This window comes from Helianthus annuus, chromosome 9, assembly GCF_002127325.2.
Source record: "Helianthus annuus cultivar XRQ/B chromosome 9, HanXRQr2.0-SUNRISE, whole genome shotgun sequence".
Classification (NCBI taxonomy): Eukaryota; Viridiplantae; Streptophyta; class Magnoliopsida; order Asterales; family Asteraceae; genus Helianthus; species Helianthus annuus.
Genome location: NC_035441.2, coordinates 171329610 through 171401698, shown reverse-complemented (window position 1 = coordinate 171401698; position 72089 = coordinate 171329610). Strand labels below are relative to the sequence as shown.

Sequence of the window (72089 nt, the reverse complement as noted above, 5' to 3'; positions counted from 1 at the left end):
GCCCATGGAGCCACCAAATGTCGAGAAGGCAGCTTGATAGAGTTGCGCTTCTACACATGGAAGTAAGTAAGTAACAATTAAAGCAAACCTACTTGGAAAAAGAACAAAGAAATAACTAACCTTGATCGCCAAGCTTCAACACCGGAACCTCCCTGCTGCTAGGTGACCACTGGTCACTCATCTTCGCTGCGACCAAAACGTTTTCCCCAAACACCCGATTCGGGGTTGGGGTTAGCTGCTGGTACCACAGGGCGTTTTTGGGAATCGGTAGGTCTTCCTTCGGTATTGCCTCGGTCCAGTCCCTAAAGGGCATAGCAATCGGCAAAACCTCCTCCCGGATAAAGAAGAACTTAGGTTTCCAGTCGTGGAAACTCTTCGGTGGGTTTAACAAGATCTTCTTCGCCGCACCACGGCTTGCAAACGAGAAGAAGCCCATCGTCCTCTGCAACTGGTAGAAGGCACGAAACTTATCTACTGATGGCTCAATGCCATGGGAACGGCACAAGAATTCAAAGTGTCGTACCCTAACCATACCGGGTGGGCTCATCTGTGATATATGAAAGTTATAGTGATGAAGAATATGGCCCATAAAGTTGGTCGCCGGCAGCCTGAAGTTACCATGAAGAAAGAAATCTTCATATAGGGTTATGTACCCAGGTGGTGCATCAGCCGCGGTCTGGCCCTGAGCCGGATACCGGGCATCCCACTCCGGTGGGAATCGAAAGCTCCGAACGATCTGTTCAAAGAGCCCCAGATCCCACTTAAGGACAGGAACTGGTCCTTCCTCAGCAGCAACCACTTCCTGATGTTCTTCACTCATCGTCTCAGAAAAGAAATCTGGAAAAAGCTCGAAGAAAAAACTTGAAGATTTGCAGAAATCTTGAAGATGTGAAGAACAAACTTTGAAGATTCAAAGAGAGATTGAGAGAGAATAAGAAGGCAACGAAGAGAAGTGAGAATCTCTCACCTCTCTTCGGATATATATACCCATCGCATTTAATGCGATGGGTAACCGTGCCGCTTTCGCCGCTAGGCTAACCAACGAGAGGCTGCCACGTCAAGCGGAAAACCAGGGGTGACGGTTACCACGCGCGCGTGGGCCTCACTCTCCTGACACGAAGTGCAACCGCCGCAGACGGCATGATGACACCCGTGCCAGAGGTCAACTCAAACGTCGCACTCAACGACTTATCCCACCAACTTGTCAGAAGTTCAAATTTCGAAGTTTCCCGCCATAAAAATTACAAGTAACTTCATGCAAAAGTTACATGAGCCGCGCAAGCTACACGTCACCTCCAATAAACCTGCGCGACTAATCAGACAAACAACAATCCCTAAAGACCTGCATGGGTAACTGCGCAATTGAAAACAACATTTCACACATGCGCCACACCAATCAGGATCAAAAGAACATTTCCCCTATTACACTTCTCTTATTTTTATTAAGTCCAGAGCTCCAACCACTTGCGTTGCGCATGGTGCAGCACTGGACTGGGGGGACTTGAAGGGGTATGGTCCCAAAAAGTCGCGCGGAACCATACTCCTTATTTCAGAAAACTTATAAATACTATCCATGCGCAGCTTACACACGTTGTAGTTTATCCCGCGCAAGGCAAGGCCCACAAGAGGCTCACATATCAGCACTTAGCATAAAACAATGGAACAAATGAGCATACTAACCCCGCGCGGATTAGTTTGCTGTCCAACAAGAGCCACTCAGTAGGGAAGCGCACAGCTACCTACAGTGGTACACAAGGTACAAGTAACAGTAAAAGGAGCCAATGAGCGTTCAGCAGGCTCTGTTCAATCGTGCGCCACGATCGCCTGACGAAAAGTACACAAGGACGCCTACATGGCACCAATCAAGGGGTGGGGACAACTGTCCCACGATCTCCATTTGTCTGCTGATGACAGAAGGACAACAAGGCCGACAACAATGACACGTGGCTCCAATCAAGGTGCGCCAGCACCGACGAGCATCTAGAAGCCACTAAGCGGTCGATGCCAGCAAGGCAAAGAGCATATCCGTTGTGTTGTCCGTTTCTGGCCCAAGGCCCATCAGCCCACAACCTCTTACACCTCTCCGGCTATAAATAGAAACCTTCATTCCTCAGGTTAAACATTCTATTCCCTCTACTCTCACTCTTTACACTTAATTACTCTCAAAGCGGTCGCTTATTCTCACGCCGGAGCCTGGTTAAGAGGGAAACCCCCACATTCCCCTCTTAACGAGTAACGGTGTTTTGTTTTGCAGGATTGTTTACCAAGTCGGAGCTCAAATATCCTTAAGAAGATTAACCATCATGAAAGGAACATAGACCAATCTAATTAACTCCCTAATTAGATCACTGTTTCTTCATGTGTTTAAAATACTTAGTGTTGTTTGAAACACATGTCGACTAATTCTTTTTCATGGTGTGAAAGATCAGAAAAATATAATCCTTTTGTTTGGTTGAAAATATAACTTTTTAGATTCTCTACAATATGTTTTTGTGCGTTTATAGATGGTGACTTGCATTGAAAACGGTAAACAAATTTTTTTTTTTAATGGTAAAATTTGGATAACTGACGGACCATTGGAGTATCATCGTGCCACCAGCGGAACCACCCGATCATATCCATCTCCACTAGACATAATGTCTATACACCAATTCAGGAGGAAACCTAATAAATATAGGAAAAACCCCCGTGTGGGAATCGAACCCAGGACCTATTGGTCCCAAAGTCTTATCTCACCCCTAATATGTCACTAGGCTATAAAGCCATGGACAAAAAGAGTAAACAAAATGCTTTAGAAAGAAATGATTTTGGGTCATGAGTTTGGAAAGATTAATTGGGTGTCCTTTTCTTCTCACACTTGATACTTTTATAGTGAAATGTGAATTCTATAATTATCTTATCTGAATCTGATATATAATATACGTGATCGGTTCAATTATATGTTTTTATATGAATTGTGACAAAAAAATAGTGCCAATGGGTAATCTATAGTTGGATTAGATTGTCAAAATTGATTAAAACGGTTAATATCAGTCTTTGAATCTATATTAGTGTGCAACTCGAGCGCTGGAATCAAATAGCATAGGGCTTGCTATGGTTTCCATAAAATCAAATAGAACCTCTACATGAACTTCGTTGCCATCTCCCGTAGCCAAATGATAAGTGGACAATGTTACGTGTTGTTTGTTTTTTAAGAGGTAAAATTTACGTAGTATGCTGATCACATTTGCAAACATATGTAGTAGAATAGGTGGACCAAACATATGTAGTCTACAAAAAGAATGTTTTTTTTTTGTTTTTTAACGTATGTAGACTTCTAAAATAAGCCGGTGGTGGGTGGTGGACAGTGGTGGTGGGTGGTGGACGGTGGTGATGGTGATGGTGATGGACGGTGGTAGGTAGTGGACAATGGTGATGGACGGTGGTGGTGGTGGTGGTGATGGACGGTGGTGGGTGGTGGACAGTGGTGGTGTTGAACCCTTTGCAAATCCTTAGAAGATCTTAGAAGTGGTTGGGCAAAGTCTGTACCAAGGAGAGCTCGCGCAGACGTTTTTTTAATGAAAAGTCTTCGAAAAAACAAATTGTCTGTAGATGACAATGTCTGTGCGGCACAAACAAAAGAATCTGCGCAGATTTTTTTATAAAAACTAACCACACCTTAGTGTCGCTTCACATTAAGATTGATGCTCTTCTATTATGTATTTATTTATTTATTTATTTATTTATTATTATTTGTAGGACATGGGTCACAACTACAATAAAAATTATATAAATAAAATACTAAACATACTCTATTTATATATTTGGGAAATTGTGGTGCCCGTACCGTATAAAAATCCAAACGAAAATGAATATGAAATACAAACATGTTTAAATAAATTGATTCAAACCATAATCTTTGACAATAGCTTGAATAGCGCCTTCTTGTATGATCCGTTGAGTAGTCTTCAACGAACTCTTGAATCGCTTCTTCTTGTATAATTTGTTGTGTAGGCTTCAACGAGGTCTTCAACCACGTCTTCTGGTACAATAATTTCCTACAAAAAGAACAAACAAGTGTTGACGGTTGTGGCTGAGGCAGGTGTTCAACACATTTCCCTTAAAACAGATTTCGCGCCTCACTTAGACAATGCGTTTATCTCCCAGGATACAACAGCTAAAGCAATCTATAATGCCTGAGAAGGCCGCACGCCCGAGGTTACACTGGGTAAAATTGTAGTATTTAAACTTGTGGAATGGATAAGGAGGCGATGGTAGTGGAAACGAGTAGAAAATACTCCTGTCTATAGTTAGTCTTCAAGTATCCTTTTTTTTCAAGTATTCTTCATGTATATCATGTATTTTTCTTCTAGTAACAAATAAGACACATAACCTACTAATTATACAAGACTTGAGGAGACGTAAGAGTCTCAATTAATTATAGATTTAACACTCTAATAAAAAACTAATCAAATGTCATCAATAAAACTCTATTCAAAAGTTTTACCATATGAAGAGTTTAATATTATTAATTCCAATAAATTAATTTCCATTCACCACATTCTAATTTTTAAAGATTATTATTATTAATTTTTTTTTTGTTAAAAGTTCGCTTAAGACATGTTTGAGCCATTCGTGTGCCATCTAATTCTTTATATATTGACATATGGTTTTTATATATTTTAATTTTAATGAAATATTCCATTTCCTGGTCATTTATAATTAAAAAACTACTTTTTTTGGAGTCATGTTTTGTGGGCTTGATATATATCCTATATATTGCTAAACCTTTTAAATTTATAATAAAATCTTAAGCTATAATAAAAATAATGGAGACAATATATACACATAGAGTAAATATGTAGGGTTCCATACTTCCATTGGCAATGAATGTCAGCGATAAATGGTTAAGTTGGAGGGAGACAAAGGAGTGAGTATGGATCTCTCGTGCAAAACCAAACTCTTTTGTCTTTCAAATGCTTCTTGTGTAATTAACATCATTTTAAGTTAAGTTTAACTCTTAAAATTATTTAATAAGCCAAAAACTTTCCCTTTTAATTTTTTACGATTAGTTTCTTGAAATATTTATTACATCTATATATAATTTCAGCATAAATTTTGGATTTATCATCGTATATACTCCTTGAAAGCCGAAATCACGTTAATCACTACAGATTATAAATCCTCATAGTTAACCTTCAAGTACACGTCGACACATTTCACTCATCGTCTCTTGCATCGGATCTCGTCATTTAAACCAACTTCTCGTTAGGAAAATAAATAAGATAACGAATTGTGTTATGGTCAAAGTTAAGCTTATTATGGTCAAAATCAGTAACATAGTGATTTTTTTTGGCTTTTGGATGGTTCTCAAATTTATAATACTGTTACTTTTAGATACTTGTGATCAAATTATAATTTATGTTATGATCAAATGCGTTTTAACAATACGGTATAATATTTCTTCTCAATTTAAACTCCTAACTTGTTGGTTATGAAGTATACCACTTAGCTAGATATTAATTGGCACCTTTAGTTAGTTTTCAACATGGGAAATATGTAATCATTCCAAATATTTGGCGTTTAAGGTTGACATCCCTATCTACCAACAAAATTATTAATAATATGATTTAGGTTTCACTTTAAACCTTCTAGTAAGAGATTGTGCATCAGTGATTTTGTTTTGTTTTTTTTTTTTTTTTTTTTTTGAAAAGAAAACCAAGCCGAAGACTGAGTCCGGTCAACCAGCGACTTACATAAGATCAAATTTACACTAACTCTCCCAACTTAAAGACCTATATTTGGAACGATTCCTATACCATAAGAACCCAAAGGACTTGATATTTTGAATGATCTCCACCGTGTTAACACTAACTCCACTAAATCGCTTATTATTTCTAGCATCAGTGATTTTGCTAAAAACAAATTGCGCATCACTCTATATAGAATATTATTAATTGATTAAATGATGTGTTAAAAAAAAAGCAAATTACAAACACATGCTCATTATTTCACCCTTTCACTTTATCTTGGCACTTTTGTTTTTTAAAATCATCCAACAAAAAAAGTGTTGTCAGAATTTGAAAAGGAAACACCTTTATGAAAATGAGAAAAAAGAAAAGTTAGTTTGTCGATTTTAGTTACTATAGTAAAGTTAATTAGGGGTGTCACCTTGCCATGAAATGAGATTCTTGCAGGAATAAACACATGAATAACGATGTAAATAAACCATAATCAAAATAACTCAAAGGACCATAAAGATGTCTGGTACTACACCAATATCCAACCAAGAGCAGGGAGTTGGTCCTTTAGCTTATCAACTTAGGCTAAAGCCTAGAGTCCTCAAAAACAAGCGTCTTCAATTTTTTTTCTTTTCACAAATTAGACTTTTTTTTGCCCCATTTTAAACAACGTTTTTAGGCCCAAGATTTAGGATTACTCCAGGAGTCCACACCGTCCGTGCACGCTTCATTCCAAAATCCAAAAGCAGCGTCACAATACACCAACCCTCGTTACTTGTAGCATCTTTTGAGTAACCAATGTGAAAGTGATTGTGGATTGAGAGAAATTAAGGCTAATATTAGAAAAAATTATCGCTATTGTTATTCATTGTCTCAAATCTCAATTGCTGATTTTCTTTATACAAATTCAATAGACCCAGACTTTGTAGTTCACTTAGGGCCTTCAAAAACGTTGAACTGGCCCTGCAAGAACATGAACAAGGTCATGGTTATCAAAATCATTCATGGTCATGGTAGAGTGTATGATTATATAATTTCCAATCTACAAAAACTAGCCACATGAATGTTAGATCGTTTTGGGCATATGCCCAATCTTGAAACCTTTCAAGATATTTTTGTATACGTAGCTCTTGTTATAGATGGCAACACATCCAAAAGAAGACTATAAAAGATGTTCAAAATTAAATTTTTTATTTTGAAACCTCAAAATATAATTATATAAATTGGTAAAGAAAGTAGTAGTATTTATGACAGCGAAAAATAATGGTGGTGTGAATGGGCATGGGACAACATGTCTATTAAAGCAAAGTGTGATTACTTAAAAACTTGAGTTGAGTGGAAAATTAATCGATCGATATTAGTGGAAACACCTTCATTTGGTTCCTAAAAGTATTCTTAATTTGTACTGATTGGTTTACGTTTGATCCTAGAAAGTGATTTATAGATAAGCGTTAAAAGGATTTCTTTAAGGATATTCAGTATGGTATGGGTGAGGGTAGTCCTTGGAGGATGACCCTCCTTTTTAGCGTCACATCATAGTCTTTGGAGGATGTTCCTCTAAGGATGAAACCAAGGAAATGGAGGATGTGCCCACCCCACCCACTTAAATTATTTATTTTTTTTAAACTCATCTACTTTTTTAACATTTAAAAAGATATAAAATAAAATTATTAATATTAAAAACCAAATATTACATAATAAAAACCAAACATTACATAAGTTAAAAAAAAAACATAACCTAAAAAAATAAAAATCCTAAGAAGTACCCCACTTTTTCATGATCTTTTCTTTTATTTTTTTAAACCACTCGCTCTTCTTCGAGATAATTGTCTATATTGGTTGTCATTATTGATGGAGTGTGTGAAACCCGAGTGTTAATGTGCATATTTTGTGTGATTTATTGCCGTTTACGTGATTATATGTTTGGAATATGTGCATTACGAAAGTTTGTGGTTTTGCAGGTCAATCACATAATTCGATGAATTTAAAGTGCTTAAAGATGAAACGGGACAAGCGCAGACCATATTAGAAGAGAGGAAGTGAAAGAAACATCAAATCATCATCAGAATCAATTGGACTTGAAATTGACGGCAGTAGAGGGGAGAAAAGGGTTTTTCAACCGGGGACCGAAGCTATTGAAAATCATCAACCTATCATGAGCGGCTAAATCCCTCGTGGACACTTCGGGTGAATGATTCTTGTAAGACATTTTTAATTCTAGTTTCTGTTTTGTATTGAGATTTGGATTTGTAGACGGGTGACAGCCGACTATTTGTGTGATTATATAATTTGTGTGACAGACAAATCCTGAGTGACAGTCAGAGTTATAATTATGCTTTGAATCCAATTATGCTTTTGTTGATTGAATGATTCCTATGTATGCTTGTTTTAATATTTATCCGATCAATTAATATTAAGATTTTGAACTGCATAGGTAATTGGTAGATGTGACAGATTTACTATTCAATCAATAGCATCCAATAAAATCAGAACTAAGTTATTAGTAATTACAGAATCTGAATCCCGGAGTGATCACCTTTTCTCACCATTGTTTATTACAACTCAATCTTTTTCTTAATTGCAACTTGTTTCATGTGTTTTTAAGTCCATGTCAGTTTTATAATCATCAGTTAGTTTAGTAAAATTTACAAACAAAACGTATAACACTAACCACATGCTCCTCGTGGATTCGACACCCAACTTACCCTGTCTATAGGTAAAGTTAGGTTATTTTTATTTTTTGAGTGGCCCACGACAGCCTCATCAAAATGGCGCCGTTGCCGGGGAGCTAGCGCGCTTAGTGCTAAGTTTACTTTTGTTTGTTTGTTTTAGTTTTACATAAAAAAATAAATTAAAAAAAAATCCAAAAATATTTGTTTGTTTTTTTTTCTTTCTAGTTAGTTTTTATTTTATTTTTTTGTTTGTTCAGTACTATTGTTAGTTTGTTATTTGTGCAGAAATAATGACATCGAAATATGATTATGACCCATGCTCATGTTGCGGGAGCTATTATCACTGGGCTCAAGATTGTCCACATTCTGAACAAGGGTACTACCAACCGGATTATGGCTCCAGAGGATATCAAAACTACAATCAATCCGATAAAGTCAGGGACAGGCACAATTGTAACCCAAAGTCAGATTTCTTAGAAGAGTATGGTTACGGGGGCAGTGATTATTTTCAAGAACGTGATCAAGTAGGTTTCGCTAAAAACTCCCCAAACGATGTAGATAGGATATTAGAAGTAATCAACACCATCGTCAAGCGTTTAAAGGAAATCTACCAGTCTTTCGATGAGCAACAGAAGATCAATGAATCACTTGCCCAACAAATTGGACAGCTATCTGACCAGTTTAATGAATTTTTAGAAAGAAAATCTGAGAGGTTGGAGACATTAGAAGAAATGCCAGTTGATGAAGTAACTCCGGTAATAGCAATGGTTGATGATGTTGCTTCAGGGTTCAAAGAGAATATTTCCATTGCTACAGTTAGTATGGTTGAGGATGTTAGATTAGAGAAAGATAGAGAGTTAGGAGAACCGCTTATCCCAATCCAACTTGGGGATTTCAAGACGGATAACGCTTTATTGGATTTTGGAGCTAGAGTGAGTTTTCTCCCAGGGTATGTTTATGACATGTATGAATTGGGTCCATTGCAACAGGTTAATGCTTCTATGATGGTGTTAGATGAATACTCACGAAAGAGACCCCGAGGGATTTTGAAGGGATTGACTGTCAAGGTGGGTGATTTTTATTACCCAGAAGATTTTCTTGTGTTGGATGTTGAGCCGTATATAGAGAAGGAACAACCGAGAGTGATACTTGGTAGACCGTTCTTGGCCACTGCAGCTGCTTAAATCAGTTGCAGGATTGGTACAGTTGATATGACCTACGGGAGCCGTAAGCTTTCTGTTGATTTTCGTTCACATGCTTTTGATTATTCTCTTACAAATACTTGTCCATGGTCTTTTGTTACTAACAAGAACCATTCTCCAATGTGTGACGATGTCCCAAAAGAGAGTGTTGCTATGATTGACAGGTCGAATGATGAAAAGGTCGTGAAGGATAAAGTGGTCAAATCACCGTGGTGGCTCAAGATGAGAAACAAAAAGCGTTCAGTCAAGTTAGAAAAGGAGTCACCAAAGGATGCGACCAAATCCAAGAAGAGACCACTTGAGGTGAATAAGGGTGAATTCTCACAGTTGATAGATTTCGATAACCCGGATCATTTGGATGCCATATGGAATGAAGGATGGCAGTGGGATACTAACCATTCACCAACACAAATGTTCCTTGCACGAGAGATGCCATTTAAACCACCTTGAGCATATCAGGTATGGTCTGGCTGAAGACCTATAAACTTAGCGCTCTCGAGAGGCAGCCCGAGGATGTAGAGTAGTGTATATTTGTTTTGTTTTGCGTGAGTATTTTTGCAGGTTACCAGGTTATTAATCTCTACGGATGCAATGGTCCAAGTGTGGGGATGTTTGGTGAAGTCCTCGTACGTTCTAGTTGCAATTGTGGACAATGCATGGATTAGAGTTCAGTCAGAACCGTCCATACTCAATCTCCATTTGGACGGGGATGATTTGCACACTAATTGTAGAGATTGACCCGAGTACTTGTTGGACACGGCCGCGAATGAAATGCTATACGGTCATGGTGGAACATGACGCATGAGGCTTCTATGCTTTAAACCAGGGGAGTCTGTTCCACTTTTATTATTGCATTTCTATTCGTGTTTTTGGTGGTGTTAAACTCTATGTGTTAGGGAATATGTTTTAGTTATTTGTGTTAGGGATTGGCCGCTTATGGGATGGTTTGTTGCTATTCCCGGGTTTGTTTTAAAAGCACTATACATTGGGGACAATGTCGCCTAAGTGTGGGGATATGGAAACCCGGGAAAGGAAAGGCTTGGGACAGAGTTTGAAAGAGGTTGAAAGTGATTGAAAACGATGAAAACTGAAAAAAAAATTGAAAATTTTAAAGAATTTTACCGCCTTAAGTGAACTAAATGGATATGAAAACCGAATGTTTCAATCACTAATGGGTTCCTTGCTGATATTAAACTAACTTAGATCCCTAGTCACGGTTGTCCCTTTAAGTTTCATGAGAGTATTTCTGACAAGTTTAGAAAATAGTTGAGAAGAGATGCCTAACTAGGGGTAACATGCTTTAGGAATTACACATGCTACGTGTCGGCAACCTAATTTCCTTTTGTTCGGTGAGATATTTGAGCCTACTAGTTGTTAGTTGAATTGCAATAATTGTTCATTTGTTGAGTGTAGGCCATATGTTGCTTTGTGTTAGAACTTGTGTGGTTTGATACGTGTCGAGACTGTGGTTTAGCGTATGCACATAAATGATAAAGGCATTAGGATCCCTTCCATTGTGTTATTTGTTGATTGTTTATCCACCCACCTTAGTTAACCATGTTGAGCCTTATACCCTTCGTTTGTTACACCTCGTTTGACCCGTTTGACTACCAACCATGAATGACAATTATGTGTTAGATATTTGTTGAAAAAAAAATAGAAAAAAAAAGAAGAGAAAAGAAAGAAAAAAAATCATTGTTAGATTCGTGTTAAATAAATGGGTCGAAAATCACCCAAGTGTTAGTGTTATTGTGAATAAGTTGTCATGGTTTGGTATATTCATTTGTGTTCGCCATATAAACATAAAAACCCAAAAATATATTCCTACCTTTACCTTTAACCCAAAACCCGAGAAGTCCTTTTGATATGTGTTACGTTATTTGATACAGTGGAGGTGTGATTGCTATACAAGCTTATAAATGTAAGGTAACATATTTGGTTTTGAGCGAAATATATACTAGCACCTTACACGCTAGTCTTGATAAACCGAGAAGAGTGATTATTGTGAGTGGCATGTGTGTACTAATATAAGCATGTTAGTTTTAGTTAGGCAAGTCTTGAATTGTTTTAAATGCGTATCACTTATTTGTCAGATTGTCAATCTCGATTGTGTCAGTCTATGGGACGGGTATGACTTGGGATCTTAAATTGTTAATTCGGTAAGGGATTCAATGGTGATTTGTTAATAAAGTGAGTAATGTTTGTGATGGTTGCTTGAGGACAATCAATGATAAGTGTGGGGATGTGATGGAGTGTGTGAAACCCGAGTGTTAATGTGCATATTTTGTGTGATTTATTGCCGTTTACGTGATTATATGTTTGGAATATGTGCATTACGAAAGTTTGTGGTTTTGCAGGTCAATCACATAATTCGATGAATTTAAAGTGCTTAAAGATGAAACGGGACAAGCGCGGACCATATTAGAAGAGAGGAAGTGAAAGAAACACCAAATCATCATCAGAATCAATTGGACTTGAAATTGACGGCAGTAGAGGGGAGAAAAGGGTTTTTCAACCGGGGACCGAAGCTATTGAAAATCATCAACCTATCATGAGCGGCTAAATCCCTCGTGGACACTTCGGGTGAATGATTCTTGTAAGACATTTTTAATTCTAGTTTCTGTTTTGTATTGAGATTTGGATTTGTAGACGGGTGACAGCCGACTATTTGTGTGATTATATAATTTGTGTGACAGACAAATCCTGAGTGACAGTCAGAGTTATAATTATGCTTTGAATCCAATTATGCTTTTGTTGATTGAATGATTCCTATGTATGCTTGTTTTAATATTTATCCGATCAATTAATATTAAGATTTTGAACTGCATAGGTAATTGGTAGATGTGACAGATTTACTATTCAATCAATAGCATCCAATAAAATCAGAACTAAGTTATTAGTAATTACAGAATCTGAATCCCGGAGTGATCACCTTTTCTCACCATTGTTTATTACAACTCAATCTTTTTCTTAATTGCAACTTGTTTCATGTGTTTTTAAGTCCATGTCAGTTTTATAATCATCAGTTAGTTTAGTAAAATTTACAAACAAAACGTATAACACTAACCACATGCTCCTCGTGGATTCGACACCCAACTTACCCTGTCTATAGGTAAAGTTAGGTTATTTTTATTTTTTGAGTGGCCCACGACAACCTCATCAATTATCTCCCAATCTTTATGATCGATCTTTTCATTCTTCATCCAAACCCGTTCTTCCACCTCACATTCCTTCGCTTTTGCCTTTTGGGCCGTGATCTTGGTGTACGTTTTGAACTGGGCCATATACTCATCCATTTTGGAACCACCCCCCGTTGCGACTTGTTTTTTGCAGCCGCCTCCTTTTTGGATTTATCCCTGCCCGGGGGACGTTCCTCCTCTCGAACCGAGTACTCTTTTTCGTCAAATCCGGGCTCGTCATTTATATTAATTTGGCATCGTGCGTCCGAGCCCCCATACTATAACTACCGGTCTCCGAGATTTTTTTGTCGTTTGGCCATTGCAACCTCATTTGGAACCGACGCCCACTTGCTATTGGTTCGTAAAACATCCCAAGTCCGTACGTGTGGGAAAACGGACCCATGCGTAGTTTCGTATTTATCCATCGCCGCTTTGAAAACATCTTCGTCACTCATCCCACTACGATGATTACTTGTATATAAATTATTATATATCGACGTAAACCGGTTCACGACCAGGTGCATCTTTCGTCACTTTGAAGAGATCGAATCAACATCGCGATAATGGCCTTGTTCCATGATCGCAAGGAACTTTGCTAATGCCGCTTTGCAAAACCCATCGTTTGATGGTACCTATATTTTTAGAATGTAACAAAAGTATATATTAAAATATTTTAAAATTTATATATTTTTAGTGTAAAATTTATATACTTCTACATACCGACAATGGGGCTTTTGGATGTGCTAACCCACGCCATCGCTAAGGCCTCCTCCTCGATCCTTGTCCAAGGTTTTGCCTTGGCTTTCGAAGGTTGATCTTTGTCACCCGCCACTTGCTTTCCTTTTTTACGTTTCGATGATTGTGGTTGCGTCTCTGGAAAAATTTCAATGTCATTTTTAACGGGTTGTGGTTGTTGAGACGATTCTACCGGTGTTGGCGAAGGTTGTGGTTGAGATTGAAGTTGCGAGTTGAACGGGTTTCGCATCATCATTTGTTGTAACGATTGCATGTATTGCATTGATTGGAGTTGGTTCATTTGCGAGAAAGCGTTGAGAGAAAATTGCGAGGATGACCAACTCGATTCCATTGAAGGATAGTAGTCAGGCAACCAGTGGCGGATCTAGGATTCGTTCGTAGCGGTAACGTTTTATAAATTAGCGGTAACGAAATCGAAAAAACATCAAATTTTTCCAAAATTTACACTAATTTTACACTACCGCCAGAGCGCCAAGCGGTAGCGGGCGTTACCCCTTGTATGTACATAGGTCCGCCCTACGAGCAACGTAAAAACGTTTTGGTTCGGGTTTGGGTTTGGGTTCGGGATGGGGTTGTTCGGGTTGTATGGATCCATGGCAAAAGTAGAAGAATGTTATAAAAAGTAGAAGAGTTTCATAAAAAGTAGAAGAAAAGTTGAGAGAGAGAATTGATTGAATTGGGTAAAAAATGGGGTGTTTTGGGTGTATTTTTAGGTAAAGTTATTAATTTTTTTGATTTTTTAAAATTCTGCGCGTTGGTTTTGATTTTTTAAAAAGAAATTGATTTTTTTTACAACGGCTAGCCTCCTCCAACGTTCACATTTTTTGTCCTTTAGCGAGCGTCCTCAACGTCTGGGGTTGTACGTTCTCGACGACGACGGCAGGATGGAAATGGTGTTGAGGCCTGGCGACGGGCCAAGATGGGCCTTGCCAAGCCCCACACCGAGTGGCCTAAGGTGGTTTCCGGTATATATTCACCATGCATTAGTGAGATTATGTTGGTTTTTGACAATCTGATTTTAAAAATTTATTTTTGATATTGTAAACTATACCGAATACCACCACTATACTCGTGTTATAATGTATCGAATTAATACCGATCGAAACCGAATTTCCACCACATCACACGGGGAGTTCCACTATAATTATATTATATTATATTATATTATATTAATATTGTTAACGAAGTACGATGAATAGTAACTTTATTTTTTAATAATATATAGTTTTTTTGTTGTTCTTTTATTTAATATATTATAATAGTTTATTATTATATTTACTTTTAGTAATATATTTTTAATTTTTTTCTTTTTTAAAACCATATATTTCTTACACCATTTTTATAATAATTCTTTTTTTTTCCTTTTTAGAACATCTATTAATTTGATACTTCTTTGATAATTTACGTTTAACTTTTTTTCTAAAAATTTAAGTACGTAGTTGTGCTTGATTCTTCCCCGACATTCTGTTATAAGTTTTGTTAAAAATGAAGTTGTGCTCTAAATAAAGTATTTATTCGGTATCTGTTGACGAAGGACGATGAATAGTAACTTTATTTTTATAACAATATATAGTTTTATGTTTTTATTTTATTTAATATATTATAATAGTTTATTATTATATTTCTTTTAATAATATATTTTCTATTTTTTCCCCTTTTTTAAACCATATATTTCCAATACCATTTTTTTAATAATTCTTTTTATTTTCTTTTTTTAGAACATATATTAATTTATCGATAAATTTGATACTTCTTTAATAATTTACGTTTATAACTTTTTTTCTAAAAACTTAAGTATGTAGTTGTGCTTAATTATTTCCTCGACATTCTGTTATAAGTTTTGTTAAAAAACGAAGTTGTACTCTAAATAAAGTATTTATTTGGTATTATAAAACGATACGATGATAGACTAAACCGTTCTAGTGGTTTGGCTTTCTAAACAACATGCTTTATTTTCAAATCACGTTTGTTTTACATTATCGTTTGCTCGGTTTCGCCGCAACGCGCGACCTAAAAAAAACTAGTAATTATTAATTTGCATTGACTATGAATAATAACTTTACTACAATGAAATATATATTTTCTTAAATTTTAGTTTCTATATTCTTTAATTAACACACATTTTTAACTCATTTAGTTTTCATTTAGTTTGATTGCTCTCTTGTTATTGCGTTTGTTAACTTTTTTATAAAGAGTTGAATATTCATGTGTATTTAAATTTTTTTACCTCCACATTCTAGTATAAATTTGTTGAAAACGAAGTTATATTCAAAATAGAGTATTTTTTAAAAGATACTGGTACCGGTATAGGTATCATCGGATGCAGTACGTAAATTCATTTTTATGGTTTTCGATTGATGTAGGACACGTGTAGTTTCTTTTCAAAATTTCTATCGTAAATATACAGAGCACCGTTGTACCGGTATTGTACCACCGTGTTGTAACTGAGCCGTACCGGTATCAATCGAAATAGTATTCCCACAACATCACACAATAAAAAGCTATAGACAAACAATGACTTTTTGTAGCGATGATGGTTCATTTTCTGGTGGATTTTTCGATGGTTTTAAAATACAATTAGCAATTATGTATAATTTAGGTATTGATCAGAAAAAAAGAAAAAAAATATATTCAAGGCTACATGGTATGGGATTAAACCACTATGGGCTTTAGCATGTCACATCAGCGTAACGTAGGCGACAAGTCAGCAGGAGATTTTAATGAAACTGCCATGCAGAGAGATAAAGCCCCATAAAGCTCCTCTCATCATTACTCAATCATTAATTTTATTTTAGTTTCAAGATTTTAAACGTCATTATGTTAGTCGCTTGTTGGTACTTATGGACGGCGAGAAACAAACTTATTTTTAAGGAGGTTCCAGTGAGTGTGGAGAAGATTCTTGGAGATGTAAAGTCCTTAAGTTATTTATAGATTAGGTATCGTCCTAATGGTGTTAATATAGACCGGAGAAAATGGATGTCTTTTGATGTTCGATTTGTTTTTTATGCCTGTTCCTAGCGGCTTGCTAGGGGGCGTGTTTTAATGAAATATGATTGGCTTAAAAAAGGTGGAAGGTGATTTGAGGAGAAAGGAGATGGAAAAGCTTTTGTTTTTACTCACTTTTAGTCCATGCACTTTATACCTAGGTTATTTTATATTGTTTTCTTGTATTTATAACTTGTTTTTAGATATCCAAAGTGTATTTTAAGTCTCGGTTTTGCGTATAAACACGTATTTAAAGATTTATTGCGTGTATAACACAAATATGAAAGGTAATACGTATATATATATATATATATATATATATATATATATATATATATATATATATATATATATATAAATGAATGTCCATTATGATTAACGCCTCGAATTGTGAGATTAAAATTGAAATACGAATGTAAGGTTTCTAAAAATAGTATGCGAATACGAACTTTCTAAAAGTAAGAATACGAAAATACGAGGCGTTAGATTATTTTTGTGTAATATCAAGAATTATCACACTTTGTGTCTCTGTACTCACTTGCACTATATTATACATTCTCCTTAAGACAACTCTTATTTACTTTCACGTCAAAGTTTTATCTTTAACAACTATTAACATTCTTAGGTCACACAGGGTGATCCGTTATGGTTGCTAAAAAGGTGGAATCAAGTAGTGAATGCCACTTTTTTTATTTTTTTCCCAAGGACTCATTTTATTTATATATGCATATATCATGACTTATTGTATTTATACATGCATATATCAGCAAACATAAGACAAGAACATTTTGGTGCTCCAATGGTTCATGCCCTCTTTTAACTTATTTCTTCAACTCAAAGTTCTAGCCCTTCCCCAAAGGATTTTCAACTTTTTTTTTATTAATTATTACTAAACGAATTAAAATGAATAGTGATTTTAATATTATAATAATATATAGTTTTTTTAATACTTTTATTATTTTAATATTATAATAATAGTTATTTTCTTTATTTTTTTTACTTTAATCCTTTTTTTAATATCAGTGGTTGGGATAAGTTTGGTGTCAACCGGTATCGAACCAGTAAGTACTGGTATCGAAAATACCGTTACGGTCCTGTTAGGTATCAGTACATGAAGGTAAAAACCCGCACTAATACAGAAAACGCCAAAAGTTGGTGCCGAATTGATATTGGAAATCTTTTGGTTCGGGAATTCAGTGCTGCTACCCGGTACCATTTGCTTATCCCTGATCATGGTTACCATACGAACGGTATCATACCACTTTTTTTGTTGATTTTCTTCGACTTTAATTTTTTCTATTTTTAGTTTCAGGGTTAGGGATGAGCAGGGTTAGGGATGAGCTCGGTGCCAACCGATATAGAATCGGTACTGATACCGAAAATACCGGTTACGGTACCGGTATATGAAGGTAAAAAGGTAGTGAACCGGTACCAGGAACGCCAAAAGTCAGTACCGAATTGGTACTTAATATCTTTCGTTTCGGCTAATTTGGTACCGGTACCCAGAACAATTTGCTCATCTTTGACCACTGGTTTCATACGAACAACATCGTTACCATACAACTTTTTAGGTTGATTTTCTTTCGGTTATCTTTTAGTGTTTTTTTCTACATTTTCTTTTTATTCTTGTCAGCAGTTTCGTTCGCAACACGCTCATAGTGATTTCAAAACACATGTAAATACAGACTAAATAATAAAAAAAATTCGCCGTAACGCAACGAATTTCTTTTAACTCTTGCTTTTTACCATATTATTTAATCAATGACATACTTGCAAAGAAATTGAGTCACATGATAAATACACTTTTACCCAAGCAAATACATATCATGAAAAAGATTTTGTGATCCTGCTTATTTAATCAACATATAAATCATAAAATGAATACATGTAAAACAATAAGATATAAGAATAACACGAAGCAAGATTATAATTTATTCGCAGGTTTTTTATTATTACAATTATTTTGAGTATATTTTGTTTTTTATAACTTTTAAAATACAATGATTTATAAAGTTTTGAATATGAAGTTGTGACATGCTTATTTTTATCTACTTTTGATATAGTTCAAAGCCAAGTTGTGATTAATAATGTACAAGTGATAAAATCAAACGTACTTGTCCTCAAAATTGTCTTGCGATTTTTTTTTTATAAACTGACGTAGTATACTCTTTTTTTATTCAAATAATATAAACATATAATATTTGAATAACAAACTGATAAAAGTTTTGATAAAAGTTTTATAAACGTTCGGATAACTGTTTTGTTCGATATCGAACAAGTCAAATATAACTATTTTCCCTTCTTTTATGTAATGAAACAAACCGGTATTGTATCTATAACTTTTTGTTGAAATCGAACTTGTATTTGCAGTAAACTTTATTTTGTCGTAAGTTATATTGGGTGCGTACCATGATAGATGCGAACTACTCGTCCAAACAATATTTACCGGTACCAAAATTTGTTTTTATGGTTTTTGATCGATGTAAAACACGTGCTGAATACTATTTCACCTCCGGATATCGTATACGTACTGTAACAAACCAATCCGATACTAACATAAGACCCGCAGCGTAGCCCGGGGCATCCCTTAGTCAGTGGCGGATCCAGGAATTTTTTTCAAGGGGTTCACTTTTCTAAGTGTCCGAACATAAAAAAAATACGGAACGGTTCGACGATTCGGGTCGGGTAAAGTTCATAACATAATAAAAATACGATACAAGAAAATATGTCCGTCTAATTTCATCTTTTTGACTAGGGTGATAAGATGAAATTGGCTTCCTCTCGGAAGGATCCCATGGAAGATTATCCATATCTATTTTCAATGGTTTACCATTTGAAGATGATGATTCAATATTTGATGGTTGTCTTTGGAAAAAACTTGGAATTCCCCTTTGCATACTACCTAAATATCAAACACAAGTTTCAAAAGATTACAAATTTACCTAAATATCAAAAACAAGTTTCAAATTTCAAAAGATTACAAATATTATAGCATTAGAAAGCTAATTTACCCAAAAAAAAAAAAGATATAGATTGTGGGTCATGAGAAATCAATCTCGTTGTCCTTTAAAAGATATAGATTGTGAAATAACATAGTGTTAAAATTATATGAAACCTTCAATTCTTTATTGAATTATAAGGATGACGTTGATATAGAAAATCATATGTAAGTTAAACCAAGAGTGTGCCATGTTTAATTACAATCACAAATTCACAAAATCACAATCACATTCACATAATCATATCATTATTCTATAACAGTGGCTATTAACAATTTACAATTCCACTATAATGTAAAATTTACAAAATATAGGGTTTAGTTACCACTTACCAAGTATCAAAATCGGCCAAAAAAACTGAGAGAGGCGGAGAAGACGGTGGCTCTGTTGTCCGGCGAGGGTTGTGGCGGGGCTGGAAGAAGAGTGGAGACAAGGGCACCTTGTCTCAAGGCTGAAGATTGAAGACGGTGGCTTGTGGTGCTGGAGCGTGTTTTGACGTTTTGTTTTGGTAAAGAAAGGAGCGACTGAAGAGATAACTAAACTTAACCCTAGATCTAATTTGTTTTTAAATTAAAAAAAAAAGAAAAAAACGCAAAAAAAAAGGGGGAAACGGGTTTAAATGGTTTCGAACCTGAGACCTGTTACTAAGAAACGCGCACATTTACCACTACACCAGTCTACAGATTTGTTTATAAGGTTCCCCTACAAAATATTAAGGGGTTCCTTCTGAATTTTGTATATAGATTAACACTATAAATATAAACCAAACGGGTTCCCGGTAACCCTCGAAAAAGTGTAGATCCGCCCCTGCCGGCCTTAGTTCAATATATTATCTTATACATAACCTTAATAAACAAATAACATTCTAAATATTTTCTTATACTTTATGTTTTACTATTATAGTTTTAGTTATTTATAGTAATATAATATAATATAATTAGCTATAAAAATGCACACTAAACAGCAGCTTTTCAAGTGAGAACCCATGTCATGAGGAACGAATGTTGGGTGAATAATAAATCATAACTAGAAACTAACGACCCTCCATAACAAACTTAATTAATCAATCACAGGTTAATCTCTCAGATCAAATTACAACCTCTGGCGTCTTCACTCGGAACAATAACACATAATCATATTACATTCTTAGAATCACGATCCATTTGAGTTGAGAGTGACAAATCGATCGCAAAATGGCGGATGGAGACGGTCCCGTGATGGATTTATTCCGATCCCAGCCAATGCAATTAGCTCGGATCATTATTCCCATGGAATCCGCTCATCGAGCCATTTCGTATCTCGGTGAACTAGGCTTGTTTCAATTTAAAGATGTATGATATTTATTATACGCTTCATTATTATATATAAGATATTATTCTAACGATTATACATGCATTGTACATGTCGATCTATAAGCAATGTGAATTTGTTTTTGTTTTTGTTTTTGTTTTAGATTTTCGTTTTTCAAATCATGTACAAGTTTTAACTGATTGATGCTTGTAAGATAAGTTAATGACTAATCTATATATGCTTTAGTATTGAGTGTCTATAGGTCAGTAATTTTTATGTGATTAATATGTTTTTGTTCTTGATACTATTTGTTCTTATAGTTTTTTTTTTTCTTTCGTTTATCTACATAGCTCAACAAGGCAAAAAGTCCATTTCAGAGAACATATGCCACTCAGGTGTGTTCATCGTTGCGACATTCCAATTTTAAACTGCTATAACGATATATTGAGTTAGGATTTTAATGTGTTACGTTTAATAGATTAAAAGGTGTGGTGAGATGCAACGCAAGATACGTTTTTTCCGGGATCAAATGTATAAGGCTGGTGTTTCCGCATCGAAGATATCGTATGGTTCAGTCATTACTCTAGATGAGCTAGAGGTGAATAAAGAGATTAACATGCATTTAAGTATCATCATCAATGTGTAATGTTGTTACTTGATTTTTATCTTTTTGGTCAATTGTTAGATCAAGCTTGGAGAACTTGAATCCGAGCTAATAGAGATGAATGCAAACTCTGAAAAGCTAGAACATGCTTATAATGAACTTCTGGAATATAGGCTCGTATTGAAGAAGGTAATGAGCTGGTGCGATACTAATCGTTTATATTTTCCGAGTTCATAAATGGTGTTTTTTTAATCTTTTTCAGATGGGTGAGGTTTTTAATTCGGCTCAAAAGAATGCTACGGCTCAGCATAAAGAACAAGAACATCGGCGTGTTGAAGGATCAATTGATAGTCCTCTGCTACTAGAACAAGTAACTCGTTTGTTATTAAATGTTACATGTTATTGTGTTGAGTTTTTTATTGCACCTTGTAATAAAATATATATGGTTTAATTCTCATTTTCTTATGTTATTAAAGGAAATGACAACCGACTCGTCAAAGCAAGTTAAGCTGGGGTATGTCAGTGGTCTCGTCCCACGAGATAAATCAACGGCCTTTGAAAGAATTTTGTTTCGTGCAACGAGGGGTAATGTGTTCTTAAAGCAAGATTCAATTGAAGAGCCTGTAATTGATCATGTGTCCGGACAAAAGGTTATCTACGTATTCATTTACCACACTCGTGAAATTTGATTAGATGAATGTTTTATCTTGAATAATCTATACTTTGTTTCTTTTCGTTACTGGAAATTAGTATGTGCTGATTTACAGGTGGAGAAAAATGTTTTCATAGTGTTCCATTCTGGAGAAAGGGCGAAAAGTAAGGTCTTAAAAATATGTGACGCATTCGGAGCAAACCGTTATCCTTTTACTGATGATATAGGAAAACAACATCAGATGATCATAGAGGTATTGCTAAATGTTGTTACTTTGGACATACTATGTACTTTGTGTTCTAATTAATTGTGTTACAATTTATATGGTTTCTAATGTACTTAATTATTGGGGGAAACAAACAAGTAATCTAATTTACTTTTTCAAATAATGCAAATTATTTTGATAAATGATCATAACCGTTGCTTACATTTTGAAATGTTCTTTCAACTTATAGGTGGCCGGAAAATTATCAGAGCTGAAAACGACTATTGATGTTGGACAACATCACTGGAGCAGTGTGGTACAAGCTATTAGTGACCAGTATGAACAATGGAAAAATATGGTAAATTTCACTAGTCTAAATCATATTACATACTAAATGGTTACGCTAACTTTGTTCAGTCACTAATACGTTTTCTAAACTTGTGTTATTTATTTGACGATAGGTCAAGAAAGAGAAATCTATTTACCACACTTTGAATATGCTTAGTTACGATGTTACAAAAAAATGCCTTGTGGCAGAAGGCTGGTGTCCTGTTTCTGCAACAAATCAGGTATATTATGTAATTTCTTTTAAAACATTTTATTGACTTACGGCAGATAGATGATTAAACAATGATAAAAAAATGTATCTGCATATTTCAGATTCAGAAGACATTGTTGCAAGCAACGACTGATAGTAACTCACAAATAGGGGCCATATTTGAGATTTTGCATTCTAAGGAAGCACCACCTACTTATTTTTGCACAAACAAATTTACGTCTGCATTTCAAGAAATTGTAAATGCTTATGGGTAAGCATTTGTGTAACACTAATACACTTGTGACCATCAAATAAAAATATCACCATTTAACGAAAGCTTACCTCTCTGTATTTTCAGGGTGGCAAAATATCAAGAAGCGAATCCGGGTGTATACACAGTTGTTACTTTTCCGTTCTTGTTTGCTGTCATGTTTGGGGATTGGGGACATGGCATATGTTTGTTTCTCGCAACACTAATTCTTATTCTGAGGGAAAAAACATACTCCAGTCAGGTAATTTCGAGATATATGTTCTTTTACGTTTGCTTTGTATATATTTTGTGTTTGAACTTTCGATATATTGACAAATTTCTTTTGTTGACGACAGAAACTAGGAGATATTATGGAAATGGCATTTAGTGGTCGTTACGTTATCATAATGATGTCAATTTTCTCAATATACACAGGATTTATTTATAACGAGTTCTTTTCTGTCCCGTTTGAACTTTTCGGGCCCTCTGCCTATGCCTGCCGAGATTCCTCCTGCAGGTATGGACTTGAAAGTTGAAACCCACCCGTTTTTCACATTTTAAGTATATAAATCATATTTAACCGAAAACCTTTGCTGCAGTGATGCCACTACTATCGGATTGATCAAGGTGCGAAACACGTATCCATTTGGTCTGGATCCTGTATGGCATGGGAGCCGCAGTGAATTACCGTTTCTTAACTCAATGAAGATGAAAATGTCAATCTTATTGGGAATGGCTCAGATGAATCTTGGGATCATTCTGAGTTATTTTAATGGCAAGTTTTTTCGAAATGATATAGACATCTGGTAAGCAACATGTTAATTCTTTTGTTCATCTTTTATTACGGAAATCTGAATCAAGATGATTAATTAACTTCAGGTACCAGTTTATCCCACAAATGATATTTCTCAACTCTTTGTTTGGCTACCTTTCGCTACTCATCGTCGTGAAATGGTGCACTGGTTCTCAAGCTGATCTATACCATATAATGATATACATGTTCCTCAGTCCCATGGATGATTTAGACGACAATCAGATGTTTATGGGCCAGAAATATCTGCAGGTTTCTTTTACGCTGTTCGAGCCGTTTTCGTTACTGTAAACATAATCGTAACGCTTTACTCTTATGCCAGTTACTCCTGCTATTTCTCGCACTTATTGCCGTACCATGGATGTTGTTTCCAAAGCCGTTTCTTTTAAAGAAGCAACACGAGGAAGTATGACAACTAAAGCTTGATGACAATCTTGCATTTTTTGATTATTTTATTAATGATTACTTACATTTTTTTATTTTCAGAGACACCAAGGGGAAGCGTATGTACCACTTGGCGCGGTTGATGAGAATCTTGAACCAGAGTTAGCTGACGGGTCACATGGCGGGCATGAGGAATTTCAGTTTAGTGAAGTTGTGGTGCATCAACTTATCCATACTATTGAGTTTGTTCTTGGTTCGGTATCAAACACTGCTTCCTACCTTCGTCTCTGGGCTCTAAGGTATATCACAGACTTCATGTAGCTTGAAATAACAAACATTGTGTAATAATTATTTTACTACAACTTAAACATAAGTTTTTTTTTCAGTCTAGCACATTCGGAGCTTTCCAAAGTATTCTACGACAAGGTTTTAGTTCTTGCTTTGGGGTAAGTTGGTTACCATATTGCACTCAATTGTGTTTCCTATCAATTTGATCAAAGTTCAGTCTTCGATAAACTAACGTTTTCTAATGCAGATACGAAAGTGTGGTGATACTTGTAATTGGTGCTATCGTATTTGTTTTTGCAACGGTGGGTGTACTGCTAGTGATGGAAACTTTAAGTGCTTTCCTACATGCACTCAGACTTCACTGGGTAGAATTCCAGAACAAGTTCTACGAGGGAGACGGCTACAAATTCGACCCATTCTCGTTTGCTTTAATTGGCGACGAAGAAGAATGATGCAAACAACTTTTAAACCCACCTTCAAGTGCTGCCTACCCCTATTAATTTCTAGTTCCCGGTTTATGAGCTGTTTTTGCTTATTATGTTTTCATATGTTATTGTTCTTTGCATTTGACATGAAATCAAGCTCATTTGGAATATAATAAACTTCATGCATTTGTTTTTATGTTAAAGTAACATAACATTCAACAGAAATCAAAGTTACTTAATTAGTGTTACCAGTTTGATTGATAAAAACTCAAACAGAAACTACATAAAGCGAGCATCTAGATCATGAGCAATTAGAGTCCAATCATGATCATGTTCATACTTCGTGACCTTATTAACTACCACTACCAGACATTCCTCTAGGTTACAATAAGATACATCATTACTAATACGTATACACAAATGGGAGTACTATGTCCGTGTTGGAACTAAATATGGAAAACACTGCCTACCCCTTTAGATTTTTTTTAATATTTTTAGAAGTGGTTGTAAATGGAAAAGAAAAAAAAAGGTAATAATAAAGGTATAAAAAATATTGTTTAATTAAAAATGAGAGAGAAAAAATAGTGATTTTTTATGTAATTGTAGGAATATGGATAAACAATTAAATGTGAATGCTTTAACAATTCTGAACTAACAAAGTTATATACAAAAACAATTTCTAGAAATTAAAAAAAGTTACATCAATAAAAACCCGACACGTGGATTAACAGATCTTAGTCATTGTTAAAAGCTCTTTCGTTTAACATACAACAACAACAACAACAACAACTACAACGACAACGACAACGACAACGACAACGACAACGACAACGACAACGACAACAACAACAACAATGATGTGTGTAAAATGCAACATATAAAACACATCAATTAAGGCATAAAACTAACATTTTTTTAGTACTAATGTTGGAAAAAGAGTGTTTTTGTCTTCCTTTTGTATTTTCAGGATGAAATGAGCTCAAAATCACAAAAGAAGCAAAAAGACCACTAATTCTACCATAAATACAAGAAAAGGAACAAAAGTAGACTGCCCGGACCCTCAACGGCACGTTCCAAAGCAAAAAGGAAGAAACAGAGTCTGAACACGCCCCGTGTCCAGCGAACACGGGGACGTGCCCAGGAAGCAGCAGAAAAGACAAACCAGTAGAAGCTTCCATTGCCCACCACGGGGCCGTGTCCAGCGAGCACGGGGGCGTGGTGAAAGTACAGCAGGCGCATTAATTGTAATTCGCAATTACAATTAATGAGGAGAGAGAGTGTCAGGCGGGCACGGGGCCGTGTCCAGCGGACACGGGGCCGTGTCCAGCCTTCTGTTCAGCCTATAAATAGAGGAGCTTGGCTTCATTCTCTCTCATCCCTTGGCACACCACCTCTCTCACACCTCATCCACCACCCACCACCACCATAACACCATCATCCACCACCATCATCCATTGTCCATCGTAGAGTGTGTGAGTCGTCTCGGGATCCAAGATTGATCGTAAGAGTTCTTGACAATCAAGGCCATGTTTGCCTAAGTCTCTTACATCACTTGGTGAAGACAAGTGTTTAGTATAATACTTTTTATTTTTAATCTTTTGCACTTTTTATTTGGTTTTGTATTAATGACTTTAATAACTAGTTACTTATGTTGAAGGTGATCTTTCCTTATCGTTTGTCCGTGGTGTCTTGGCATTATTTTACTGTCTATATAAAATAAAAGATTTTCACCATTCATATCTCCACGGTCTATATGGAGGTATGTTGGCTACCTGGTCGGGGGTTAAGGGAACGGTTTGGTAAGGGTCTTGCCCTTGTTCAGCGTTTAGAGGTCCTGCTTGGGACCTGGGTCAAATTTAGTAGGATCTCCTTCAATGCCCATAGGTATTGGATGGCGGGGATCCAAACTCTTTGACCCCCTCATAAGTTAACTACTATTAATACTATAACCCGGCTATTTAGGACTGTATCCCTGCTGACTCAGACTACTTAGCCGAGGGTAACGTCGCCGCCAAAAGCGGGGCCTACCATAATTTGCATTAATAACTTAATTCATTATCTTTCAATAATCCGACCCTTTAGGATTGTATCCTTGCTGACTCAAACTACTGGGTTGAGGGTAACGTCGCCTTCAAAAGAGGGGCCTACTACAATAACTAAGATAATCTCTTAAACAAGTGCAAAAGTGCGAAAATAATCAAAGGTTATACTAATACACGTGTCGGATCCAAGTGATTCATCTTGTCTATCTGTTTTTTATTTTATTTTTATTTTCAGCATTTAGTTAGTTTTTATCTTTCTTAGTTTAAAACATTTTTCTAACCTTTTTGATTTGATTAGACGTTGAGGATAAACCGGTATTAAAAGCTCTTGTGTCCTTGGACGACCTCGGTATCTTACCAACACTATACTACGTCCACGATGGGTGCACTTGCCCATATGTGTGTTTAGTGTTAGTAAATATCGTGTTTTATAAATTTAAAACTTGGCTAAAAGTGTAAAAAGGGCTTAAATATACATCTAAAAACATATATACACTGACACGCATCAAGTTTTTGGCGCCGTTGCCGGGGACACAAGGATTTTAAGAAAGTTAGGAATCAACGGCCTAATCATATTTTTATTTTTCTTTAATTTTTTAGGATTTTTTCTTAGATTTTTAGCTTCTGCAGAGCTCAGCACGGGGCCGTGCCTGGTCGGACACGGGCCGTGCTCAGCAAAGTTACTGGCAGTTTTTGTTTTTCAAGTTACAGAAGGCTGACCACGGGGCCGTGCCGGTGCAACACGGGGCCGTGTCCAACTTCCAGTAACTGGGATCTGGAAAACAATCACTGTATTTCCGACCACGGGGCCGTGTTCGCTCAACACGGGGCCGTGGTGAACCTTCTGACCGACATTCTTTTTTGTTTTTATTGCAGGACTTGGAACCCGACACCATCCTCACGTAGTGTATGAGCTCCAGTTCCAATAAAGACATAAAAGAACCGCTAGAAGAACCCGAACGCTTTCTCAGAAAAATGTTAAAAGCCAAAAACCAAGAGAAGGTTTCGGGTGATCCACCCCCAATGGCGGACCAACGTACCCTTATGGATTATCTACGGCCCACCGTAGGTAATCTAGGCGCCGCTATCAATGCTCCAAATGTCGAAGCCAATAACTTCGAGCTCCGACCGCATTTGATACAAATGCTCCAAAACTCCGCAACCTTCCACGGGCTTGCGGACGAGGATCCTCATCTACATATAACTAATTTCTTAGAAATATGTGATACCTTTCGGATCAATGGAGCATCAAACGACGCCATACGCCTCCGTATGTTTCCGTTCTCACTAAAAGACCGAGCGAAAGCTTGGCTCAACACCCTCCCAGCTGGATCGGTAAACACCTGGGATGAACTAGCCCAAAAGTTTCTATATAAGTATTTCCCTCCTTCTAAAACTGCTAAATTAATGGCTGAAATTAATACATACTCACAAGAGGACGGGGAATCCTTATATGAAACATTGGAAAGGTTCAAGGAGCTATTACGCAAGTGTCCCCATCATGGCCTCGCAATATGGCAACAAGTATCCACTTTCTACAATGGATTGTTGCCACACACTAGGCAGACACTTGATTCTAGCTCCGGGGGACTTTTAGGTAATCGACGCCCACACGAAATATATAATCAAATTGAGGAAATTGCTCAAACCAATTTTCAATGGCACACTCCCCGGGGAAATAAGTCTATCGCCCCGGGCGCCCATAAGGTCGACGAAAGCACCTCTTTACAAGCCCAAATCGAGGCCCTTTCTTCAAAAATAAAAAAACTAGAAATGACAAAAACAGTCTCGGTTATGGCTTGTGAAGGGTGTGGTGGGTCACATGAAAATTGGAGTTGCATGAAAGAAACGGACGATCAACAAGAAATGGTAAACTACATTGATAATAGACCTAGGCCGTCGGGTCCTCCAACGGGAACTTACAACCAAGGATGGCGAAACCACCCAAACCTTGGTTGGAGGGAAACCGGAAATAGTAGTAACCAACAAACCCAACGAACAAACTTTCAGCAATCAAGAAATGAGTCACAAAATTTCACTCAACAACAAGGTGGACGAGAAAGGCTCGAAGATACTATATCTCGTCTCGTCTCCGACACTGATAAGAAAAACTCGGAAAGATTTCTACAATTAGAATCTAATTTTAGGAATCAACAAGCTAGCATTCAAAACACAGAAAAACAAATAAATCAACTAGCACAAAATTTTTCCGAGAGACCGCAAGGCGCATTACCTAGCAATACCGAAACAAACCCAAAGGCGCAAGTTCACCTCATCACACTACGAAACCGCACCGTAGGGCCTGCAGAAGTACCTCAACCAACGGAAGAAACAATGCCAACACATCTGCAGGAAAAGAACTCTCCCCCATCACCAGAACATACCAAGGCTCCTCGAGTTCCATACCCCGGTAGGTTAATTCGTCAAAAAACCAATGAGCAATTCGCAAAATTCGAAAGTTTGTTAAAACAATTGCATGTCAATATTCCTTTTATCGAAGTCCTAACCCAAATGCCCAAATACTCTAAATTTATGAGGGACTTCCTTACACATAAAAAGAAAATTGAAAATTTGCAATTAGTTAATTTAGGCGAAGAATGCTCTGCCCTCGTACTCAATAAACTACCCCAAAAGAAAATCGATCCCGGAAGTTTCACGATTCCATGTTCAATAGGGGAATCACCCGTTCGCAATGCCTTGGCCGACTTAGGGGCTAGCATTAACCTCATGCCCTCATCAATGTTCAAAAGGCTTGGCTTGGGAACCACGAGCCCTACAAAAATAAGCATACAACTCGCTGATCGATCAGTCAAATTCCCACAAGGTGTCATCGAAAATGTCTTGGTAAGGGTAAGCAAATTCGTTTATCCCGTTGACTTTGTCATACTCGACATGGAGGAAGACACCGAGGTCCCCCTTATCCTAGGGAGACCCTTCATTGCCACAGCACAAGCAGTGGTAGACATGAATGAAGGGACACTGACTTTGAGGTATGGGGACGATGAGGTGAAGTTCGGAGTTGGGAAGAAAATAGAGGACGACGACCCAGTCAATTACATGAAGGTTATTGATTCAAGCTTGGATGCCGCTCTCCGACGGTGTAACTTGGGAAGCAAGGCACTCCACTCAGAAGAGATATAACCAGAAATCGGGTCTAGCCAAGGACCCTTATAAACGTGGCGCACCACGGAGGCATTCCGCGGATCTATCCTTAGTTTAGTTTAGTTTAATCTTTTAATTTTTTGCAGAATAAAACACACTCATGGTGGTAATGGATGAAAAAGGGAACGAGAAAAATGGAACCATGCACGAAGAACAGAGCAACCCGACAAAAATCTCCATTACAGAAGGCTCAACACGGGCCGTGCCCAACCAACACGGCCCCGTGTTGAGCCCCTGCAGAAAAATCACCCAGTTCAGGTAACTGGACACGGGCCGTGTTCAGCGGACACGCCCCCGTGTCCAGGCTTCTGTTTCAATTCTGAAAATTTTGTTACTGGCACTTGACCACGGGGCCGTGCCCGGTGAACACGGGGCCGTGTCCAGGATGCCAGTAACAAAAATCTTTGCTTTTTAACATACTTTTATACATTCTAATCAACCAAAAATATTATTTTTGGACACATTGAGGACAATGTGTAATTTAAGTGTGGGGGGGATGCTAAAACCTTGAAATTTTGCAAAATCCTAAACACAAGCCTTACACAAAACTCTATTGGAACCGCTAAACACCCCAAATTTTTTTTCAAAAACTTTTTCAATTTTTTTTTTACTTGTCTTAGCTTAAGTTGGGAAGAACAAGTTCTAAAAAAGGTTATATTTTTACAAGTTTACAGCCGATACGTCATGATAAAAAGGAACCAACATAAGAAAATTATGAAACGGCATAACAAGTCTAGTTTAAAATTCGATTATATATGCTTGGTCACATTAAAAACCCATTCCCACAAAAGTGAGTTTTGAGCCTTTATTGAGCATAAAAATACACATATTTAGATTAAATGCTCATTTTTCGTTTCTTGTGTGAATAGCCGCTCGGTCCTTACAAATCTAGAACTTGCCACGACGATACATTCCCGGTCCTTACCAACTTAAACCCAAGTAAGTAAATGATGGAGGCATTAGGACTAACCATTTTTCTTTCAAAACCATTATTTTTCATTTTTTTTACCTACCCAAAATCCCCCTAGAAAACCCCTTTGAACCTAAACCTTTCATTTCATTACCCCAAAAACCATTTTTACCCACCAAAAACCTTTTTCATTTTTTTCCCTTTATTTTAGTAACAAGCTCGGTTTTTCGTCAACTTGCCCTTTCAAGTGACATCAAAAAAAAAAAAAAAAAAAAAAAAAAAAAAAAAACTAGATGATGAAGTCAAAAACAAACAAAAGCTACAAAAGCTTGTTTGAAGAAATACTTCAAAAATAATAAGTCACTAAAAACAAGGTATTTTACGAAAACCGACACTTGTTACGATTTTCGCCCTTTTTACTAACCACTAACCAACCACCCACCTTTTAACCCAAGCCTTCACCCAAAAAGTCCTCTTGATATTTACAAAGGTAAAAAGTTAAAAAGGAGGAGGATTGATTGCTTGGCAAGCCTATGGAAAGACGTAAGTTCCGTGCCGCTCTCGAGTGATTCACTAAAATATACACCTTCGGCCGAGTGTTGAGTGATCTCCCGTGAGGTATGTGAACTTGTATATAAATGGAATTTTAATAAGGCATGCTATGCCCGAATAAGTAATTTATCTTATGAAAAGTTCAAAATAAATCATAACGAATAGGATTGTAAATAAATAAAAATAAAGCCTATAAAAACCTTGGATTCCCGACACTCTAGGACAAGCTAAAAAACTTCTCTTCTACCTATTCCATTTGGGAGTGTAAGCCACATTTAAAGAGTTTTGCTTGAGGACAAGCAAAAGTTCAAGTGTGGGGGTATTTGATGTGTGTAAAATGCAACATATAAAACACATCAATTAAGGCATAAAACTAACCCTTTTTTAGTACTAATGTTGGAAAAAGAGTGTTTTTGTCTTCCTTTTGTATTTTCAGGATGAAATGAGCTCAAAATCACAAAAGAAGCAAAAAGACCACTAATTCTACCATAAATACAAGAAAAGGAACAAAAGTAGACTGCCCGGACCCTCAACGGCACCTTCCAAAGCAAAAAGGAAGAAACAGAGTCTGAACACGCCCCGTGTCCAGCGAACACGGGGGCGTGCCCAGGAAGCAGCAGAAAAGACAAACCAGTAGAAGCTTCCATTGCCCACCACGGGGCCGTGTCCAGCGAGCACGGGGGCGTGGTGAAAGTACAGCAGGCGCATTAATTGTAATTCGCAATTACAATTAATGAGGAGAGAGAGTGTCAGGCGGGCACGGGGCCGTGTCCAGCGGACACGGGGCCGTGTCCAGCCTTCTGTTCAGCCTATAAATAGAGGAGCTTGGCTTCATTCTCTCTCATCCCTTGGCACACCACCTCTCTCACACCTCATCCACCACCCACCACCACCATAACACCATCATCCACCACCATCATCCATTGTCCATCGTAGAGTGTGTGAGTCGTCTCGGGATCCAAGATTGATCGTAAGAGTTCTTGACAATCAAGGCCATGTTTGCCTAAGTCTCTTACATCACTTGGTGAAGACAAGTGTTTAGTATAATACTTTTTATTTTTAATCTTTTGCACTTTTTATTTGGTTTTGTATTAATGACTTTAATAACTAGTTACTTATGTTGAAGGTGATCTTTCCTTATCGTTTGTCCGTGGTGTCTTGGCATTATTTTACTGTCTATATAAAATAAAAGATTTTCACCATTCATATCTCCACGGTCTATATGGAGGTATGTTGGCTACCTGGTCGGGGGTTAAGGGAACGGTTTGGTAAGGGTCTTGCCCTTGTTCAGCGTTTAGAGGTCCTGCTTGGGACCTGGGTCAAATTTAGTAGGATCTCCTTCAATGCCCATAGGTATTGGATGGCGGGGATCCAAACTCTTTGACCCCCTCATAAGTTAACTACTATTAATACTATAACCCGGCTATTTAGGACTGTATCCCTGCTGACTCAGACTACTTAGCCGAGGGTAACGTCGCCGCCAAAAGCGGGGCCTACCATAATTTGCATTAATAACTTAATTCATTATCTTTCAATAATCCGACCCTTTAGGATTGTATCCTTGCTGACTCAAACTACTGGGTTGAGGGTAACGTCGCCTTCAAAAGAGGGGCCTACTACAATAACTAAGATAATCTCTTAAACAAGTGCAAAAGTGCGAAAATAATCAAAGGTTATACTAATACACGTGTCGGATCCAAGTGATTCATCTTGTCTATCTGTTTTTTATTTTATTTTTATTTTCAGCATTTAGTTAGTTTTTATCTTTCTTAGTTTAAAACATTTTTCTAACCTTTTTGATTTGATTAGACGTTGAGGATAAACCGGTATTAAAAGCTCTTGTGTCCTTGGACGACCTCGGTATCTTACCAACACTATACTACGTCCACGATGGGTGCACTTGCCCATATGTGTGTTTAGTGTTAGTAAATATCGTGTTTTATAAATTTAAAACTTGGCTAAAAGTGTAAAAAGGGCTTAAATATACATCTAAAAACATATATACACTGACACGCATCAAACAACAACAACAACAACAAACAACAACAACAACAACAACAATAATTTATATTAAAAGATAAGGATAAGATTAGTGATATTTATGTATTAGTTATTAAAAAAGTTAAAATACAATATAAATAAAAAATTGAGGTTGAAGAAGGGAAGACATGTGAGATTAGTTAGAAACAAATATAACAATATATATATTTAGTAATATAAAAGTTGTGTCTTTAAATATCTGTGTATTGCATGAGCTATATAAAATATAATGTAATCTCTTAATACATTTCTTACTTTCCAAGCACATTAAATATTTAAATTTTCAAATCACTCATAAAAATAATTATCATCATTAATTTTTGTTTTTAGTATTTTAAGTAACATAATTTTGACCTTGATATAAGTTTATTTAAAAGATTAACAACATTTAAAATTTGTTTTACAGCGGTATTTTGGTTTAGGATTTTTGATGAAGTGATATCGTTAATGATTACAGAGTCCAAAAACAAATTTGTATACTAACAATATTGTCACCATTATATATTTTTGGATTGATATTCATGTTTGGATTTTAACTTCAAATAAAATGAATTTGTTTAATTAATTTAAAGATAATTTTATGTGAAGTTAAAAGATTATTTTTATATAACTTTAAACATTATAGGAATAAGATTCTTTGTTAAATTCTATATAATGATGATCTTTAATTTAATATAATGAATATCTTTATTTTAAAAAATAAATATTTATAATTAGGCAGGGGAGAGAGGCGAGAAAACAATAAAATAGATAGTATCAATAAATAACACGTGTCATCCATATCTTATCTCCTATTTATTTAATATTTTTTTTTATTTTTTCATTTATTAATAGTAGCTATTTACTAATAATATTTTATTGATCCGACCACGTGTAACACATACGTTTCTAACCTTTTAATAAATAAATAAAAACAAAGTAAAATGTTATTATATGTAAATACTAATGAGGGACGCGTGTGATTCTCTGGAGGCATTTATTTTTTAGTTTTCCCGCTTTTCTCTCCTACTTAGTTATAGATAATTACTATTTTTAATTAATAAATCTAAAACTTCATAAATCATTTATCTAGATCTATATACTTATATTTATCTTCTAATATATATAATCTTTATCTTTGTTTTATCTTATTCTTATGTCTTATTTATTTTCAAACTTACAAGTTTATGGTTAGCACGTAAGAAACTGTTTTCAACTGAAAGATATATTAAAAATATCAAACTTACAAGTTCCTGGTTAGCGTGTAAGGATTGCCTATAAGTAATGCTTTGAAACATCACTTTGAAATATTGGCTACTTATGTAATCTGGGACTACACCTCAATATCCTCAAATGAATTTCACTTGTAGATTAAATTTTCAATTTACGTATACTTTGTTTTGATAATTAACACTTCAGCGATTTAGCAATAAACCACATAAAGAATTTGAATGGCCCTATTTTTAACCTAAATTGAATAACCAAATCATGATTCTTGATAATACATATATGAACTGATATTTTCTTTAATAAGTGACATAAAAAGTCAAAAGTTTAAATAAAAGAGAAGAGATGTCGCACCACAGGGTTGCGATCGTTGAGTAGATAGGGATTTTCAGGGAGAAACTTTTGGATGGCAGGAAGATCGTTGGAATGGGCGGATACATGAATCCTTTGAAAGACGATGATACAGGAAGGGGGCAGGAGAGACGATGATCAGCAATAATCGTGAGATCAGCAATAACACCCAACGGGCAAAATCTAAAACAACAAATAACAAATCAAAGACTCATCAACGTCAAAACATATATGAAAGCCAAAATAAGGTCAAAAACCTCAATATGATCCTAAATTTGCGAGTATCGATTGGTTGACCTTGCGGATTAACATCGGGAGTGATGGAATCAAGACGTTCATGCATGTTTGAAAACAATGGAGTGGGGCCGATGCTCAGTTTGATGTGAAGCCTCGAGCATCAGTCACCGTGACGGCAAGCGCCGATCTTGAAATAGCACAATCAGTCGATCCTTTTATATGCCGAAAATTTATGGTAAATGTACGCCATCGTTTCAAGATTATGCTTTGGATGAGGGAAACGACATATTTTGTTTGGGATTAGGGAAACGACATATTTTGTTTGGGATGAGGGAAACAACAGTGGAAAGGAGTAGGGTTGTTTTTATGAGAACAGTTTATACAGTGATTGAGGAGAGCAATGAATAAGATCCATTTAAAGTAATACTCGGGTTATGGATCACCGCGTGATCCGGTTCTCTAAAAATCAAGCGGGAAAACCTAATGAAAATCACCTCATAACATGACAAGTGTCCAGCAATTGATTTCTTTTATTATAGGGTTATTGGATTTTATCACCCTAAATTATTGGCTATTGGCCGCTGCCACCCCTAACTATCACTTTGACGTCTGTCATTCCCAACTTAACACTTAGTGTGTTTTGTCACCGCATCGTTAACATTAGATCCTGTTACTATACTTTTAGGGGTGTCATAGGGGTCTTAGGAAGATTTTAGGGATCTTAGGACACCCCAAATGTATAGTAACGGGATCAAAAGTTAATGATCAGTTAACGACGTGGTTACAGAACACACTAAGTGTTAAGTTGGGGGTGACGGACATCAAAGTGATAGTTGAGGGTGGCAGTGGCCAATAGCCAATAGTTAGAGGTGATAAAATCCAATAACCCTTTATTATATGTATAGATTGAAATTAGACTGGAATACACACTATATAACATTAGCATAAATAAAGTAGACTTTACGAAAAGGGTGATAAAATAGTGCACCAGCACCAAAAAAAGGGAGTAACGTAACAATTTCGACATATAACATTTTGTGTAATTTTATAAAAGAGAGGTTTTGTGTACTGGTTATCATATTTTATATGCATAAACATGAAATGAAGGCGGCTCAAGTCATTAAATGTTTTAAAATGACTTCAAAGAGATGATCATTAATTAAAAAAACTTTACATTAATTATAGAGTTAATTGCTCGGATCGTCCCTGGGGTTTCATGTTTTTACACGTTTAGTCCCCACCTTTCGAAAATAGCAGGTATGTTCCCTATGGTTTGTCATTTTGTTATTCGGATAGTCCCCTTACATTTACTCAGGGGACTATCTGAGTAACAAAATGACGAACCATAGGGAGCATACCTTCTATTTCCAAACTAATTGACAACTACTCGGGGGACTATCCGAGTAACAAAATAACAAACCATAGTGAGCATACCCGCTATTTTCAAAAGGTGGGGACTAAACGTGAAAAAATGTGAAACACAGGGACCATACGGGCAATTAACTCTTAATTATATTATAACAAAATTGCATAAAACAACCTTTATGTTATACCTAAGCTGCACTTTATACCTTTCACTATGAAATCGGCCAAACCCAACCTTAATGTTCATGTTTTGATACAAGACTCAACCTTTAACACAAACGTTGTTTATTTTTCTGGTTAAAACCTTTCACATGCAAAGCATGTGAGGGTATTTTGGTCATTTTAAAATCTTTATGTAGTTTTCGTTTTTTGTTTCATTGGTCAACACCTAAAAGTCAAAATACTCAATAACCCTTCACCCCATTCTCTACCTTCTACAAACACACAACGGCGAAGAAGCAGTTCAATCTCCACTTTCTCCACATTCTACAAACACACACAAAGCAAAAAGAAGTTCTTTTCTAACCGTTCAATCTCTCAATTGAACAATAATTCACCGGCGAAGAAGCAGTTACAGGCTTTGGCGAAACGAGCTTCATCAGTACGGTTAAAGAGGCGGTGAGTTACAGGCTCCGACAAAGCAGTAACAGGCTCCAGGAAGAGAGCGTCCGACCGTCGTCTCATCAACGACGGCGTCGTACGACGTTTCAGCCACGATTGAATTGATTATCAATGATGAGTAAAGCTAATGGATTCTTATATTTGAATTTGTTTGTTGTTTTGAAATGAACATGGTGATGTTAGATTTCCATCTGATTCGCCATACTCTGTTATTAAGATACTTATCGATGATGAGCAAGTGGTTTGTTGTTTCACATCTGATTGACCATACTCTGTTTCGTCCATAAAGCATTAATCATCAATATATCACTATTATTATATTATAGTTTGATCATGGCAGGAAGATTTGTTCATAAGGAAGGTGATGATCATATAAAGTATTAAATAAGATTGTATTTGCATGACTGTATCCACATCAAGCAAGAGTGCATCATGGCAGAAAGATTTCTTCAGCCCATTCTTTAAGGAATAGCTTGATATGAGAGTTCCTGTTTCGTGGCCTTCTGGTGGAACGAGCTATGTTATGAAACAAACAATATAATTGGTTTTGAACATTAATGTGGAAATATAAATGCCCATTTCGACTCCGACTCCGATGTCAAGTGACGATTCTCCATCAAGCCTATACCCCACCATGAATGACTCCATCAAGTCGGTGTTTCCGACGTATACCCTCCGATCGACTCTGACATTTAAATGGTTATCGACTTTAATAACCGCAATTGATGATTTGATGGTTCTGAATTTAGAATTTGAAGGGGTATGGTCCCAAAAAGCCGCGCAAACCTCCGCTCAGGTTGCGCGTGAGACCATACTCCTTATTTTCAGTAAACTTGTTAATAAGGTCCTTGCGTGGGCTACACCACGTTCTGATCTATCCCGCGCAAGGCGCAGCCCACAAGAGGCTCAGATATCAGCACTTAGCATAAAATAAGGGTTAGTTTACTGCCCAACAAGAACCACACAGTAGTGAAGCGCAAGCCTACCTACAGTGGTACACAAGGTACAAGTGGCAGTAAAAGGAGCCAATGAGCGTCCAGCAGGCTCTGGTCAATCGTGCGCCACGATCGTCTGAAGAGAAGTACACAAGGACGCCTGCATGGCACCAATCAGAGGACGGAGACAACTGTCCCACGATCTCCACTTGTCTGCTGATGGCAGAAGGACAACAAGGCCGACAACAATGACACGTGTCTCCAATCAAGGTGCGCCAGCACCGAGGAACGTCTAGAAGCCACTAAGCGGTCGACGCCAGCGAGACAAAGAGCATATCCGTTATGTTGCCCGTTTCCGGCCCAAGGCCCATCAGCCCATAACCTCTTACACCTCTCCGGCTATAAATAGAGACCTCATTCCACAGGTTAAACATTCTATTCCCTCTACTCTCACTCTTAGCATTTAATTATTCTCAAAGCAGTTGCTTATTCTCACGCCGGAGCCTGGTTAAGAGGGAAACCCCCACATTCCCCTCTTAACGAGTAACGGTGTTCTGTTTTGCAGGATCGAACCATTCAGGTCGGAGCTCAAATATCCATAAGAAGATTAACCACTATGATAGAAACATAAACCAAACCGATTAGTTCCCTAATTAGTTCAGTGTTTCTTCATTGGCGCCCACCGATTTTTTCTATAACCACCATCATCTTCTTTTATTGAGCCTTTGACATCTTTTCATCCTTCGACTATGGCTGGTCAAGGAACCATTCCAGAGTTCGGCTTCGGAGCCAACTCTAACACGGCGTTGGGTGAAGGAATCCAAAACTTCCAAGCCCAACAAATCGAAGAAATCCGCGAAGTTGAAATCACCAATACCGGGGGTCCGCGCGGGAGCATCACCCGCATCACCCAAGTGGTCACCCCAGGGAACAACGGAGAAGGACCTTCGAACCCAGCGCCAGCTCAAAATGTATCGGCATTACTAGGCTTACCAGAAGGCGAAACCCAAGCCTCGTGGTATGCTAAGAACATCGCCACCATCAATGCAGCATACCAATCGCTGATCGCGCAGCAAGCAGTTTTGACGGCAGAACCGTCCTTGGTCACCCCTCAGAGTCAGGGGGTGCGCCAAATGCCCCCGCCAGCCAATATACAAGGCAGAATCAACAGGCCTCCCCCTACAAGACGTTTAAGCGTACAAGACACGCGCGATACAAGAGGGGAAACAGATAGTCACTACGTCTATCCGTCAAACCTTCAACGAGGCCCTGTTCACAGCCGGCTCACGCCGCGCAACATGAACAACGAATGGGAAGAAACGGACCCGTATGATCCCACATGGGAAGATGACGAAGAATCGTCAGTCTTTAATCGTTTACCGAAAAACCACGAGTACTACAAGCCAAGACAACACATCGGCTACACAGAAGAAGCTGAAAGAGATTTCCGCCTGGCATACCGACCAGCGGAAGCTGCGGAGCACTCCAAGTTCATCCCGAAAATCGCACTCGCGCCGCTTTCACGAGAGAAACTACCCCCGACTGTCGGGAAATTCAATGGATTGACTGATCCAGACGATCACGTCAGAACATTCACGAGTGTGGGCTGCATGGGAGGTTGGAACATGCCCATGTGGTGTCATTTGTTCATTCAAACTCTTACCGGGGCGGCTCGCGCCTGGTTCGACAGCCTTCCGCCTGGGAAGATTAAATCATGGACAGATTTCAAGACGCAATTCTTGAGCTACTTTAGCCAGCAACGTCGCTACCAGCGCGACACAGCCGAAGTAGAAGATATTTGGCGAAGAGATGGTGAAGGTCTTGAGGACTTCATCACCTGTTTTAACAAAGAATGTCTGGAAATAGGCGGCATCAGTGAACAACTCATGCGTTGTCACTTCAAGAAGGCCATACGCTGCGATAGTCTCATTAGAACTATCACAGGTAAAGATGGAATGCCGAAGGAGTGGGATAAACTAATGGAGGCCGCAAAAATCGTCGCGCAAACTGAGGAGTCCCTTGCTGGTGGCAAGGGTCACTACTCTGAAGATCGATTCTCTAGAGGATACACGCGCGACAACAACAACAAGCGTAACAAATACAAGAGTAATGACTGGAAGTCTGGGAGATCAAGAGGCCACGACGACAGGTCGCGCTACAGAGAAGATGCGCGAGAAACAATTGACCGAATTGGTTACAAGAAGGCGGTCAGAGACGACAATCGTGACAAACATTGGACTCCGCTCACAAAAACGCCAAAAGAGGTACTGATGACGGAGAATCATGATTTTAAGGCTCCCAGGCCGATGACAAACAAGAAGGGACAAGACCCCAACTTGTACTGCGACTTTCACAAAGATTCAGGGCACTTGACCGACGACTGTTATAGTTTGCGCCAAGAGATCGAGAAAGCGCTCAAAAGCGGTAAGCTAAGCCATTTGGTGAAAAACGTGCGCAAGGAGACCCGTCAACTCCAGCGCCACGATGAAGGGAACCACAAGAAAGTCCAACGACTAGAGACACACATGGTCAACGGACCTAGATACAGCGCGAAAGAGAAAGGCAAGCGCCCCTACGAACCCTCTTGGCAAGAGCAGCAAGTCATATTCCCGGTAGTGCGCGGCGGTCCTCGCGCCACGCGTCCCGTCGTCATTACCGGTATAATCGGTCATTATGAAACAGAATACATATTCATTGACCCAGGAAGTACAGCTGACATCATTTACGAACAGTGTTTCAATCAATTTGATGAAGAAGATAAAGCGAGACTCGAGCCAGTCGATTATCCTTTGTCTGGATTTTGCAACGAAATGGTTTTTCCACTCGGCCAGATCAGTTTCCCCGTCATGTTCTCTGACGGGAAACACTCAAGAACAACAAATGTGAACTTCATGGTAATGCCAGTGAAATCAAGGCATGATGTGCTTATTGGGAGGGAAACACAAGGCGAGCTAAACATGGTGACTTCAACGCCCCATTCTGCGATAGGTTTCCTAACCAAGACATGAGTAGCAATCATATATGCCAAAAAGGAAGTAAAGTCAACTGACGAGATGCGTCCAACAAAGGCGGCGAAGGTCTCCACGACCGAGCCAGAAAAATGGGTTTTAAACCGCAAATACCCAGAGCAGACTGTGACGATTGGCCACGCCATTTCGTCAGACATCCGAACGCGTTTAAAGCAATTATTGTTTCGAAACATGGATATATTTGCCTGGACCCCGGCAGACATGACCGGTGTCCCGCGCAACATCACCGAGCATTGCTTAAACACGTACCCCTCTGTCGAGCCAAAGGTCCAAAGAAGACGCAGTCTAGGAGCAGACAAGACGAAAGCAATGAATGAGCAAGTATGTGAGCTGCTCAAAGCCGGGATCTTGCGAGAGGTAAGATATCAGAGTTGGGTTGCGAACCCAGTGATGGTTGAAAAGTCAAACGGCGGATGGCGCATGTGCGTAGATTACACCGATCTCAACAAGGCATGCCCAAAGGATTGCTATTCCTTGCCTGAGATCGATAAAAAAATAGATTCTCTCGCGCCATACCGATGGAAGTGCTTTTTGGATTGCTACAAAGGGTACCATCAAGTTCAGATGAAGCTAGAAGATGAAGACAAGACAGCGTTCAGAACTGATCTTGGAATCTTCTGCTACACAAAGATGCCTTTTGGCCTGAAGAATGCTGGCGCGACATATCAGCGCTTGATGGACAAGACCTTCGCAGGTGACATCGGAAAGCATATTGAGGTTTACATCGATGATCTAGTGGTTAAAAGTCCCGAGGAGGACCAAATGTTGAAAGACATCGAAAAAACGTTCAACTCATTGCGCAGCGTAAATATGAAGCTAAATCCAGCCAAGTGTTCTTTTGGCATGGAAGAAGGGAAGTTTCTAGGCTTCATTGTCACAAACGGCGGTTTCAAGGTAAATCCAGAGAAAGTACAAGCCATAGAGCGAATGCCCTCATCGCGAAACATCAAAGAAATGCAACGACTGGCCGGCCGACTGGCCGCGCTTAATCGGTTTCTCTCCAATCACGCCGCAAAGTCGTATCCCTTCATTAGCACGTTGCGCAATTGTGTGAAGAAGCAGGAGTTCAAATGGACCCCGGAGGCCGAAACAGCTTTTCAGCAGATGAAAGCGTGTCTGATTGAACTCCCTACCCTGACTGCACCATTCGAAAAAGAGCCCCTCGTACTGTATTTGTCCTCCTCGGATAAGGCAGTAGGGTCAGTATTATTGGTTGACAGAAACGGAGTGCAAACTCCGATCTACTATGTCAGCAGGGTACTCACTGACCCAGAGACAAGATATTCCACAATGGAAAAGCTGGTTCTTGCGCTACTACACGCCTCCCGAAGGCTACGCCGATACTTCACAGGCCACGTGATAACTGTGCTTACAAACTTCCACATCGGCACTATACTGCAAAAGCCTGAGACATCAGGCAGGTTGGCGAAATGGGCCATTGAACTGGGGGGCCATAACATCTTGTACAGGCCACGCCCAGCCATTAAGGGTCAGGTCCTAGCCGACTTCATCACAGAAGTGCCGGCCGATAAAATCAAAGACTGTGAGCTGATAGAGACTCCCGAGAAAGATGCAACTGATGAGACCTGGATGCTTTACACCGACGGAGCATCAAATGAAGACGGTGCGGGAGCAGGATTGCGCTTAGTAAGCCCAGAGAATCACGAATTTACTTACGCCATAAAGTTGGACTTCAGAAACACCAACAACGAGGCGGAGTACGAAGCATTTTTGGCAGGCTTACGCCTCGCCATCAAAATGGGAGCCAAAAGTTTACGAGCGCATGTCGACTCACTCCTGATAGCCAGCCAAGTCAATGGCATATACGATGCGAAGGGAGAAGTCATGGCTTTGTATCTGGAGCAAGCAAAAGAATTGCTCCAACAATTCAAATCTCACAAAGTTATACACATCAATCGCTCCGAAAACAAACCAGCTGATGCCTTGAGCAAGCTTGCTTCGACTTCTTTCCAACATCTTGCCAAAGATGTAAGGATAGAAGTACTCAAGAATCCATCAGTATTATTGCGACAAGTGAACGCGGTCGAAATGGGGCAACCATCATGGATGACCCCAATAATCCAGTACTTGCAAGAAGGGGTACTTCCTGAAAACAAAGCGGAAGCAAGGAAGATTCAAAACAAGGCCCTACACTATGAAATGAATGGCGGTATTTTGTACCGAAAATCCTTCTTGGGACCACTCCTGCGCTGTGTGGACTCCCAAGATGCGAACTACTTGATAAGGGAAATCTACGAAGGGATCTGCGGCATTCATTCCGGACCACGGATGGTTGTCGCAAAGATCATGAGCGCCGGTTACTACTGGCCTGGTATGCATGTCGACGCACTGAAAGAGATCCGGAAATGTGACTCTTGCCAGAGACATTCTCCAAAAACACTGCGCCCTAAGAACGATCTTATCCCTGTATCCACTGCATGGCCTTTCCAGCAGTGGGGAATCGACATGGTGGGACCTTTCCCGGATGCTCCCGGCGCCGTCAAATTCATCATAGTGGCTGTTGATTACTTCACAAAATGGGTGGAGGCCAAAGCCCTTGCTTCAACCACAGCTATGATGGTGCGCAAGTTCATCTGGGAGCACATCATATGCAGATTTGGCCTCCCACTCAAGATTGTAACCGACAATGGCACAAACTTTGCGTCGGAAGATCTCCAGAAGTGGATGAAGGAGATGAAAATTGAACACACTTTCACATCTGTTGCGCACCCCCAAGGCAACGGGCAAGTGGAAAGCGTGAACAAGTGCATTGTCGAGGGAATAAAGGCCAGATTAGGCACAAGGCGACGAGGCTGGGTTGATGAGCTCCCGAGCATCTTATGGGCTCATCGAACCATGCCAAAAACGAGTACCGGCGAGACCCCTTTTAGCTTAGTCTATGGCTCGGAGGCGGTTATCCCGGCGGAGATTGGCCTACCCTCACCACGCATGACAGCGGTCAACACAATTGACAATGAAGCAGAGAGACGCCTTGACTTGGACTTGTTAGAAGAAAGGCGCGAAATCGCGCGAATCAGAGAAGCCAAGTACAAGACCCAACTGGAAAGGTACTACAACACAAGGGTCCGCATTTGTACCTTCACCCCAGGAGAATACGTCTTCCGTGACAATGAAGCGTCAAATGCGGAACGTCCAGGAAAGTTGGCACCTAAATGGGAAGGCCCATATCTGATCCACGAGGTCCTCGGCAAAGGGGCCTACAAGTTACGCACCCTAGATGGACACATCCTACCGCGAGCATGGAATGCGCAACAACTGCGCAAATGTTATATGTAATCTACTTCGGCCTTGCGCCCGTTTTTACTTTCCTACGTCGGCTATACGCCATTAGCAATTAATGTATGAAGGCCTAAGCGCCCATTTCCGACTTAATGAAAGCATACGACATGTTTTCTATTACATTTTTTCGTTACAAATGCATGCTAAACTTTTGATTAGCGCGAAAACACTCCAGCATTTTAGAATTTGTTAAACAAGAACCGCCTCCAAGGTCCTCCGCGAACAAAGCGCGAGACCGGGCGGTCCCCTTTAACTTGAAGACACTTCCATTTATTCGAGCTAATTTAACCTAAGTTTTGACAGCAATGCAATAATTGCAACAAAAAAAAAAAAACAAAAACGATTCATATAATGCGCAACAGCGCAGCATTTTACAATCAAGTTGCAAAAGAAAATTACAAGGCATAAACGCCTATCAACAGCCTACTCTATTCATCACGTCGATCACCATCATCATCTCCATCATCATCGCCATCATCATCGTTGCCATCATCATCACCATCTTCACCGTCATCACCAGCTGGCTCTTCATCGGACAATTCAACGGTAACTGGTGGATCGAGAATTGTTTTAAGACGTTGGCACCAGTCGTCTTTCTTCAAAGCTTCCACAACCAGATCCATAACAGGCAAAGTAAGGTTGTCATATGAATTTTCAGCATGTGCAAGCGCGGCATCAGCCTGTTCAGTCACCGAGCAATGGCTCACATCAAATTCTTGACCAAGCATCTGCTCAACATGACTGGCACATTCCAGATAGCCCCCTCGATGACCCACCGCGCGCGCGGCATCTGTGAGAGCAGCAACGGCGCGATCTAGTTCGCTAGCATTAAGAATAGAGTTGGCAACCTTCAACAAAAGCAGAACATCAGAGACAACTCTAAAAAGTAGAAGGCACATAACAAAATTACAAACATACCAGCACTACTCCACGAGTGCGCATCCATTCAGCCTCAGACACAAGCGTGTCAACGATGCCTTGGGCCTCGGAGTAGTTGGTCTGAGCCACATTAAGCGCGGCAGCGCTAACAGCACGCGCCTCTTAAGCTGTGGCAGCCTTAACCTTCTCAGCCCCCAGGTCGATCTCCAAAGACTCACATTTGTCAATCTGCTCATTCAAGCGACGTTTGAGCTCAGCAATCTCAATGTCCTTAGCTTGGAGATCTCTATCCTTGCGGGACAACTGCACCTTCGCCTCAGACAACTCAACCTGGAAATTGACAAATGACTTATGCCATTTTGTAAACAACATAGCAAGAAAAAGTGTTTTAAATAAACTAACCTCCATCTGCTGCTTGGCAGCCTTCTCACCATGCGCCTCTTCAACCTTCGATGTTAACTCAGCAATCTTCGTTTCGAGATCAACAATCTTCCGCCGAGCCGCGTAGGCGCGCTCGTTATCCTGGGCACAAATGCGCTTGAACTCGGCCTTCTCCTTGGCCAGTTGCTGTTCAGCATTTTGGAGTTTATTTTTTAGGCCCTCGCGCCCCCATTCTTCGGCCTTCTTATCAGCATCAAATTTGGCCTTCTCCTCATCGAAGGCAGCTTTCGATTTGTCAAAATCAGCAATGCGCTTTATCATGCGCTCGCGATAACCCTCCCAGTCTGCTCGCTCCCTAACCATCGTTCGCCACTCGCGAACTATCTGATAATTGGCAGCGCGAGCATTGGCCTCTCCAAGCACAAAGGTTCGATACAACAATTCATGAGGTTTCGCCCTTTGCCGGTTAACCTCTGCAGGGGTGAACGAGTTCAAGAACCACTCGCGGCAAGGGCCGAATTCCTGAAAGGTATCCTTTTGCTTCAAGCTCCAGGGAGCTCGGTGAGGGGCGTCACCGCGTTCTTCTTCGGTATAAGTTTTGTAATATATGTCACCAACAGTGTCCTTCGCCCCAATCACGTTTGGGTTATAACCCTCAGCTCCACCAGAGCTCGCGCCGCTAGAGGTATACCGACCCGACCCCTTAGAAGTAGTGATCTTGGATCGATCATGGGTCTCGGCATGCGCGGAGTGGGTAGGTTTGGCGACCTCAGGCCCCTGAACATTGACAGGCTGATCCATAGCCTTCTTCTGTTCCAGCTCCTTCTCCAAGGCCCTCTTCTTCGCCTCTTCGGCTGCCTTCTCCTCCTCCGCCTTCTTCTTTCTCTCTTCTTCATCTTTCCTCCTCTTCTCCTCCTCAATTTTCTTTTTCCATTCTTCTTCTCTCTTCTGATTCTCCTGTGCCTTTCGCTGCGCCTCGGCAGCCTTCGCAGCGTCCTGAGCAGCAGTATCAGAAGACTTGATGGTAATCTTCGGCCTCTTCGACCCTGGCTCATTGAACTTGACACCCTTCTCAGGGGTCTTCTTCTTGATCTCTGTGAAAATAATACAAGTACATTAAGCAATGAACATAAGGTAAGGGAAGAGGCACCAAGAACGTACCAGGAGAAAACCTATACAACGAGCGCAGGTTGCTCGTTTTCCCAACCAACGGAATTCCACCAGCAGTAGGCGCGGAAACCATACCAGCCGTGGCCTCGCTTCTACCCCTTTTCCTGCCAATCAACTGAGCAGCAGCATCTTCTTCTTCAGCCTCCTCATCTTCAGGCACAGAGGGGGTTGCGCCAGCATCAGGGTTACGAGAACCCGCGCTCCCAGAGCTTTTTGAGCCACCCGCTCCAGTTTTTGTCTCAGCTGTGCGCGATAAGCCTTCAAGTGAGTCACTGATCATCACATAATCGTCTAAGTCACGTTGTCGAAGGCGAAGAGTACCTTTAACAGCAACAGCGGTTGCGCGACTAGTGCCAGTCCCCTTGTTGGTCACTTCAGAGTCCACCTTTGTCTTCTTCTTCTTCAGGGGTTTCTTCTTCTTCTCTTCTGGGTCAATCCCTAGGTCGCGCAACACACCTGCAAAGATGTTAGACCACGAACTTAGCTCGCCGCTGGAAGACCCTACTGACTCCTCGCTGGAAAGATAGAGAATCTCTTTCCCAGCAGAAGTCACAGAGCGCAAAGGACGAGGTTTAGGAAATTGCGCACCTTCAGTCGTGGTTGGCGGCGAAGCAAAGGCACCATCAACCGGATACATAAAATTGCCCTTGATCTGGTCATACCAGCTCTCTTCGTCGTCGCGCAATTGGCGCACGCCCATAGACCCACCAAACGTGGCGAAGGCAGCTTGATACAGTTGCGCCTCTACACGTAAATATACATAAGAAACAATTAAAGTAAATACATGAAAAAAGGAAAAGGGGATAACTAACCTTGATCGCCGATCTTCAGCACCGGAACCTCCTTGATGTTGGGTGACCACCGGTCACTCATCTTGGCTGCCACTAACACGTTTTCCCCAAACACCCAATTTGGGGTTGGGTTCAACTGTTGGTACCACCGAGCATTCTTAGGGATCGGAAGGTCTTCTTTCGGTATCGCTTCAGTCCAATCCCTGAAGGGCATGGCAATCGGCAACACTTCCTCACGGATGAAGAAAAATTGGGTTTCCAGTCATGGAAACTCTTTGGAGGGTTTAGTAGAATTTTCTTTGCTGCACCACGGCTTGCAAAAGAAAAGAAACCCATCGTCCTCTGCAATTGGTAGAAGGCCCGGAACTTCTCCACCGTTGGCTCGATGCCATGAGATTGGCATAAGAACTCGAAATGACGAACCCTAACCATCCCAGGTGGGCTCATCTGTGACAGATGGAAGTTGTAATGATGAAGAATATGCCCCATGAAGTTTGTAGCCGGTAACCTAAAGTTACCCTGAAGAAAGAAATCTTCATAAAGGGTAATATAACCCGGTGGTGCATCAGCCGCGGTCTGACCCTGAGCCGGATACCGGGCGTCCCACTCCGGTGGGAATCGGAAACTCCGAACAATCTGTTCGAAAAGCCCAAGATCCCATTTGAGGACAGGAACAAGACCTTCCTCAGCAGCAACAACCTCTTGATGTTCCTCACTCATTATATCGAAAAGAGTTTCTGGAAAAAACTTGAAGATTTAAAGAAATCTTGAAGACGTGAAGAAAACTTTGAAGATTCAAAGAAGAAGTTTGAGAGAGAGTAAGAAAACAACGAAGAGAAGTGAGAACCTCTCACATCTCTTCAGATATATATACCCATCGCATTTAATGCGATGGGTAACCGTGCCGCTTTCGCCGCTAGGCTAACCAACGAGAGGCTGCCACGTCAAGCGGAAAACCAGGGGTGACGGTTACCACGCGCGCGTGGACCTCACTCTCCTGACACGAAGTGCAACCGTCGCAGTCGGCATGATGACATCCGTGCCAGGGGTCAACTCAAACGTCGCACTCAACGACTTATCCCACCAACTTGTCAGAGTTCAAATTTCGAAGTTTCCCGCCATAAAAATTATAAGTAACTTTAGGCAAAAGTTACATGAGCCGCGCAAGCTAAACGTCGCCTTTAATAACCTTGCGCGCTTGATCGGACAAACAATAAATTCCTCAAGACCCGCCTTGGTAGCGGCGCAATTGGAAACAACAATTTCCACATGCGCCACACCAACCAAGATCAAAAGAACATTTCCCCTCCACTTTTATTTCTCTTATTTCTATTAAGTCCAGAGCTCCAACCACTTGCGTTGCGCATGGTGCAGCACTGGACTGGGGGGACTTGAAGGTGTATGGTCCCAAAAAGTCGCGCAAACCTCCGCTCAGGTTGCGCGTGAGACCATACTCCTTATTTTCAGTAAACTTGTTAATAAGGTCCTCGCGTGGGCTACACCACGTTCTGATCTATCCCGCGCAAGGCGCTGCCCACAAGAGGCTCAGATATCAGCACTTAGCATAAAATAAGGGTTAGTTTACTGCCCAACAAGAACCACACAGTAGTGAAGCGCAAGCCTACCTACAGTGGTACACAAGGTACAAGTGGCAGTAAAAGGAGCCAATGAGCGTCCAGCAGGCTCTGGTCAATCGTGCGCCACGATCGTCTGACGAGAAGTACACAAGGACGCCTACATGGCACCAATCAGAGGACGGAGACAACTGTCCCACGATCTCCACTTGTCTGCTGATGGCAGAAGGACAACAAGGCCGACAACAATGACACGTGGCTCCAATTAAGGTGCGCCAGCACCGAGGAACGTCTAGAAGCCACTAAGCGGTCGACGCCAGCGAGACAAAGAGCATATCCGTTATGTTGTCCGTTTCCGGCCCAAGGCCCATCAGCCCATAACCTCTTACACCTCTCCGGCTATAAATAGAGACCTCATTCCACAGGTTAAACATTCTATTCCCTCTACTCTCACTCTTAGCATTTAATTATTCTCAAAGCAGTTGCTTATTCTCACGCCGGAGCCTGGTTAAGAGGGAAACCCCCACATTCCCCTCTTAACGAGTAACGGTGTTCTGTTTTGCAGGATCGAACCATTCAGGTCGGAGCTCAAATATCCATAAGAAGATTAACCACTATGATAGAAACATAAACCAAACCGATTAGTTCCCTAATTAGTTCAGTGTTTCTTCAGAATTAATTAGTGTAGTTTATGGAAGAGGATGAAGAGGGGTTTAAAATGACATAAATGCCTCATGTGCAATGCATGTGAGGCAATTTAACTGAGTTTTTAGACGAGGATAGTTGTAAAGGTTATAGCATGTAACAAAACATGAACATAAAGGTTGGGTTTGGCCGATTTCATAGTGAAAGGTATAAAGTGCAGATTAGATATAATATAAAGGTTGTTTTGTACAATTTTATCTTATATTATATATAAGTGTATATGGTGTTTTTGGTTGTATGTTCTTCGATCAAAATTTATATACCATTTATATGTAACACCAAAGGACATGTAGCCTAATAATATTAGTGTGTTCGTAGTCCCTCCTATACCACGAGGGGGTTCAAATCTCAATTGTGAACAAAATAAAGTATTTAGATGTCTTTAATTTTCCCATTCACTATCAACCAAACAAAAAAAGTTTTTCTTGTTTTCTAATAAAAGGTCAGTATTGTATAAATATAAAAAAGTTTAAAAACATACATATATGTAATTTCCCAGCTACATATATGTATTCATGAGCTACATATATAGCTTTTTTTTATTTTCATTTTCTTAATAATAACTTTTAGTTAAGTAAAATAAAAAATTGATCGGTTAATAGCTATTTTCTCGGTTCTTTCGTAACTTTGTACCTCTCTATTAGACCACACATACACACACACAGTGTGTGTGAGATAGAGAGAGGGGGTGGGAGAAGCCCCTGAAGTGTAGAGAGTCATCAAAATAAACACATTTAATTTGAAGATAGGTAATATATGTGTCCATATAATTATATATTGCACACCATTATTATGCAACCAAAGTCACGTATCATGTGTATCATGTGTTTATAATTATGTAACATGTACACATAATAACGCACAATTGTATTAGTTATGCACCGTTATGGATATATATATAACTCAATTATCAGTTTATCATAGTAAATCAACGTTTTGTTTTTTTAAAAGGCCTTTTTTATGTTATAAAATTTTATAATAATAACCTTTTACTTATAAAAATTTAAATAATTTTCTTTATTAATTGATACTCTATAATAGTTGTGTTAGTTCTTAAATATTTTTTAATTTCTTACATGATTCCTTATATACACGTACCTTAACACACGTATGATGTTCTTCTTTTCTTTTGGGGATTGTATTTTGCCTAAAATTTTATGAAAAGCACAACCCTCGTGAGAGATTTTGATCAATTTAGGGGATTTCGTTTATATCCTAAGTGCTCTATTCACAAAATTATCATTAGTTAATTTTAACCATAGATCAAAGAAGGTCAATTATTCTTAGTTTTCTTAGTTTATTATAAACTTGGTTTTCTTATGGAATGCCCAATATATGTGTGCCCATGGTCTTATTGTTTAGTAGTATTTGTGATTATTCCTTACAAAAGTGTAGTTTTCTTATTCTCTAATTATCTTTTATGTAATATGTTCAGTTGTATTTTACAATTTTAGTAGTTCTTAACATAATACTGATTCTAAGAAAAAACGTGTTCATATATGTACAGTGTTCACATATGTACACACGAAGAGAGAGAGAAAGAGAGAGAAAAAGATAAGATCTTAAGAGATATACAACTTTTTTTTTTTGCTTTCGCTGCTAAGTGCAAGTCATGTATCCATATAGCGTGGGTGCAGTAACATATGACGTATGCTAAATGCTATATAAAAAAATAAAAAAAAAGGTTAATGTATGAATCTAACTCTTTTTATAACTATAAGTGCTACCTGATTTTCATGTCATCTGTCGGTAAACGTAGTTTTCTAGACTTTTAACTAGGGGTGTGTATGGGTTGATTTGATTCGGTTTTTACCATTAACCGTAACCATAACCGCTAGCTTTGGTTATGGAATTTCTTAACCATAACCCTAATCGAACTTCGGTTACGGTTAATCGGGTATGAAGTCGGTTATGGTTTGGTTTTGATTAGTTTCGGTTAATTTACCAAGCAAGGTTTGAAATAAATAGTGGTGTGCATTAAGGACGTGCACGATTTGGACTTAGCTTAGGACTTTTTTATAAGATAACCAAAACTAACTTTTTTGGTTAAATTACCGATGTTGGATTACTTTTAATAAGGTAATTCTCAACAAAAAAAAATTGCGATCATAACACCACAATTCTTCATTCAAATAAAGAGCATCTACATCAAGATCATTTTGTTACTAACATACTTTTAGGGTTTTAGCTTAGTAAAAGAACCTATGTATAGACTATAGTTAATGTAAAACATAAATCCTTTATATAGACTTAATATTACGAGTTCGGTGTAGTTTCGGTTATATCGGTTAACCAAAGCTTCATAATTGTAAACATAACCGATTGGTTGGTTAAACAAATTTTCATAACCATAACCATCAGTTATGTCGGTTATCCGTTAATAGCGGTTCGATTATGTTAGTTATAATTCGGTTATCATTTATGATGATTAATTTACTTATCACTTTTAATATTAAAGGTTAATGTAATATGAAACTTGTTTATTTGTTTGTAAATAGATAAACGTAAGTCGATTAGAGTCAACTCTTTCTTGGTCACTACTAAAATGTATTTTAACAGTAAAAACAAAAATATAATGTTTTACTTAATATACATGATAAGTTTAATGTAAACTTTCCTACAACAATTATTTTAAGGCTGTTCGGTGTGGGGGTTCGTTTCCCGGTCGGTAAGGGTAGTCCTGGCCCGGCTACACCGCCCCCTGGGGACGTTTCCGTCGTCTTTGTGCTCCCAAAGCCATTCGCGACGTCCCTCTTCCTTATCTAACACACATACATGCATGCATGCATACATACATACATACATACATACATACATACATACATACATACATACATACATACATACATACATACATACATACATACATACATACATACATACATACATACATACATACATACATACATACATACAGAGGCTCATCACCACATTCTTGGCTAATCTGTTGAGGCTCATCTCCACATCTAATAATGACGTAACTGCTTACGTGACCGCCTGCATGACGGATCATCCCCAAAGACTACCCTTCTTTGTACTCCTAATTTTTACTCCTATTGGTTAAAAAAAAACATATTGAATAGTTTAATTACAGTCTAGTACTTGTCATGATTTGGGGGACAAAGCATGGTTTTTTATTCTTTTTTTCCTTTATGAAGACTAAAATGCATAAAAAGTTTCAAAATCAGTGATTTGAAAGATCATATATTTTTTTGAAAGAAAATATTCATAACAGTACTTATATAATAATATAATATAATGATGTTAAAATTTCATACTCATTTTCAAAATTTAACGTTTATACTCCTTTTATAACTTACACTAGGATATGAGAAGAGTGTAAAAGACTGAGCTTGATATTTTACTTACATATAACAAAATGAGTAAATGTGAAATTTGAAGTACCTCGATCGACCAATTTTTTTGGATTAAATAAAAATAGTATTATACAGTCCCGAGATCAGTATATATATATGAAATCTCTAAGTAATTTCTTTACACTTTTTGAAGTTAGAATTTAAATAAAATCAAGTATGTTACTGTTTTGACTTTATAAAATATATTTACTAGGCCTATTTACATAATGAAGGTATCATGATTCATGAGCTGTGATCCTTAAAAAACAACTTTATTTTCTTATTTACATAAAAGGAGCTGTGATCCTTAAAAAGACAACTTTATTTTCTTATTTACATAAAAGGAATTGCAACATTTAATTAAAATATTGTTTAAATAATGAGTAATAAAATAATGTGGGTCTCGTTTTGACCAGATATCAAGGACTGGGTGGAAGACGCATGAGAACACCACACCTCCGGCTGGATTGGCTCCACCCCCTCGTGCGCTATACTTTCATCATTAGTAGCATGCCTTCCTAACCTTTAAACCTCACCTCATTACATCCCTTTATTTATACTTGTTAATTAAACTCTTTGTATCTTCCAAATCTTTACTCACATAGATCTTGTATCTTGTATATGTAGATGACCTTTTAGTCTAGTAGCACCAGGTCTTTAGTCATATCAAAATGATAAAGGCTCGAATCCTACAAAGTGAGCAATGCAAATTTTAAGAGATGGGTATTTGTCGTTCAAAAAATGCATATTGTATTCAGATCATCGTATCCATATCCGTGTATAAGTTTATAATCCTAATACACACACGAAGAGAATGTAATATAATACGGTCCCATTACCTCGCTAGCTTATTGAGGACCAAAACAAGTTGGTTTAAATATTGAACATGTGAACTCGAATCGGAAGAATCTCAAACTACCTGACTAGCTTATTGAGGACCAACAACATCCAAACAAGTCAAATTTCTTCCTTTTGAATTGAGCGTACACATCCCTACTTTTTTTAGTAACACAACTTAGGAAGTACAGTCTAAGACCAGTATGACCTAAGTTAGTCATGTAAAACACAAACAAAAAACATGAAACTACTAGGTGTGGTAAATTCCAACACGACAAGGAAATGATCACTTTCCAGGTTGTCATATCTAACATGTTTTATAGACCAGTCGTGTGCGAGTTTATCTGCTTAACTCGTTTATTTAAACTAATCAACCCACCAACCTTTTAAATTAAATCGGTCGGCCCGCTAACTTGTTTTGATCCACTGAGCCCAATTTTTACAACCCACCTACTCGTTAACACGTTTACAGCTTCATTATACACCATTACGTCAACTCATTTAACACGTTTATATATAATATAGGTAAAACGAGTCGTATTTGGGTTACACGGTTTTATGTGTGTGCAGGTTAAGGTTGATGCTTTTAACACGAACAAAAATATGATTCGTGTACGAGTTAAACAATCTAATCAATAACCTGACACGACTAAAACCCCTGCGTGAAACCATGAGCGAATATTTAATTTTTAGAACTCTGCTCTATGCTACAAATCCCTACTAATTATTATTATTATCAATACACATCATATAGTTAGAAGAAAGAACTTTTTTTTGACAGTGTATTCCATGATGCATATGATCAGGTTATAAGGAATCATGCATATGAGTATAGGGGCCTAGTAATTATTTATCCCTATCTCCCATATACATCTTTTCTTTGCTTTCTTAATATCTCATATTTTGTCAAGTTTTAAAATTGACAACCATCTTTCTTCTAGTCAAGTTTAAAACTTAGAAAATGTATTTGTTAGTTAGTTGATTTAGACGTGTCGTGTGTCAATTACTTCATTGATTGAGATAAATATATATTCAAAAACACGTAGAATAGTTAAAGTGCACCAACTGCTTGTTATCAAAGATGAGTTAAGAGGAGATATCACAGTTGTGCTCTAATTATATAGGAACACTGAATTATGTTGATTAATCTAAGAATACTTTATAAGCTAAAGTTGAAGCCAACAAGATAAAAGGGTCTAACCATGTGCAAAGTCTATTTCTGTACTTCAAATAGCTAGTATACTTAGTATATAGACATCATCAAATAGGGAGCTTATAGGGCCAACTTATGTATAGATTTGATGCTATAGAAAATGTAATGTATATTAAGAAATAAGCACAATGCATTGTGACAAGAGGCAATTTGTTATGAGAATGAGGATTAGTTAAAACATATAGTGATTCTTAACTTGATATGGTATTGGTTAAACATAAAGTGATTTTTAATTTGATTAAGTAAAAATGTAACATATGGTTTAACATTTTGTCGGTCCTTTCCATATATGTTTGACTACTCATCCACATTTTTTATTAGAAAATAGAAAATTTACATATGTAAATCAGTCAAAACGGAGCATAGTCAACGGTTAGAAAAAAATAAGATCCTTTATTTTTAGCTATCACAACTTGGTTTTGTTGTTGTCAAAAAACTAGGGAATGCAGAATTCGTTTCGAATTTGAAAAATTCGAAATTCGTTTAAATTCGATTCGATTATCAAGAATTCATTTCGATTATAAGAATTCGAATTCGATTCAATTCGAATCAAGTAAATCGAATATGAATCGAATACGAATTTATAATTTCAAATTCGATTCGATTCGAAATTCGAATAAAAATTATACATCTTTATTTATTACTTTTATATATAATACATATATAACTTTTATTAGGCTATACTATAAATTATTTTCAAATTTTTTTCCATGTATTAAAATTAACCATTACCAAACCCACTACATGACACATAACTAAAACCTAAGTAACAAATCTTTCAACAGATTTCTAAGCGTAAACATATTAACTTGTAATGTGGAGTGGTTATTCCCGACTTCTCATTTTGAATTTTAGATTTGTTGTACTTTTTTTTGAACTTTTTAATGTGATATTGTGCTTTATGGCTGCTTTAAAATTTATGTTTTATTTTGAAAGTTTTTTACATGTTTTTAAATAATCTGAATTAAATCGAATTTATTCGAATTCGATTCGAATTCAAATTTTTAGTCGAATACGAATCGAATACGAATTGGGCTTTTTATTCGAATACGAATTCGAATCGAATTCGATAGGTTTTAATCAAATTCGAATCGAATACGAATTCAAGGAAAAATAAAAATTATTCGAATAATTCGATTCGAATAATTCAAAAATTCGATATTCGATTCGATGAACACCCCACTCAAAACACCAAATCAAGTATATGTTATTTTTTTTAACTTGCCAAGTGTTGAATTCCTTCTAAATTTAAAGAAAAACATGCAACTAAGTTTTTAAGAACTACATTCAATGATTGGTTGTCATAAATAACAGGGATATATGAAATAGAATAGTATACGGTTATATCTAAAAACCTAGGGTATATTACTTAAAGAACATGATTGTACAACCGAGTTTTATTACTATATATTCTAATTGGATGCTATGAAATACAGAACGGTTTGATTTCTAGGTTATATTAATCCGTTTGGTGCAACCATTGGCAAAGGTAATACCTTTAAACAATAAGGGTTATTGGATTTTATCACCTTAAATTATTGGTTATTGGCCGCTGCCACCCCTAACTATCACTTTGACGTCCGTCATCCCTAACTTAACACTTAGTGTGTTTTGTCACCGTATCGTTAACTGATCACTAACATTAGATCCCATTACTATACTTTTAGGGGTGTCATAGGGGTTTTAGGAAGATTTTAGGAATCTTAGGACACCCCAAATGTATAGTAACGGGATCAGAAGTTAGTGATCAGTTAACGACGTGGTTACAAAACACACTAACTGTTAAGTTGGGGGTGGCGGGCATCAAAGTGATAGTTGAGGGTGGCAGGCATCAAAGTGATAGTTGAGGGTGGCAGTGGCCAATAGCCAATAGTTAGAGATGATAAAATCCAATAACCCAAACAACAAACTTTTAAATTAAAATTACACTTCTAGACTTATGAAGTAACATATTTCCCCGTAAATTTATCTTTGATTAGACCTTCTTTTTGACATATAGCAATACTTATAAGAGGTTTTGTTATTGTAAAACCCAACAATATATGTATATTATATGTTAGGAACTTCTGATAGAAGCTACTTTCAAGTGAGAAATCAAGAACCCTAAACTTATTTATAAGTTATGTAAGTTAAATATAGTGTGTGAGAGATGAAGATACAATTACTCAGTTGCTAACTATCTAATGAATCACAATTAAAAATTCAAAAATAATATCTACAAGTATTTATATAATTTTTATAATTATATACTACAAAACTGATGTTATACTGAAAAGGTGTTGTATGTATGTTGTATGTATACAAACAAAAACATGAAGATGAGGTCATAAAAACATAACATTCCGATTTCTGGACTATGATTGTGACAGAATTCTATAATACACTCATTAACTCTACAAGTGAAGTATACACTAGCTGATAACAATAAGTTTTTAAAATTTTAATAAAAAATTAGAGTGTGCATGCTTAGCTTGTGGGCCCACATGTGTTATTCCAACAAGAATAGGGTTGGACCAAGAGTGATCTAGACTATATATAACTCCCATTGACACCTTACTCTCCTCACCATCACTTCCCCTCTTCCCCCATCTTATCTTGCATCCCCAAGTGTTTTACATAACTAAATTAATACCGATCAATGGCGGAAGTTGGCGGTGGTAATGGTGGCGCCACCACCGCTCAAAGAATAATGGGGTGGTTTCCGGAGAGGGTACAGTTGCACCTAGCTATGTTAGCGTTACAGTTCGGATATGCCGGTTTTCATGTGGTATCTAGAGCTGCCCTTAATATGGGCATCTCTAAGATCGTGTTTCCGGTCTATCGCAACATTCTCGCCTTCATTCTCCTCCTTCCATTTGCTTATTTTCTTGAAAAGTTCGTGTTTTTAGTTTTTTTTGTTACATATGTTACTTTTAAGTCGTGTGATGTTAAATATTATGTGTTTTTTTTTTCATGTTGTTTTAATCAGGAAGGAGCGCCCACCGATTACTCTCAATTATCTGATCCAGTTCTTCCTCCTTGCAGTCGTCGGGTATGATTTCATCAATTTCAGTAAATAAAAATGATACAAAAGTTGGAAAATGTTTTTTTTTATTTGCAATAAAAGCATAATAATTACTTACTGCCAATGAGCTAGTGGTGGAGTGGTAAGGGAGAGACCTTGTGTTACAAGTGACTCAAGTTCAATTCCTGCCCCTAGCATTTAGTTTCTGCGGCACCTGGTGATGATGGGAGACTAGGCGAGTAGGCGGCGATCGCTAGTTCGATCCTTGAACTGAGCGGGTTTTACCTCACCGCACTGTCGTGCCTTCGGGCGAGTGTTCACGGGCTTCGGCCCTAGGTGGGGGTTTTCCCCGGTTCGGAAGGCGAGTGTATCCCGATGTGGTGAATTTCGCCAGTAGCCCATTTGGAGGATTCGTTGGCTGTTCAAAAAAAAAATTACTTACTAAAATATTCATTATAATATGACTTTTTGGTCTAAAACGCGCCCAATCACACTATGGGATTACCCTAAGATTTAGATTGCAAAACACTTCCAAAACACTATTGCAAAAGTTTTCTAGTAGTAGTAAACCTAATGTTATAAAGATAAAGATATGAGTCATGAGATTATTCCATTTGAATTTTCCACATATTTTTAAACTTTTTGTGTGTAACTGGTGAAAATTCACCCGTTCAAGGCATCTAGAAACATATTTGTATATTATTAAAAAAAATTAATTAATATCTGATATCGATAAAAAACCATAAAAATAAATATTAATATAGATATCAACGTTATTCGGTTGATATCAGTTCGGTTAATTACGACTGGTACTAGTTTATAACGAAATATTAACCAGTGGAAAATACAGAATAAAAAAAATGGTTTCTAATACATAGTAAATGAATGAATCAGGATTACTGCAAACCAAGGCTTCTACTTATTGGGTTTAGACAACACTTCACCGACGTTCGCCTCCGCCATTCAAAACTCCGTTCCGGCCATAACATTCCTCATGGCAGCCATTCTCCGGCAAGCTCTCAAATCCCATATACAAACACATATTTCCAAAACATTACACTAACTTCACATTTTCATAATTCCAGGATAGAGAAAGTGAGACTAGACAGAAAAGACGGTCTATCCAAAGTCTTCGGGACCCTATTCTGCATCGCCGGAGCATCAGTGATCACTCTATACAAGGGACCTACAATATACAGTCCGTCTCCTTCGCTAAACAAGGTGCGGGAGATGTCGCCGCTGCTTAGTTCTCTTGGAGATGCCAACGGGAAGAGCTGGACATTAGGGTGCGTGTATTTGATCGGCCATTGCTTGTCGTGGTCTGGGTGGTTGGTGTTGCAGGCACCCGTCTTGAAGAAGTATCCGGCCCGGCTTTCTTTCACGTCGTACCAGTGTTTCTTCGGTATACTGCAGTTTATCGTGTTAGCCGCGTTCATGGAGCGAGATCTTAACTCTTGGCTTATTCATACTGGCTCAGAACTGTTTAGCGTGTTTTACGCGGTAAGTAGATAGATATGGCAAACAGGAGGGGCAGAACCAAAGAGGTTCAAGAGGGGGCACTGACACCCTCGGACACTAAATTTTGTTGATTTTTATATTATAAATATGATTTTTTTTTATTTTTTTTAAAGAAAGACATGACTTTGACCCTTCGTCATAACCAGTAAAGTAAAGAATCTAATTATGATTCTACTTAAAAGTTCTGGTTTTGTCACTAATTTATAATAAAATATTTGGATGCAGGGAGTAGTAGCATCGGGGATCGCATTTGCGGTACAAATATGGTGCATACAAAAAGGTGGCCCGGTTTTCGTAGCCTTGTATCAGCCGGTTCAAACCCTAGTTGTTGCGCTCATGGCTTCCGTTGCTTTAGGCGAAGAGTTCTATTTGGGAGGGTATGTATACCATGTTATGTTATATATAAGACAACTTAGTTTATTTCAGAACCAGTAATATATTACTGATACGAATATTGATGTTGCAGGATTATAGGGGCAATATTCATTATAATCGGATTGTATATGGTGTTGTGGGGAAAGAACGAAGAGAGGAAGTATTTGTTACAAAAGAACCCGCCATTGCTCCAGTCTCCGACAGACAACGACGTGCCAAGATCGTCGATTGTCCAACCTTTATTGTCTCAATCAAATGGAAATGTTTGAATATGGAAGGTACTTTTTTATGTTAAAAAGGGGGAAGCAAAGCGTGCATGGTGTGTCATTCTAGTCAAGATTTTGTTTTGCTTTTAAAAAAAGAGAGGTAGAGGAGAAATGCTCAGAATGTGATGATTATTATTTATGTCATGATCGATCAGCCAAGAAAATGCTTTTTATCTATCTATCTATCTATCTATCTATCTATCTATCACATGATGGGTATTGTTGTAACTCTACATCATTCTTGTATTGTATTTTGCTTTTGAAGTTGTATTATGTATTGATTTTGATCAATTTGATGTTATGAATTAAGTTATTTATCGTTAGGGTCTCAATTAAAGGGTTTTAATTTGTCGATCATAATGATGAATTGCATGCATATCACATAAGAAATGTCACATCCTAGTTTACCATTTACACATTTTTTAACTTGAAATATCATTTTATTAATTGCGCCGAAAGTCTTGCAATTTAAATTCAAAACATGTCCTGAACTATAGTAAAAAGTCAAAATAAGTCAAAGTTCAAAATTACTATGTCAAGCACTTTCTTTTTTAATAGCCATAGCCATTAGCCCCCATATTCTCAACTTTTCATTTCCTTTGATATTATGTAATCTTGTAATATATACATACATACACAGCTAAGTTTATAGTTTAACTTTACATAAAAATTTCACATTTCACTTTCAAAGCATCATGTCATTTTTTTTAAAGAGCGATCTATCAAAATACGACATTTTGTGAGACATGCCAATTGGAGGAGGGAGTCGTCTTGTTTTCTCCAAATTTCCTTGCTTGTTGCATCAGTGTCACATTAGTCTTTTTTCCCACTTTCTCAAGTTTTCCTCAAAATGTACAATGTCGTCCCAAGTTTCCAGGTTTTCATATTTCACATCCAACTTTAAATTAAAAATAAAGAACATAAAACATGTGCCTATGTGTGTATATGTATATGTTGTGTGATATATAAGTGTTGTGTGTGTATGTGTATGGGTAGTGTGTATGAGTTAACTGTGTTTGGTTGGTTTGTAACAAGCTTGCACAATATTAATATGAATTATGTTGCGTCATTTTCTTTTATAAAAGTTACTATTGGGTTTTACAACAATATTGTATATTACATACAATGTCGTTTCATGATCAAATTTTATTAGAGGCTTTTTAATATCTTAATACTTGTTTGCTAACACATGCAGACACCATACCAGATGATATAGTGTGGATCTCCATTATCATATAAGAAGTATTATATTTTGAACCTAGAGAACGATTTTACAAGTGAAATCACGAACTCAATCAAGTTGAACCAATAATAAGGAATTAAATCCCACGGGACCCAACAACAATTTTGCTTCACCCGTGAAATCAACTCTTAATTTCTCTTTCGTTTCTTCTTGATATATGGAGGAACGGAAATTACAAGAAGGAATCCAGGATGCCATCTAAACGAAGTAATTCCTATAGGTTTAAGCATCCATTTTGAATTCTAATCCTTCTTAGGGGCTGTTTGTTTACCTCTTAATGAGTCTCTTAATGGTTCAGACCTCTTACTGGTTCAGCACTTAATGGTTCAGACTGTTTGTTTCACGAGCAGATGTCTGAATGGTTCAGACATTTGCCTCTGAATGGTTAAGATTTATACAGAGTCGGAATGGTTAAGACCTCTAATCTGAATTGGACAGACATTTGCATATGAACGGTTAAGCATTATACAGGCTCTTAATGGTTCAGACCTCTTGCTGATTCAGTACTTAATGGTTCAGACCTCTTACTGGTTCAGCACTTAACCATTCACATGTTGCCAAACAGCCCCTTACACTCAAACGGAATAAAACAAACTCTAAAAATTCAAACCAAGATAAACATAATATAAATGAACTTAGATAGACATAAATATTAATTATTATTATTATTATTATTATTATTATTATTATTATTAATCTTCTCTAAGCCACCCTTAGAGAGTAAAACCGAACCCTCCTTATACTTTTCACATTAATTGGTTGGGTCCTTCATGTTGGTATTGTACCAAGTTTCATACTCCCTCTCAATATCAACTTCCTTTGTTTCACAAAGATCTTTCACACTCTCTAAAACTTGCACCTCTCTGAGCTTAATTTTAGATATGTTTTTATCACAATATCTGTAGGTTGTTTTTTTTCTTAGTACAACTTTGCTAGTTTTGAAATGACCCGTTTTAGAAATATTTTGATATGCATTACCTGGTTTTGAATTAGAAAAAAGAAATTGTTTTCTCAACTTCATGATCAAATATCATGGTATTCAAAGCAATTCTTCCATCCAAGCTTGATGTATGCTCCCTCTCGAATCCAACTCCTTCCTACAGATCAGATCAACTGACCGTTGCATTATAAAAATGCAAACTTTGACATCAGCCCCGTTATTTTGTTGACCTTCATCTTTTTCAATTCCATTTGATTCTTCATCATGAGAAACTGTAATATAAGACAGAGCTTTCACTTTGTACGCATTCAACCAACACAATTTCTCTCGTCTAGTTCGGTCACAGTCTCGTTATTTTGTTGACCTTCATCTTTTTCAATTCCATTTGATTCTTCATCATGAGAAACTGTGATATACGACAGAGCTTTCACTTTGTGCGCATTCAACCAACACAATTTCTCTCTCGTCTAGTTCGGTCACAGCCACGTTTTGATTATATGTATTGTCTTCTTCAACCACAATTTTCTCGTCATCTAAATTCAAGATAGCATTAGATGATTCCAAAGTCGTTTTCAGTTGATCCAATTCAGGGATTACCTCATGACTAGTCAACCAGTAGGAGTCTACATAAAAGTACCATTGATTTAACACGTTTGGTTTGGATTCGGTGGTGGCTATAAAAGCATATTATTCTTGAACATAAGCCATATATGCCTCCATATCTCACAGTTCTTCTTCACTAACCACAGTCGCATTTCCCCCCTCCTTATGTTGTCAACAACATATTACCATATGCTTTCTATGTCCACATAATGGCATCTATACGAAAATCATTTTGGTTGATGCTTTGATTCTTTTTCTCGATTCTATCCGTATGATCAATCTTCTTCAAAAAACATTTCTTTGGTTGTCCCGGCCCTTTTTGTTCCTTTCTTTCCTCTTAGGTTGGTCACTTTTATCCAATTACTTATCCTTGCCTTTCTCGTCATTACGGTTATGATTTTTGGTGAATCAATTCTTCTCCTTTCTCGCGGCATACAGGGCTTCAATCTCGATTTTAATTGTCACCTCAGCTAACTATTTTGCCAACGCTCTGGCCCGACATCGATATTCTTGAACTTGATTATACTCAGTTAGGTTGCCCACCCTTATATAATGGTAACAAACCTGCCGTACTTCGGCTTTCAACCATGGACGAGTATTCGCTTCATAAGAGCATCTCTAAACCGAGATTATGGATCGAGTTCTCCAATTTCACGACATACGTTATTTATTTTCGAAAGTATTATGAAATCAGAAGATCACATTGGGACGTCGTCATTAGTTTTCCTTCGACTAGTTGCAGTCAGGCATTGTTTTATCTTCATAAGCAAGGTCTCAAGAGTATCCCATGATCAAGAACATTATCATCGACTATTTTCTTGATGATAAACATCACTCGACCTGCTTTCATTTGCCACTCCCCGATAACAACGTTGATATCGTTTGTCGATGGTCTCGTCTCGATACCGTTCATTACCTACCAAAGATCTTGACCTTGAAGATACGATTTGATACGCGTCGACCATTGTTTGTAGTTGCTTTGATTCGGTTTGTTGAATCCTCCTACGACATGTAACTCTGCCATTGTTTCGGTTTCTTGACTGATTCTACGCTGCAATCGAGTTCATGAGAACTTACCTTCGATAAGTTTCTTCCTGCAATCAGAACCCGGACACCAAACCAGGATGCCATCTAAACGAAATAATTCCTATTTGTATAATTACCAATTTTAAATTTTAGTCCTATTTATACTTAAACCGAATAAAACAAATTCAAAAAATTCAAAAAATTCAAACTAAGATAAACATAAAGTGAATAAATTAAACAAATAGACATAAGCTCTAAGGGTAGGGTTCTAGAGTGACCACTAGGTTGAGAGTGAACTGTATGAACTAATCTGGGCCATTGGATTATATCATCTAGAGATTTTTAAACAATGGCAAGATTGTAATTATAATGTTATAACTTCCCTTTAATATAATTGACAGAAGGGTATTTTCGTCTTTTAAAAATTGCATTTATTAAACAATATAATCAAAATCCCTAAAATCTCGTTAGTTTCTGTATATACAAAATACACAACTGTTAGTGTATACACTTGTGTACAGTCTCGCTAGTATCAGTTTATATAAGATACACAAATTTTAGTTTATACACATGTGTATAGTCTCGCTAACTATCAGTTTATACAAGATACACAGCTGTTAGTTTATACTCATGTGTACAGTCTCGCTAACTATCAATTTATACAAGATACACAACTGTTAGTTTATACACATGTGTACAGCCTTTTATACATCTGTGTATTATTCAGAAATGGTTACTTATGTGCATATTAACAACATATAGTATATTATGCATGCACACAAGTAGATTCATATAAAAATTATGAAATTAATGAAACGAAACATATCACATGGATGCAAAAATAAATAACTTCATCACATATTCAAAAAAAAGTTAATGCCCAAAATAATTACAATTTCAATCTCAGAGAAATTTTTCAATATTTATTGAAAATTATAAAAAGTTAAAAAAATATATTATGATATCTATATATACGGACTAGCCATTTACCCGCGCGATGCGGCGGGAGTGGCGATTTACAATAGGATACTCGTTTACCGTTAGTTTATCAATCATCTGGTGATATTACGGTATTTGTATGGTACCAACAGTCAGTATAGAAATCAAAAAAAAAAAAATAGCATGGAAAAGTTTAAAATACATGAATCTCGTGTCAATATGGTCAAACTTTTGCTACTATGGGGCTAGCCTAACCTAGAGAGCGAATTAATTTGGATTTATCGATATAAAGAGGAGTTACATTTAGTAAAAATATGGTCAATGCTAATATTATTGGAAGTCAAAATGCATGTAACACTTTTAGTCAAAAGGCTATTTTTCTGAAAATTGTTGGTCAAAATGGGTAGAGAAGTAATTTCCCGTTTTTTCCTATCAAATGACCGGCCTTAGGAGGGCAATAGTAATTGTATATAAACCAAAATATATTTTTATAACTTCAAAAACTATAAATATTTTAATTTACTAGTGGGAAACCCACGCGTTGCCGCGGAGTCGACAACATAGGGCGTGAACATATCACCAACTTACCATTTACTATACCTGTAACGTAGATTACCTTTTTTTTTTAAAGAGCAAACATTTTCTCATTCATCTCACCAAACTTTTTTATACACTGATTAACAAGCTGCTAAAACAAAGTATACATCTCCCCTATCGGATTTTACATTTACCACCTAGTTCAACAATTTTTATTACACAGCAGTGAAATTCACCCAATTGCTCCATTATGTATTGTTTCGTTTCGCCCGATGATTGAACTATAGGAAGGACATTGCTTGTAACTCTCTGAATATCTTGTCTATCTTTGGCCGACTACCCGAAAATATTAGATCGTTCCGTGCCTTCCAAATCACCCAACACGCCACCAAGATAATCATTTGTATCACCCTTTTCGTATGGTTCGATATCGCCAAGTTTTTATGTACGTCGAACAGGTCATTCATTGTAAAAGCGTAGATTTGCGGAATGCTACACCACACATTGACCTTGTGCCATATTACTGCTGTGACGTAGCAAGAGATGAATAGATGATCCGCGTCTTCATCACGTTCTCCGAAATTCTGCATAGAGTCGGCCCATGGTGAATATTGCGTCTGTGTAAAACTTTGAGAGTGGGCAACCTATCTTGGGCTCCCTGCTAACAAAAAATATTTAGTTTTTTTCGGTACCCATTTAACCCAGTGAAAAGGTCGAAAAGGAACTGAATATCTTGAAAATAACAAGCGACAATAAGCGACTGAGAAGGCACCATCCAGACCCGGAACCCACACCCAATTGTCTTTACCCATTGAAACCAATCTCTCGTTGACAAAAGCATTAATCTGATTCAATTGGCCTCCTGACTTTTTGTGCATGCCTAATCTTCTTGGCAGAAACAAAAGTTGCTAATACACCTTTTAGGATAAACAAAATAGAATGAAGTTCCAAGCTAACTACTCTGGTGGATCATATTTATCTACTCAATTCTCAAACTTATAAGATTTCCATGAACCTTTCTGGTGGCATTATAAATTTAGCTAAAATTTGTATTCTGCAAAATATCTATAATATTATATAAAAAGAACTTAAAAAGCCTAATCTTGATGTGAAATTTAAAAAGAAATTACTAAAAACTAACCTGGTCATGAATACATAAGTGGAAGTGCCCAATTTGTTCAACCTATTGTTCATAGAGCCTTTTACTCTTTAAACATTGTATTGCCGCTGAATAACACCCACAAAACAAATGAAACAACATGAAAGAGTCACCCTTAAGAAAAAACACACAAACTGCAAGTGCGTAACTCAAGCGTTTAGACCTGAGGCGGTAAGATGAACAAATCGGTTGGGCTAGGTTGGTAACGGGTCAGAAGACATGGTCTGCTAAATCGCCATGACATTGAAACCTGAAAACCAACCTGAGTCAAGGCCAATTAAAACCATATAAGAATAGGTGAAAGGAAAACATTAATAAAGGATACGGTGGTTACTTTAATACACCATCTAGACACATTAAAAAGACATAGGCTGCTAAATCACCACAAATGGAAGGCTCACATCAAAAATAATTTCATTATATGCTAACAAAAATATATATATTTTGGCTAAAGACAGAAAAATCGCCAAATCAAAGGTTCACATTAGAATTATAAAACCAAAAACACATCTTGACACAGAAAAATCCCCATATTAAAAGAACATAACAGATCCGTTTTGAATTGAACCGGAGTACGTTTCGAAGCGAACCGTTTCGACGCGAACCGGTACTGGTCGAAACGGTTCGGTTCTTAACGGTACTGGAAGATTAACACCCAGTTTCACATCCCAGCCCAGCTCATCTTCTTCGACAAAATCTATAATTTTGCCCAGCTCATCTTCTTCTCATAGTGATACACAAATTACCTGACTATCCTCCTTATTGTTTAATTTTTCCCTGCTGGATTGAACATATAATTAACCACCTGAAACCAAAACAGAAAAGTTAAGATTGAAAAAATAAAAAAAGACTAATGAATCTGAAATATATGACTAAGGATAACTGGTCTAATATCACATAATCACTACACCAAAGTGAATATCCAAACAGCCCACCTGACCACTGTCCGAAGACTACCTCTACACACTGATACAAATCCACCCTAGAATTTAAATAAAATAAAAGATGAATTAATCTTTTTTAAATAATAGAGAAATTAAACAAAAACATGAAACACCCAATCGATTTCCTTACCACAATCAAAACCTAAAAGGTACCTGATCTAACAATAGGTTGAATGGGCGGCGTCGTTGGTATGGATGCGTTGAGGGAGTGGCTGGAATTGTAGACGATAACGCAACATACGAAGCCGATTTTGATGGAATTGTTGTGTGTTATATCTGTTCCCACTTTAACCTCCACTTCATGTCCCTGAGAACAAACCATGAAACAAGATTCATTAATTTTCCCACATAACCTCCTGAATATGTGAACATGATTAGCTTGGTATCTGTATTATCATTAACCTGATGAAAGATGGTCAATTAGAGTTTTGCATCCAAGAAATAAACAAATTAACCAGTAAATAACGAAATTAAATCCAAAAAATAAACAAATCCAAAATATAAACAAAACCAAAACCCTAGCTCAATACAAACACAAGTCCTCAAAAACCATACAAATTGAACACGTATGAAGCGTCTGATGATACTAAATTCATCGAAAACAGATATAATAATCCGTAAACGAACAGAAACGACGTGTATGTATGAGGAAAAAGGGGGGAAGAAATGGAAAACAAACCCTTGCGTACGGTCTCGATCTCAGCACCGGCGCGACGGGCGGCGTTGATGGCTTTCTCGTCCTTACGAGCGGCGGCGGTGGGGGCTTTCTTGCGGATCACCACCGGTTCCAGTCCTCTGCGACGAAGAAGATATTTGTTTGTTGGATGGATTATAAAGGGGAAGATGAAGTAATCTCTGCAATGAATCGATTGAACATGAACTAAAACATGAATGAAGGAACTGAATCATCTATTAGAAACCGAAGCATTCAATAGGAAGGTGAAATCCCCCAATTACCCCTTCGGTGTCTTAAAATTTTGGAGAACTTGCAACTTAAATGGCTTTAAACACCTTGTACATGATGTTTTAAAATTGATACACGTAGCAAAATTACCATCTTGTACATCACTTCTCTTTTTTATAATAGTATAGATTGTTGTCATCAAGAGGGTTTTTAGCTAAACATTTGTTTTTATTTAGACCCTAAAAATTGGTTAAGTCAGCCCTATTATATCATATGACACTACAATTACAAAGACAAATTTATCGACTATACTAATGTACAAGAATCGCAATCAACTTTTCCAAGTCAAGAGAAGCCACACTCATTTAAATACAAACTGAAGTGACAAGCTTCATAACCAAGATGGTAGGAAAGGACAAAAAACAAAAACAAAAACTTACACTACCGAGTCACTTAACCACCCTCCTATTTAGTCACCAACATGCAATGGAATATCCCAATGGTATAATGCATTTTACATGGATCAATTTACAACTTCAAATGTGTCAGGGGTACAATTAGGGGTATTTGTTATCTTATATTGCTGGTTTTTCCTTTTCAATTATTAATAGAAGAAAAATAAAATGTTAACTATTAATGTGACTTACGTTATAGTGTGTAGGTACAAAACACTATGCTAACCTCAAACTATAAATGGACTCCCATGTGTCAAGAGTTTTAAAGGCATGTAAAGTAGTACTACTATGTATTAACACATGCATCACTTGTGATGATGAGTCAAATATTGGCATTTATAACCAAACTCAAGTTTTAAAAAGTAAAAGTCACTGTCCTATGACTTTCTCTTTGGTCAAACAAATTAGATTTCTTATGCAGAATGAAATAACTTTATAACATTAAAGTTTGGGTCCTTTGACTTTCTTGTGGAGTTAAATATGGGTCATTTACATATATCCCCTTCCTAAGATCACTTATTACATATTTACCCAACTCTTAAAATCAATTACATATTTCCCCTTCCTAAATCATTTATATTACATATATATCCATTTTACTAAAATTACTCATATTAAATTACCCTTTTACCCTTAATGAACTTTATTTTGTGACTATTTACATATTTTTTATTTCTAATGTATAATTAAAATTACTATCTTATTTTTCGTTTTTTAAACAAAAATGAAAATATCATGATAAAAACAATCCAAACGAAATCAAACAAAAACCCTATGAATGAAGTAATCATCTGTATATCCCAGTTTAGTGCCACATTCATAGCTCTGCACTCAATCCAGTTGTGAGGTTGAATAGCAATGTTTTCAAAAATCTTGGCAACATGGTTCCTTATATGAGATAAAATCCACCTGTTTCTATTTTTCCCAAAAATTCAGCAAGTTGTGTAAAGAATTAGGACAAAAACCTTTTAACAATTGAAGAACCATGCCTTTATATCAATCGAAAAAGCTTTTTATCCCCCAATTCCTCTATTCCTTTTTCCTTTTCTGATTATAAGCAAACAGTTCCACATAATACTCAAGAGAGAGAGAGAGGGAAAGAGAAATGGAGAATAGAGAAAGAAAAGAAGTTTGGATGAGAGAGAAATGGGTCCGGTCAGCCACCCCACTCCGGCGATGGTTGCTGCATACGTTTTTTCTGGTGGATTAGTGGCTAGAACCGTCGCACCTGACAGCGCTAGAGGCGATTCTAAGCAACATCGTTAGAACATCATCAAAACTTACCTGAATGTAATGTTGTGCAGCACAACCTTAGATCTGAATGTAATACATAAATATATATTAAACTATTAAAATATAGTAATAATTATACATATATTAACTAAATGTTATAAATTCTAAACTAAATAAATATTTTAATTATAATTTATATATATATATATATATATTATAATTTATAATGTAATCCGGGTCTTAAATCCGGTCAAACCGATCGGACCGGTCCGACCTTTGACCCCATAAGGCGACCGGGTCGACCTCCGGTCCGGTTCTGAAAACATTGCAAATAACCAAACCATATATTTAGTAATAGAAAGACAAATTTAGAAGGGCTTAAATTATGAAAATTGTATTTAAGTTTAAATTACACACGTTTGTCATTTGACATGTTATCTTATTGGGGTTATGATGTTATTTATGACTTGTATTTGGGTCTTGTAGTTTGGCTGCTAATGGAGTATTGTTCTGACCATATGCATATGCATATTTATTTCTTCGGTATCCTCCTTCGATCAAGAACAAAAGGTTAGTTATTCATTAATTATAAATGGTTAATGGTTAATTCCTTCTTCGCCACCTAAAACACATGATATTCCTTATTAGTGCTCATGAATGGTTTTTTTTTTGTAGGTTTATATTGCATATATGGGATCTCTTCTCAAGGGAGAATACTCGTCTTCATTGCATCACTCACGAATTATCAAAGAAGTTATTCATCTTATCTTTTAGAGTTAAATGCTATTTTAGTCCCTGTGGTTTGGGCCATTTTACCAGTTTAGTCCAAAGGTTTCATTTTTAACCTGTGGGTCCAAAAAAGGTTTCACAGTTGCCATTTTAGTCCACTTGGTTAACTTTATTCATTTTTTCTGTTAACGAGAAGGCCAATTTGGTAATTTTGTATGTAATTATGTTAACTAAAAGGGCAATTCAGCCATATAAAATGACCGAATTGGCCTTCTCGTTAACAGAAAAAATGGATGAAGTTAACCAAGTGGACTAAAATGGCAAATGTGAAACCTTTTTGGACCCACCGGTTAAAAATGAAACCTTTGGACTAAACTGGCAAAATGGCCCAAACCACAGGGACTAAAATGGCATTTAACTCTATCTTTTATTTAAAAATTTTAGATTAGAATCTATATATAATTATTTCCTGTTATACTTTGGAAAAAAACCAGTTTTGCAAGCCATGCTTTGATACAAAGCTATAAAAGAAGCTTCAATGGGTTTGCTGCATATCTGACCGAGGAAGAAAAGCATAAGTTAACAAGTAAGTTACTTT

At 37.6% G+C, this 72089-nt stretch overlaps 3 protein-coding genes, 2 long non-coding RNA genes and 1 other non-coding gene across 15 annotated transcripts; 2 read left to right on the top strand and 4 right to left on the bottom strand.

The window, feature by feature from the left end:
* Positions 1-19042: 19042 nt before the first annotated feature.
* Positions 19043-20026, bottom strand: LOC110871202. The gene is made up of 2 exons (XR_002553555.2): positions 19846-20026; positions 19043-19416 (listed from the first exon to the last, which is right to left on the bottom strand). It is a non-coding gene; the product is annotated as an uncharacterized LOC110871202 (long non-coding RNA).
* A 680-nt stretch (positions 20027-20706) lies between these two features.
* On the top strand, positions 20707-25121 carry LOC110873073 (V-type proton ATPase subunit a3). The gene is made up of 18 exons (XM_022122002.2): positions 20707-20844; positions 21154-21198; positions 21282-21401; positions 21489-21596; positions 21670-21777; positions 21884-22057; positions 22175-22312; positions 22515-22622; positions 22726-22833; positions 22925-23073; positions 23161-23314; positions 23409-23569; positions 23652-23858; positions 23932-24115; positions 24186-24269; positions 24350-24546; positions 24634-24693; positions 24783-25121. The coding sequence occupies exons 1-18, from the start codon at positions 20707-20709 to the stop codon at positions 24985-24987; spliced, it is 2448 nt and encodes an 815-aa protein (XP_021977694.1). The 3' UTR covers positions 24988-25121.
* A 3282-nt stretch (positions 25122-28403) lies between these two features.
* On the bottom strand, positions 28404-28510 carry LOC118482410. Its single transcript, XR_004868450.1, has one exon. It is a non-coding gene; the product is annotated as a small nucleolar RNA R71 (small nucleolar RNA).
* Positions 28511-44731: 16221 nt separating this feature from the next.
* LOC110870177 (eukaryotic translation initiation factor 5B-like) lies at positions 44732-48013 on the bottom strand. Its single transcript, XM_022119380.1, has 7 exons — positions 47953-48013; positions 47729-47884; positions 47132-47596; positions 45992-47064; positions 45773-45919; positions 45198-45558; positions 44732-44748 (listed from the first exon to the last, which is right to left on the bottom strand). The coding sequence occupies exons 1-7, from the start codon at positions 48011-48013 to the stop codon at positions 44732-44734; spliced, it is 2280 nt and encodes a 759-aa protein (XP_021975072.1).
* Positions 48014-58174: 10161 nt separating this feature from the next.
* LOC110879584 (protein WALLS ARE THIN 1) lies at positions 58175-61111 on the top strand. The gene is made up of 6 exons (XM_022128063.2): positions 58175-58490; positions 58585-58647; positions 59515-59631; positions 59706-60120; positions 60364-60515; positions 60605-61111. Exons 1-6 carry the CDS (start codon positions 58255-58257, stop codon positions 60780-60782), a joined length of 1161 nt encoding a protein of 386 aa, XP_021983755.1. The 5' UTR covers positions 58175-58254; the 3' UTR covers positions 60783-61111.
* Positions 61112-66147: 5036 nt separating this feature from the next.
* Positions 66148-69118, bottom strand: LOC110879585. 10 transcript variants are annotated; one of them, XR_004867815.1, is made up of 7 exons: positions 68850-69117; positions 68324-68477; positions 68162-68208; positions 67973-68031; positions 67390-67488; positions 67209-67294; positions 66148-66728 (listed from the first exon to the last, which is right to left on the bottom strand). It is a non-coding gene; the product is annotated as an uncharacterized LOC110879585 (long non-coding RNA). The 10 variants fall into 10 exon arrangements; XR_002558781.2 differs by having other exon boundaries at positions 66148-66725; positions 68850-69116; XR_004867814.1 differs by having other exon boundaries at positions 66148-66725; positions 67390-67476; positions 68850-69116.
* Between the last annotated feature and the right edge of the window lie 2971 nt (positions 69119-72089).

Bases quoted from the DNA above. Each gene is read 5' to 3' on its own strand.
- LOC110870177 (XM_022119380.1), bottom strand. From the start codon at position 48,013: ATGAGTGACCGGTGGTCACCCAACATCAAGGAGGTTCCGGTGCTGAAG. The intron at 47,597-47,728 runs GTGCGCAATTTC...ACATCTTTGCAG, and splicing joins GCCGCCAACCACGACTGAAG to GTGTGTTGCGCGACCTAGGG. The intron at 45,559-45,772 runs GTTAAGGCTGCC...CTTTTGTTGAAG, and splicing joins TCGACCTGGGGGCTGAGAAG to GTTGCCAACTCTATTCTTAA.
- LOC110879584 (XM_022128063.2), top strand. From the start codon at position 58,255: ATGGCGGAAGTTGGCGGTGGTAATGGTGGCGCCACCACCGCTCAAAGA. The intron at 58,491-58,584 runs GTTCGTGTTTTT...TGTTTTAATCAG, and splicing joins TTTGCTTATTTTCTTGAAAA to GAAGGAGCGCCCACCGATTA. The intron at 60,516-60,604 runs GTATGTATACCA...TTGATGTTGCAG, and splicing joins GAAGAGTTCTATTTGGGAGG to GATTATAGGGGCAATATTCA.
- LOC110873073 (XM_022122002.2), top strand. From the start codon at position 20,707: ATGGCGGATGGAGACGGTCCCGTGATGGATTTATTCCGATCCCAGCCA. The intron at 21,778-21,883 runs GTAACTCGTTTG...ATGTTATTAAAG, and splicing joins GTCCTCTGCTACTAGAACAA to GAAATGACAACCGACTCGTC. The intron at 24,547-24,633 runs GTATATCACAGA...TTTTTTTTTCAG, and splicing joins CTTCGTCTCTGGGCTCTAAG to TCTAGCACATTCGGAGCTTT.